The 72,089-nt window shown below is 36.1% G+C and overlaps 4 long non-coding RNA genes across 4 annotated transcripts; 2 read left to right on the forward strand and 2 right to left on the reverse strand.

The window, feature by feature from the left end:
• Window positions 1–15,311: 15,311 nt before the first annotated feature.
• On the forward strand, window positions 15,312–17,733 carry LOC136419025 (uncharacterized). The gene is made up of 6 exons (XR_010753046.1): window positions 15,312–15,832; window positions 15,886–16,343; window positions 16,431–16,590; window positions 16,646–17,263; window positions 17,323–17,481; window positions 17,535–17,733. It is a non-coding gene; the product is annotated as an uncharacterized lncRNA (long non-coding RNA).
• A 1,412-nt stretch (window positions 17,734–19,145) lies between these two features.
• On the forward strand, window positions 19,146–28,057 carry LOC136419024 (uncharacterized). Its single transcript, XR_010753045.1, has 4 exons — window positions 19,146–19,182; window positions 27,148–27,532; window positions 27,651–27,882; window positions 27,937–28,057. It is a non-coding gene; the product is annotated as an uncharacterized lncRNA (long non-coding RNA).
• Window positions 28,058–38,511: 10,454 nt separating this feature from the next.
• LOC136419032 (uncharacterized) lies at window positions 38,512–39,254 on the reverse strand. Its single transcript, XR_010753051.1, has 3 exons — window positions 39,134–39,254; window positions 38,753–39,077; window positions 38,512–38,696 (listed from the first exon to the last, which is right to left on the reverse strand). It is a non-coding gene; the product is annotated as an uncharacterized lncRNA (long non-coding RNA).
• A 745-nt stretch (window positions 39,255–39,999) lies between these two features.
• LOC136419031 (uncharacterized) lies at window positions 40,000–41,115 on the reverse strand. Its single transcript, XR_010753050.1, has 3 exons — window positions 40,841–41,115; window positions 40,433–40,748; window positions 40,000–40,363 (listed from the first exon to the last, which is right to left on the reverse strand). It is a non-coding gene; the product is annotated as an uncharacterized lncRNA (long non-coding RNA).
• Window positions 41,116–72,089: the final 30,974 nt, after the last annotated feature.

A 72,089-nucleotide genomic window follows, 5' to 3' on the forward strand; every position in this document is an offset into this window, starting at 1 on the left:
ACAAAGGCCATTTGGCCGTTAGTTCTTCCTCTAGGCGCACTTTAATCAAGTGTTCGAAGAGCTTAGCCGCCGCGTCAATCAAATAGATCGGTCTGTATGACCTTGGTTCCTCCCCGTCTTTTTTGGCTTCGCATCAACTTCGCAGTTTTCCATATTTTTGGGAATTCTTGATTTACCAGCAATTGATTGAACAGACCTAACCACATTTCCGGGTGAGACTCAATGCTGAACTTGACAGCTTCAGTGATGAGTCCATCTAGGCCGAGAGACGCGAGTTATATTGTGACTAAATGCATACCCAGAAACTTTAGTGCTGAGCCAACATTTATTCCACTTTAAATAGGGATCTTAATCTTTAGCAGTTAGTCAGTAGTTGAAGCCAGTAGCAGTTCGAAGTTATGTACCGTAAAGTTCGTGTTAAGGGTGGTTTTCTAGTAATTTTCTGTTAAATAAATTAGTGTTAGTAAAAATAGTTTTTTTTAAACGCTCACTACGAGGTCGCGAAGTTATCTGGCGCAGTTGGTAGGATTCGTTTTGGGCTCGTACCGAATTTACGGGACGAACTAACCACCATGAAGGAACTACCAAAACCAAGAAAAGAGAACCAAGAGAAGCACCACCCGTTCTAGAGTATGAATCGGAAATTCAGAATTTTATTGAGGTAAGTGCAACTGATTAATATTTTTATGAGCGAAGTTAAGGAATTATTAAATAGATTAGCTGCCCTTCAATTAAAACCTTCTACTGACTCCACTTCACAAAAATCGGGAGTGTTTAGGAATAGTAACAGTAATAAAACTAATAATAGTAATAAAAATAATAATAAAAACAAAATGGCAGAATTTAGACCGGAATATTTGAATTGCATTCCTGAGTTCGATGGCAATCCAAACGACGTGGATAGATATTTAAGCATGTGTCAATCAGTAATTGATACCTTTTATGATGTGCAACAACCTACCCATTTTAGAAACGTTTATTTATTGAACTGTATAATTGGAAAATTAAAAGGTAATGCCAAACTAATCCTAGGAATGCTAAATGTGACCACTTGGAAGGAATTGAAAGCCACCCTAAGTAGGCATTTTGCGGACCAGAGGGATGAGGTTTGTCTCAATAGAGATTTGGTTATGCTTAGACAACAGCAAAACGAAAGTCCAAGTCAATTCTATGATAATGTCTTACATATTCTAAATTTACTTTGTTCCTACATTAATATTCACGAAAACACAGAACAAGGAAGAAATTTAAAAAGGAATCTGTACAATGAATTAGCATTAAAAACGTTCTTATCGGGACTAAAGGAACCTTTAGGCACCACTATCAGATGCATGCGTCCAACGGACCTGCCCGAAGCCCTTCAGTTCGTAACTGAAGAAGATAATATTCACTATTTGAGATCGAGTACTAGACCAAAACCCCCAACTAAACCATTTTCGCCTTCACCTAGATTCCAATCACATTCACACAATAATCATAACAATCATAATACCCAATTTCAAAGACCTAATTTTAACAGACCCAATTTTGGACAAACGTATTCACCACCCCCTTTCGGTCAAAGACCCCAATTCTCAAATAATTCGAGAGAATTCGGACAAAGACCAACCACCAACGTTTTTCGACCCAACTAAAACAAACCCCTACCTAACCCTACACACATGAGCATGCCTACCAGACAAACTAATAACACATATAGACCTAATTTTCAAAACAACCCACGTCCACGAAATACATTCCAACAAAACAATAATCAACGACCCAATTTTATCGTTGAGGAACTTTACACCTCAGACACTATAGACAAAACACAAAGTAACTGCTCGGGAACCGAACACCCGACGAAACATGAGACTCACCAGACTCAACATGACACTTATTACTTCAACGAACCAACAGACGCTGACGCGGATTTTATCGTAGTCAGTCAGGTCAACGGTCGAACGTGAGACCCAAATTAATATTTTTAAACAATAATAATGGTAGTAAACTTTCACATGTAATACTTCCCGAACAGGACATGAAATGATTAATTGATAGCGGAGCTAGGAAATCATTTTTGGACCCCGACCTAGTTAAGAAACTTTATCCGGACTCTATTAAGAGAGAACCGTTCATAGTTTCTACAGTATTTCAGGAATCAACTCACCAATTCAGTGCAGAAATTCCTGTGTCAAAATTATTTAAACTTCCAAAACCTGCTCTTATGAAATTTTATCTATTCAAATTTCACAATGTGTTCGATGGTTTAATAGGGATGGATAATTTAAAATTGCTACAGGCTAAATTAGACTATAGTACAGGACATTTAATAACACCTTACGCTAAAATAAATTTACAATTTATGAAAACGAAAAGAAACTTTAACAATGTAACCATAGAACCTAGAAGCGAAAAAATAATAAAAATAAAAACGGACATTTTAAATGGACAAATAATTATACCGTACCAAACATTGAAAGAATGCGAAATACCGAATTGTATATCAGTAGCAAAAGAAGGTAGAGCTATAACGACCGCATTAAATATGACGCACGAACCGATAATCTTAGACGTTTCAAACACATTTAAAGTTGAGGATTTTGATGAAGGTGATCGAATAGACGTGAATAATATAACAATAAACTACGATCGCAATCGAAAATTTGACCCAACTCAAATAAGGACTGATCATCTTAACAGTGAAAAAAAAGAAAAAGTACTTAAGCTATGCAAAAAATTCGCAGATGTATTTTATTATGAAGGAATGCCGCTTACTTTTATGAATAGAATAAAGCACGAAATAAGAACTACGGATGAATCTCCAATCTACGCCAAAACGTACCGCTACCCTTATGTACACAAAAAGGAAGTAGAAATACAAATAAACAAAATGTTGAGCTAAAAAATAATCAGACCCAGCAACTCCCCATGGTCCGCCCCAATTTGGGTCGTGCCAAAGAAATTAGATGCATCGGGAAAACAGAAATGAAGAGTTTGCATCGATTTCAGGAAGCTAAACGAAAAAACGATTGACGACAAATATCCTCTTCCGAATATCACGGACCTACTGGACAAACTAGGGAGATGCCAATATTTTACTACTTTGGATCTCGCTAGTGGCTTCCACCAAATAGAGATGGAAGAAATGGATATTCAAAAAACGGCTTTTAGCACAGAACAGGGACATTTCGAATTTACCAAGATGCTATTCGAATTAAAAAACGCCCCAGCCACTTTCCAACGAGTAATGGACAACATTTTAAGGGGAATACAAAATGAAAAATGCCTGATGTACCTGGACGACATTATTATATTTTCCAGCTCTCTACAAGAACACGTGGAAAGATTAAGGGCTGTATTCAACCGACTACGAGAGTCGAATTTTAAAATACAATTAGACAAGAGTGAATTCCTTAGAAAAGAAGTAGCGTACTTAGGTCATATGATAACAGCAGAGAGTAAAACCCAATCCTGAGAAAATTGTTGCAATAAAAAACTATCCTCTACTGAAAACCACCAAACAAATCAAAGGATTTTTAGGACTACTCGCATATTACCGAAGATTTATAAATAATTTTGCAAAACTAATTAAATCTTTAACCAAATGCCTAAAAAAATGGGCTAAAATCATGCATAATCAAGAATTTATGGATTGCTTTGAAACTTGTAAAAACTTGTTAATTAATGAACCCATTCTGCAATACCCAGATATGACTAAGACGTTTAATCTCACGGGCGATGCAAATAACGTGGCATTGGGAGTTGTACTTTCACAAGGACCCATAGGACAAGGTCTCCCTGTAGCCTATGTGTCTCGAACGCTTAATAAAACCGAACAAAAGTGCTCTACCACGGAGAAAGAATGCTTCTGTCTAGTATGAGCCACAAAAAATTTTAGACCGTATTTATTCGGGAACAAGTTTAACATAATCACAGATCATAGACCCTTACAATGGCTATTCAATGCAAAGGACCCCTCTTCCAAATTACTGAGATGAAAAATCAAATTAGACGAATACGACTACACGGTGATTTATAAGAAAGGAAAATTGAACACGAATGCCGATGCCCTTAGCCGAATTGAATTACACACAAAAGATACGGAAGGATTCAACAGCCTCTTAGAATATATGGAAGATTTCAATAGAGAATTAGAAGATATAAAAAAGAACGAAGCAACGACTAATACGACAAATAATCAGGAACTGGATACGATATCAGTTGTGGTCAATCCGGACCTAGACCAGCAAGAATAAAAAGCAGAAAACCCTCAGGAAGAAACGGATGGGCAAACCGTACATACAAATGACGAACAGGACCCTATAGTAGGAGTACTAATAATAGATTCGGCAGTAAATTACAGGACCAATCAAGTGATAATCTCATCGGTCTTACATTCTCCGGTAAAGACAAAACTAGTGACATTATTCGGCAAAAAACGAAGATATATGTTGCAACTATCAGAGGAAAACTTTGAACGTAACGTCATGAAATTTATAAAGGAACATGTTAACTTTCAAAAGCTATACTCACTATACTTTGAAAATGCGGAATTGTATCCTAAATTCTGTGAAGTCATGAGGAAAAACTTCAAATGGCCATCGTTAAAATTTAAAAGGTACGCAACGAAACTTGTAGATGTAGTAGAAAAAGACGAAAAAAAAAAAGTAATACAGCATACCACGAAGGTAAAACCAACCACAGAGGAATAGAAGAAACGGAACAAAGAATTAAAACAAAATATTATTGGTCAAATTTAAAATTAACTATTCAAGAGTACATAAACCTATGCGAGATATGCCAGAAAAGTAAATATGCCAGGAATCCAGTGAAAATGGAATTCAACGTTACACCGACGGCAACCAAACCCTTTAAGATCGTTCACATAGATACCTTCACGATGGACAAACTAAAATTCTTAACTATAATTGATAGCTTCTCCAAATACGCACAGGCATACCCCCTAAACTCATTGGAAGCGACGGACGTGGCCGACGGGTTAATGACCTTTTTTTTCACACCACGGGATACCAAGAAAAATAATAACGGACAATGGCTGTGAATTCAAAAATACGGTTCTGACGGAGCTATTAGAATTACATAAGATAAAAATTCATTTCTGCTCCCCTGAACACCCACTGTCAAATGGCATGATAGAGAGGTTGCATTTGACATTAATCGAGCATGTACGTCTAATAAATAATCAAGGACAGGACAAGACATCGATGGCAAAGAAATTAAAACACACAATTTTAGCATACAAACACACCATTCATTCAGCGACACGTTTCAAACCTATGAAAGTTATTAATGGACATATGGAATGCGAGGACCCCTTCAACATAGAATTAAACAAAACTTTGATGACCAACTACGTGACGAACCATAAAGATAGGACAAAAATAATGTACAAATAAAAAGGGAATAATCGAGAAAAGCAACGAAACCCGAGATAAACCCCCCATCTTTCAGCCCGGCGACAAAACATATATTAGGCAACACGCTCGACAAAAATTAAAAAACCCTTTTAATGAACCCACTAAAATACTAACGGTAAACCCGGAACGAAAAACAGTAACAACTACAAACCATGGAAAAATCCATATGGACAATATTAAAAGGCCATTTAGACAACGATTTAGTTTTGATAACACACCTGGAACAAGTTAGCGTAAAAGTAGTTTAGTTAATATACATTAAAATAGATATAGATATAAGGACCCATTATTTTTCAGACTACTTATGAATATTTGGGAATGTCCAGATACAAAAACTAAATGACAGTCTCGGACTGGTACCGCTAAAACTAGGAAAAGCAAAGATGATACATCAGACTTATACAATAATACACTACCACGACTTTAACCCCATTATTGACCAGATGAACATATTACATATCAGGACCACAAACTTAACCATAGCTATAAACCAGGTAAAAGACTACAAACTATACCTAGATGAAGTAAAAAATTTCTTGGCCATATTTTATCTTATACAAAGACGAGTAGAGACTAACTTAAAACAAATCATACCCCATCCTCACAGGGCAAAACGTGGGCTAATTAATGGGATAGGCTCGATATTCAAAGGAATAACAGGGAACCTAGATGCATATGACGGTGATAGATACGACAGACTCATTAAACAGCTTCAAACTAACCAACAAAACCTACAGAAATCCACCTTAGCTCACAAAACTATAATTGTTTCAGCTATTGAAAAATTCAATAATACTATTAGGCAATTGTACGAAAACGACAAATTCATTGAGGCAAAGTTCAATCAGGTATTACCACACATTATGGTAATAGGAAACGGTAGGAGCTGCACATTCTTGAAGGAAATAATTAATGAAATAATAAACATGTATGAAATTATTAATGCCATATTATAAGACGTAGCCAACTCATTAGTGTTTGCCAGAACAGGGATAGTGCACCCTAGTGTAATTGAATTGAAAGACCTATATTCCGAATTAAAGACTCTTCAAAAAGAAATAGATATTAATCAATCGCCGATACAGGTAACAATGGAAAACATGCCTATATTTGAAAAAATCATCGAGATAGAATGCTTTATCGTTAACAATAAAATAATGTACTATCAGCCACAAAAGTGGTCGACCACGCTAAGGTTCAAAATCGCTTGACGCGTATTCCGAGCGAAGGCGCCTTATCAGTTCACAAAAAATGATCCACAATAAAAACGTTGTGTCGAGCGAATAAATTTAGAACTTTACATCTAATATCAAGTTTGCAAGGATATTTTCAGGCTGCTAATTTCAAATAAATCATTTCGGTTAGTAATTGTATGAAAACATCACTATATTGACATTGAATTTTGTAAATTGCAAAAGTTGATATGGCTATATAATTGTTTAAGATTAAAACTAAAAAAATATATGTTAAATTCAATTATAAACAAGACCAACAATTTACGAAACACTGTAGAATAACTTACTAAACTTCAAGACTTTTATTAACAATAATATTTTGCTGGGAATTAGGAATTAACTAGTCCGACTGTTTCCTACCTCTCACTTAACAATCAAGTGATTTCTATGTCGCAAAAGTTCTTTAGACCAAAGATGACATAAACGGCGTTTTTTGTACTGCGTACGTTAAAAGGAAAAATTTCAAGACACATTTTTTTCGGAAATACAATACGATCCAGAGAAAATAAACTTAAAATTTATGTAAATGAATGACAAAATAAAAAATAAACAATTTTAATAGCGGGTTACTCCCCCATTGGCGTCGATGACGTCTTGTAGCCTCCGGCCCATTGAACCCACAAGGTTTTGATACAAGGGTGAACCTCTAACCCCATTCCAGATTTGGTTGCAATGTGCCACCAAATCTTCGGTAGTACGTTCATTGTTATTGTGCCACGTTTGAACCATTATGCCCCATAAATTTTCTATGGGGTTTAGGTCTGGTGAATATGCAGGCCAGGGAAGATTATTTATGTCTGGATACTCGTGATACCAGTCCTTCACGATGTTTGCGCGATGTATCCTACAGTTGTCATCAACATAATTGATGACAGGCATTTCTGCCACAGGATACAAAGTACGAACAGAAGGAAGCATAACTTCATCGAGCATCCGAACGAACTCAATAGAATTGGCCCTTATTTCAAAACTTGCCAGTTCGTCGGGACCATCAACAGACATTCACCCATAGAAGTTAACCCGTATTCGGCCGGACCTTCTGTTCGATACAATATAGCTTTCATCGTACCGAGTATTATGAGGTCGCCATAAATGTAGCCTGCCGTTTTCGCTTGACAAAAAAGTTTTTTCGTCAGCAAAAATAGCATTTGTCCAATCGAAATTTAAGTACTCTTGGGCAAATGCTAAGCGGGCCTGTTTATGTTGCTCTGTCAGAGCAAGTTTCGTTGCTGGTCGCCGATTATGAAGACCCTCTTTATGAAGAGTCCTTCGGATGATCTCCATACTTACATCCCAACTTACAGCGTACTGGGATGTTCGTCGGAAACCACATTCCCGAAAATCGGCGACCAGTTCCTGCCGCTGGTCGTCCGATAACTTGGGGGGTCTACCAGATCTGGGTCGCTCGTTTACGTGACCCTCGACCCAATGACGGGTGATCCAGCGACGGACGGTCTCCCTCTGAAACGAGATCAAAACTGCACGGGCACAAAAATTTTAAAAACCTCTTGTTTATTCGTAAATCGTGGTACCAAGATGTTGATTAGACGTGGCCTAATTCTTGATACGTCTAGTTAGCAATGGACTGGATGCTTGCGAAGGACCACCCTGAGTTCGTGGTCTCAAAGACACCGTGTTCGTACAAATGAAGAAAACAAGAACCCTTTTTAACGGTAACTAAGGTTTATTGTTCACCAACAATTTCGAGTAATTTAACAAAGAAATAACAACTTTTCGTGACAAGTTAACTAGTGCACTAATTAACCGTGTATAGGAACCGTGAGTAAAGTAATCGCGTACGAGTAAAATGCAAAGTACGGAGTTAAGAGTCGACGGAGACGCACAAGAAGAGAGCGATTTTTCTTCTTACAAAATCTTAAATACTAAAGTTAATGGTAAGCATACATAGGCGTACCAGAAACCAAGAGGTCATCAACGACACTTCTTCTAGATTTGTCCTTGTAACTTGCCTAACTTTAACAATATAATTGGGTTTTATTGGAGGGCGGTTATGACCAGAATCGAGAACGTGCCTAAATTCTAGTACGCACAAAAGGTCGGCGAGGAGTTTTATTACATAGTTAGTCTAAGATCAAACGAAATGCGGACCAACATCTAGTCATACGGGCAAAGTGGCAAGAGAAACGAATAATGTCCATAGGCGTAGCACACGGGTTCCTTACATACTAGTCACAGATTTAATACTAGGCTTATGAAGAATACAACTTATCGAACTAATAGATTAAATGAATTATCGGATATTCTGTCCTCTACACAAGCCCTAACACCTCTCAAATTTGGGTTTCTGAACAGCAATTCTTCTTATACAGGGTGTTCCAAATTCGATATGCTATTATTGCTATCTCTTAAACGGGAAGAGTTACAGGGTCGGTTAAATTGGAAGAAATGTGCCAAATTTAATACTCTTCTAAGAACCGAAAACAACGTTGCCGAATGATTTTTAATTTCTTAGTTGTGAGTGTGAAAAAACTAAAATTAGGTCGAATTTAATTTTCTAAATAAATCGATAACTAAAGGTTTTTCATCAAAACGTTTGATACAAGAACTTCGTAGTTTTCTTATGTCTACAAACCAGTAAATTTCAAAATTTTAAATGTTCCTTAGCTTTTGAGATAATGAGACAACAACTTGAGTTTTTCAAATACGGACCTGTGCATGTTTCGGCGATTTTTAATGATTTAGATGACGTACAAAAAAGTTAGACAAAAATACCCTATGCCCCTCCCCCTAAACGCACGCTAATGACATATTTGTTAACAAATGACTATCACCATCAAATTTAGCATAAAATTTTATGTAGATTTGTTAAATTGCGTTCAATTATCTTTAACGGTTCCACAGATATTCTAAATAATCAATTTCCAAAAGAGTACCTTCGAAGGGAACTAGCTTCGTAAGTATACATTTTTGACCTATTACTATTTGGTTCAGTGGTCCTATTCTGAAAAGTTTAACACCCCTGTAAATTATTGACACCTAATTTCGGGACACCCTGTAGACAGATTTGGCCGAAATAAGCCAAATCTGTCTGTTTTGTCTTGAAACAGAACCATATTGATGAAAACGTGCCAAAATGACTAAAAAAGGCAGAAATGAGCGAAATCGGTCAGAAACGATCGTTTCATCACGGAATTTCATCACAGGAATATAGGGATATCAATTTTCAGTAAGTTATTTTTAGTCGTACAAAAAAATTTTTTTGGGGGGGTCATCCTGTATAAAAAAAAATGATGTGCTTTTGACCATACATGTTAGAGTAATTAAATATTTTACCAATAGAATTATAAGTCGATCCTATTTCTTCTTTTTCTGACTTAATACACTAGGCCGATGGCCCCGTGTAACCCGATATTAATGATGTTAACATAAACAAGGGTCTGAGCGTGGTTCAAGGAAAAAGAAGGAAGGACAGTTCAAAAGATGATTTTGTTCGGGCCTCTTGGCTCCAGACGAGTTTTTTCGGTTTTTGTTTTTTTTGTTCCATTGGAAGGTGAAAAATAAAGAGTGCTGTCTGCGGAATAGAGTCTCATTTTAATCTACCTACTAACATACATACAGGGTTATTCACGCTATACGGCGCGAAATATTATGGCTAAAATACAAGGCTTTCAAAAAGTTTTACTTTTAGGCTATATGAGGATCTATTATGGCTACTTTTTAAAATTATTTTCATATTATACAGGGTGTCCCAAAAGCCCTAAAAGTATCAAAGTTGTGTTTTTTGAAATGGAACCGTCTGTATATTATTGCATTTTTAGATTCTCCAATCAAAATATGTGTCTGTTTTAATAAGGTTTACTGTTGGATTTCTGATACAAGTGTTCACGTTCAAAATTCAATAGTCTTTATGTTCTCAATTTATTGTCTGTAAGAGTCAAGTTTGTTCAATTTATGACTCCTTTTCTTAAAACAGAAGAAAGAAGAAAGTATGGGTTTTTGGGTCTTTTGTTTCTTGAAGTTAGTATTTTTACCCATGTAAAGACCAGATGACCAGGACAATAAATCAAGAGAATGGTTGCAGTGTTTGACCCTTTTAATACTGATGGGTGGTAAAAGTGTGAGTCTTTTAGGAGTTAGTTCGTTACAGATCTTTTGACCGTTAACACGTGCCTTCTGACTGTAATAAAGAAATTAGAGTTCTAACAGAAACGATCTGTCTTAGATTCTTTTACTTCTATACCCCATAATCTCACATTTACTATACCTAAAACTTAAGGTTTTTTAAATAATTTGAATTTTATCAAAATTTGACCTAATTTTTATGTTTTAAACACTTAAGTAGTATTTAAGTTATGCAAGTGTAATTTACAGTGTAGTGTAACAATAGATCATATTTTATATCCCAATCATGATAAACTTGCCATTTTATACAGAATGTGCAAAAATTAAAACTAATCAAATAAGAACTTTTAGTGACTATAACTTTATTAATTTAAATACAACGCTATATTTTTTAACTTACCAGGATATATAATTTTTTAATTACCTATCGAATGGTATTAGGGTGTTCGTAGCTAAGTCTTCGCGTTTTTACAGAATACGCTAAATAATTGTTCTTTGCGCCATTTGGTGTATATTAACATTTTCTTCATATTTTACCGTGTACTACCACCCCTTCAAATATCTGCATGATGATCTGTTACACACTGTATAATGTATTTTCAGACAGATCTTTTAGAAAAATTTTTCCAAAATTTGGATAAGGAAGATGTATCTGCAATAAAGATGTATTATGAGTTCCAATCCCAAAAAAAAGAACAAGAAATGCAATTCAAATTAGAATTTGAAAAACAGAAACATTTCTATGAAATGTTAATTTTAAAAAAAGAACTGGTAAGTCAACGTAATTTTTATCTGAATTAATTCAATTAATAATAGATTGAAAGACAAGCTTCATAAGACAGTTCTTAACGCTGTTATATACCTTCCTATATTGATTATACTCTATGCTACTTTCTCATAGCAACCTAATAACATGCTATCAATGTTTTACCTAATTATCTATGAAGAATAATCAACTTCAACCAAAGGTCGAAGTTCTGTTTAGTTCCAACTAACCACCCCTAATGCGCTAATTTAGATAAGTTAGATGTCATAGTCTTCCCTATATATATACTATATGTATATATATCGAGTATGATTATAAAACATTAGAATTAGTATTCCGACAGAGGCCTTTTCAAAAACGAGTAGTCTAGAGTGAAGTGTTGCTGAGTCTAAATTCATACCATTTTGAAAACCATCACAAGAAATAAACAAGTTGTTAGTGAGTTACCGAATCAGTGAGCTGTCTTATTCCCGACTAAAACAACCCCGTGGTGCCCACCACGTATAAAATACCGGCTGGTGTCACAACAACGCACGAATTCAAATTTAAAAAACAAATAGCTATGAAACGAGTTTTTTATACTATCTTTTGTAATTTGCCCTTTTTATGACATTTTTGAGTAAGAAAAATGGTTTAGTTATTTTACGAATTTTTTGTAATAGTTGGTAAAACGTTAATTGAAAAATGAAACTTTATTTAGTTGTCTCTTATTTTATTCAAATTCTATCACATAAATTGTTTTACATCACCATTACCAACCAAAAAAATTCGTAAAAAAATTGTGTGCTGAAAAACCTATAAACGCACCCAAATCTATGATGTTGAATTCGTTTATACATCTATTCAGGTACCCAAACGACGTAAAATTACAAAAAATAAATTTTCATTGTTATCTTTTAGAGCATGGCAAACTGATAAATTTTTAAAAAGGAAAAATTACTAGATATTAGAAGTTTCATAGATCGTTTCGATCAAACGCATCTAGATCGGAAAATCAAAAAACGAGGAAAATGATTTGTAGTTTTTGTAAGAAGCAAATCGGATGTGTTAAAAGAATGGTGTTTAGAGATTAACAATTTTGAGGAAATGTTTACAACACTTTACAAAAAAATATCTGGAGCAGCTCATCCATTTTTTGATATTGATGAAAAATTAGTAATAGAAAAAGACCATTTGGAGCATGATAAATTCAAAATAATAGGATTTTTATGGGAAATACATCCGCTTCCTCTCGAAAAATTTCAAATTAAATATAGTGATGATTTTCAGACGGCATGTGATTTAAAAAATATGTAAATGCGTATTATACGGTATGTCGCATTTAAGGGGGTACATCAGTTTAGGCGACGGAAAAAATCATGATTTTTAACATTTTTTTTATATAAAATTTATTTCAATAAAAAAATATGGTTCGAGGTTCTGGCGGTGAGTTTTTTTATCGTGCAGGATAACTCCTTGTAACTTTTACGCAGTAACCTGAAACAATTTTTTTTCTTTATAAAACATACATACAATGGTGGTCAGAGAAATAAGACACCTTCATGAATATGATATTTTAGTTTATTTTATAACTGTTTTCTGTAACAAAAGTCGAATCATAATTTTAAATTAGATTTTAAAAAATGTACCTATTCATTTAATAGAAATATATCTTATTTTAACTATACAGGGTATTTCAAATTCGACCTTCACCATTGGGATCTCGGAAACTAGAGGAGATACAAAGAAGTTTAAATGGGGGCAAAGTTGGGTAATCTAGCGCTTGATCGAATACCATTTTCAAAATTTTAATTTTCCGAGTACTTCCGAAGATATCCGAGAAAAACTAAAAATTGGAGAATCCATTTTTAGTTTTTTTTAGTGTTATTTGACAAGGAAGGTTAAATCCGTAAGCACATTTTCATTGCCACTTTTTCTCAGCTACACGATGACATATTCAGATTTGCTATCCGACGTTTCGTCTTTCGGCTACCATTATCAACTTTATTTTTTCTTATGGACGCCATACCGAATTTTTCGACAGAAAAATAGTGCGTTTCATTCTGATTTCGTTGATATAGAACTTCTTATAATTTACTTTTTTAAAAGCCGAAATATTTAAATAAAAAGACATATTACATAGTTAGCCTTGACTCCATCGAAAGACTTTCTTTTGTTCGCGCTATATGACAGAACTCTTCCAACGAGACTAGAGCGTGTGCAGATTTCCACTTTGGTGAGTTTGGTGCTTTTGAAATGTAGTAGCCGAAAGACGAAACGTCGGATGGCAAATCTGAATATGTCATCGTGTAGCTGAGAAAAAGTGGCAATGAAAATGTGCTTACGGATTTAACCTTCCTTGTCAAATAACACTAAAAAAAACTAAAAATGGATTCTCCAATTTTTAGTTTTTCTCGGATATCTTCGGAAGTACTCGGAAAATTAAAATTTTGAAAATGGTATTCGATCAAGCGCTAGATTACGCAACTTTGCCCCCATTTAAACTTCTTCGTATCTCCTCTAGTTTCCGAGACCCCAATGGTGAAGGTTGAATTTGAAATACCCTGTAGAAACACAAGAAAAATCTGGAAAAAAATTTTTATTTATAAAATAGAATCACATTATTTTAAAAAAATTAAATTAGTTTCTTGACGAAAACCTAATATTTCGTAGAATAACCTTTATTTTTTATAACTTCTAGACATCTAGTATGCATTGTTTCTATTAGACTACGACACTTATCGACTGAATTATCTTGCCAAGCTATTGTGTTACCACCCAGAGCTCATTTAAATCGGAAGGGTTTTTATTCGCTATCGCTATTTTAACATCATTCCACAAATTTTCTATCGGATTTATGTCAGGACTCTGGGCAAACCAGTCCAAAACGTCAATGTGATGATCTTGAAGCCACTGTTTCATCAAACGAACCGAATGTTTAGGATCGTTATCATGCATGAGCTTCCATTTAAGAGGCAAATTCTCGTCTGCAAATGGTTCCATGATATTTTTCAAAATATCTTTATAATAGTATTGATCCATTTTTCCATGAATTTTAACGAGCGGACCAACTCCATGCCAAGACATGACTCCCCAAACTAAAATATTACCACCAAAATGCTTAATAGTTTTTAATGTGTAACGAAGATTTAAAGGTCGATTTTTGAGACAACGTACGTATACTTTTCCATCCGAAGAAAAAAGATTAAATTTCGATTCATCGGACCACAAGACATTTTTCCAAAATTGGAGTGGTTTATGCAAATGAAGTTGTGTAACGGGTAAACGTCTATTCCTATTTTTTAGAGAAATAAGTGGCTTCTTTACGGCAATACACCCTCAAAGATTTGAATGTTTCAAACGTCGACGTATTGTCCTGGCTGATATGTTTGTTGTAGATGGAGCTCGCTCCATGTTTGATTTCATTAGAAGTTAAAAATGGATCAGTTACAGTTACACAGTGTATAATATATTTTCAGGAAGATATTTTAGACGAAATTTTTAAAATTTTGTTTAATCTTACAATTATTCTATCTTCCTTTGCCGTTGTTTTTTTTTGGGGCTGTCGTGTTTAGTTCTTCATAGTGCTTAATCGCATTCCGCACTTTACAACGCAAACAATTTAAAGTTTTGTAGCCACTGTTGCGCTCATAGACTCATATAGTGTGTACGTTTCCCTACAAGTAAATGGAAGCTGCTACCTCTGGCCATGTTGCTGTTCATTTTTTGTGGGAAGGATGGAGACATGCTTGACAACAGTTTTTATTGATCTTAAACATAACCTCACTATTTAATTGAAAATATAACTATCACGTGTCTATTTACCTCGAAACTCAGTTAATTTCACCTCAAATTTAGCAATTTCTCCTTAAAAATGAACCCAGCAATCAACCATCAACTCGAAGAAGATCTGCTTGTCAATGCAGTGGAGGATGACATTATCAATAAGACTCTCAAATCTATGAAAATCCCACAAGAAGAAAACTATAGCTCATGTTCAAAAGATAATGATTTTTACGATTATGATAAACAAGAAGGTTTCTACACCAAAAGAGTCCCATTCAAATCAGCAACAATACTCCAATAAACTAAGCACTTTTCTTGTGTGGTGTGTAAAAATCTTTTTAGAAAGTATATTAATAAGGTAAATGTGGATAACTATGAAGTACAATCCTTGTTGGACCATGTGGATAATCAATTATAATTGATTAATAATTATTAATACTGAGTTCCAAAAGCTGTGTGATAAGCTACAAAAAACATTAAAAAGACACATGCAAGTTTCCTGCCCAAGTTACTAATGTCTCCATGTCCAAACCTGAGATGTAGCAGTTAAATCTTGAGATTAGGTAAGGCATACTTTTTTTTCTATACAATGATTTTAGAGGGTTGATTGTTTCAGACTTCATCAACTGGTTTTTTCTATTCAAATGGAATTGTGGCAGGAAACCTACAAGGCTGTTGAGGACATCAACAATTTAATGAATCTGTCCAAGAAAATGCCTGTTCCCAAAACTATGGCTAATTATTATCAAAAGCTAGCCATAATATTTTGAAAGGCAGGAAATTACTTATTCCATGTTGCTGTCCTTTTCAAACTGCTACAACTCAGCAAGGAAATGAAGAAGAATATTACTCAGGAGAAATTGCTGAAAATGGCTTGCAGATGAGAAAAATCTATGGGGGAAAACTATATCATCAAGAATGACTTTCATCTAGATATACAAAGAGTTTTTGTTAAAGAAAGGGAATAATATTATAAATGGTATTGAATCATGTAAAAATAGTCATATAGGATGGCTCATAAAAAAGTTACTTCATTAAATAACTTGAAAATTAACAACTTTACAAACAATATGAGTAAGTCTCTGAATTCTACAGGAAAAACTCTATAAGGAGCTGTTTTTCATGGTTCATTAATTTGAGCAATAATCAAAATCTTTTCAGAGTTCTGGTAGCCACCTTGGCAATTCTACTGCCCTCTGCTCACCCAGAGTTTGATAGATTCAATAAAACAGACAAGTTATCCCTGGAAAAAGCACAAAAGTTGGCCATTCTTTTAGGCCTAACTCAGCCTCCCACAAGGGCCAGTCTCTTAAAAGATTTGGTAATAACTAAAAATTCCTGTGAATTTTTTATATCTTCAAGATTCAATTTTTTAGGTTCTTGTTAATATAGTTAACCTGGCAACTCCCCAATTTCAAGAATTGTGTAATTAATTAAATAACTTTAACCCCTTGAATTTGTGTTCAAGAGTCTATAATGTGATCCAACAAATACAGACAGGTATTTATTGTATGCATTGCAATAATGTGCAATTCTGTGATATTCATAAATCTCTTTAGAAAAAAGTGGAATTACTTTTCAGCAGAATATTCTTGCTCTGCAAGATATGACTTTAGTTCGTTTGGTTTGATAAGTAGCCTACCTTCACCAAATTCTGAAATTTGCAAGATTAATTGAACTGGCAAGATTTATCATTCCATTTCACCTGGAAAGATTGCTTGTTAATTGTGTGAGACACAATGACATTCAGATATTAGCTATTTTGGGCTCCCAACCAGTAAAAACGTTTATTCATTTGAACAATTTTGTCAGATTTACATTGATCGTGGGAAACAATGTATCAAATTTGGAATCGATCTGAATGAAAGTCAAAGAGAGGATTCCCCTGAAGGACCTACTTTGCAAGTAATGCATAGCAAGCAAGTTCATAATCAGCTTGTGAACATGTCCACTGTCTTGAACAGGGCTGTTAATGTCATCAATCCCAACAAAAAGTGACTATTGTAACTCAGTGCAGTTAGCACAGATTATTTCACTTTATGTTAATGTCTAGGTGAAACGGGAAAAACTTAGGGGTATAATGGTTCAAAAATATCATGAAAACAAGGTGAAGGAACACCAAAATATTCTCCAAATGGCACAAAATTATTGAGGACAGGAAAGAGTATATTGAGTGGCTGAACACCGTGCGCGAGGAAGAGGAGCACAATCGGTATTATTTCTTATTTACAATTTAATTATCGTCTCATATTAAATTTGTCGCAGTTTGGAAGAAATATAGCGTCAGCAAATGATGGCAGAACAAAAACATTTAGAGGAGGAAAGACAGGAACGTGAACGCAGAAGACATCAGAATAAAATTGAACAGATCAAGCACAGATATTTACAAGAGAAGCTTCAACAAGTGAGTCTTGAACTTGCTCCTCATTTAAACTTAATCTACATGAAATAATTATTTAAATTTGTCTAACAAGACATGGCTAAAAAAATCTAAAGTAAAATGAATGAGGATGATATTAAAAAGCTTAATGCCGATCAAATCACTGCCAGGAAGGTCGAGGAATTGCAGAAAGAATGGCATGAGTTACAGGCTAAACTCGAATCCTAAGAAAAAAGGTAAGTGTTCATATTGAATTGTATTTTAGTGAGAGTGTCGAAGGTGTGTTTTCTTAGGTGGACTACTTTGAACATGCCAAACGCCTAGAAGAGATACCGCTATTGAAAGAGAGCCTTAAAGAAAAACAATTGCAACATCAACAATTCTGGGAATAGCAGGAAAAAGAAAGAATTGCTACTGCGATCGACGAACGAAAATTAGCAGTTGTTACTGGGGACCGATTGGCCCGAATGAAGGCAGAAAAGGTGAGCGGTTACTCGTGTCTTAATTATACGTGAATTGCTGATTGCTAGATTCAGTGTGATATCTGATCAAAGTTAACTCTTTAACGCATTATACATGAAGATTTAAAAATTCTCTCAATCTATCAATCTTTTATGATTTTTGAAAAGCTTATAGAGTGCATATTTTTGTGGGCACAGTTTATAGACCACTTTCGGGTTTGTGATATCTTCACAAACAAAATATTGGGAGCAATTCACTGTTTGTTCGTGTTCGTAACGTGTTACGTGTTGTAACATGTTTTTATTGTCTCGATGTCATTTAAAGACAAATTTTTGGCAAAACTGAAGAAGAAAAGGCAGTTACTGTACAAGAAATTACGCGATTTTGAGAAGGTTCTATCCGAAGAACAATGTAAGAAACTAGCTGAACGAAAACAAAAGCGCAAGGAAGAGAGATACGCTCAATGGCTCAAAGACAAAAAGCAAGAGAAGGAACGCAAACGAGAAGAACAAAAGAGGTATTTATTGTTATACAGGATGTCGAGACAGTGACGGAAAAGTCGTTGCCATCTACCATTTTAAGATAAGAACTTTTGAAAAAGCGACGAAGAATTGACACCTTGTACTCTAGGTTGTGTTTCAAGTACATTTATTCAACATGTTATTTAAAGGCGCGACGAAGAGAAAAAAGCACGCAAGAATAAAGAACACGAAGAACGTTTGGAGCAAGAAAGAGTTCAAAAAGAACAGAGAGAGCGCGAAGACCGAGAAAAAAGAGAAATGCTGGAACGTTCTGTCGCCAAACAGACAACAAAACAAGAAGAGATCGATGAATTTCAGTTTCGTAAAGGTGTGTACCCTTAATTATCATTGAATTTTTTTGTAGAGCGCAAGTGGCTGGAAGAAAAAGACAAGGATGATAAGTCGAGTGGTTAGAGGCAGACGAATGCAGGAAGTGCCGAAAAAGATCAGAGAAGAAGTCCAGAATCGTCATGGCGGACGGCTGACGTATCAAGAGACAAAGATCGGGAACCGCGTGAAGAACCTAAAAAAACCGAAGTTTGGACTCCTCGTATGTTTATTTTTATTGCAATGATAATATGTTTGAAAATAATATTCATGTTATGTACCCCGATGCAGGGAGATAGGTTTTGACAACAAAAACGCGTTGGTTCTACTAGTCACTACTATAATCAACTATTCTGGTCGAGAGTCTATTGGGAAGAGTCCGTGTTTTTACCCCCAAGCTGTATTTATGTATATATCTAATCAAATAGAGGGGTGATTACAAAACTAATTACTATGCAATGTCTATTGGAAAAACTCCGGACCTTGGCTTAATTACTTTATCTGTGGGGCCAAGGTTAAGTTAGTATTATTGGTTGGGCCAAAGGCCGAGTTAGTACAGAACAAATACAATTCTTCATGAGAAATACAAATAAGCTCGAATATCAGTTAATTTATCCTAATTCATAAGATAGGTACATTACACTTCCTCCCTTAGAATAAATTTTATAATTTAATATGTATAAAATTTAGTAATCGTTCTATGATAGCAGATTAGTTAAATATAATAGGCATATTAGCTACAGGTCATCCTTAATTTTACTTAATCTAAGACTTCTTCGCAGGGTAGAAGTTTCATTAGACCTACTTTCAATCTCTGAATTTGCAGGTTGCATATTACTTAGGTTTGATAAGTCTAGTGACACATCTTCTACCTTGTTTGATCGTTTACAAATGTTGAGAGTTAAACAATTACTGATAGTACTACAACATGTATTTGGATCCTTAAAACAATTAGTGTTATTATTTTGACGGAATTTCTTAAAACATCTCCTAACTATCTTATAACATATATAGATTAATACAGCGTGTAGTAAACTGAGAGATAGGTAGGAAGAATTTGAAATGACTTTAGAAAATATGTTTTCCTTTGAAATTTTATCAATGACTTCATTAATGTGATTTAGCTTTTGGCTTGCAACATTCAGTGAATCTTTATCTAAAGATATTGGTGGAATTGGTATAAAATCGATTTGCGTTTTGTTCAATTCCTTTTGATGCTGCTCGCAACAGTTGGCAATTTTAATATCCAAATCAGGCATGATAGCTTTATAAGGACTTCCGTATTGCGTCCTTTCAGAGGTTAGAGTAGTAGAGCTGGTAAATAATTTACAATTTTCTTTGATTGAAATCAATCCGGTATTGTTGAGCAAGAAATGTAAAGGAGGTGAATGGATGCATGTTAGAGTGATATCCGTTGGTACTGGTAATACAAAAATCCAACTATTAGAAGATTCTAATTTTTGCCAAATTTCGGTTGATGTTGATGTCATGCGCGTATCACATTCCTTTGGAATAGTGGTTGAATGAAACAAAATTTTGGTTTCGCAAATGGGTTTTGTATGAGTGTCGAATATTGGTTCTGAGTTTGGGCAAATGAGGAATTTCTCTGCAGTTTTACAATTTTTTGTAGACTTGAAAATGGAATAGGAATTTTTGTTTTCAGAGAATGCTAAGTAATTAATTGTTGGAAGGATGAAGATCGTAATTCCATGCGGTTTTAAAATGGGTAGAGGGATTACGTGAAAGAGTCGATAAATATTTGGGTTAACTAAAGGGTTAAATATTATGAATATAACACGATTTGATTTATAAAACACTTTGATTGAGGCATGATCTAGTATATGATATGCATTTCCATTCTCGAGAGGAAGTACAAAAGTATTTCCTTGGAGATGTGGAATGGTGCTTTTTAATTCTTTAATTAGTTGTACAGGTGTCATGACAAAAGGATGTAGCACATTAGACTTTGCAAAAAGAATGGAGTTAATGATGGCAGCATACTCTGCTTCGAGTTCATTTAGCATCATGTTAAGCAACGAAAGTTGTTCTTCCAAATTCTGTTTTAATTCCAATTTAAACCCTTGGCTACCGGATTTATCCAGTGCTGTTTTTATTCTTTTTAAATTTTGGTTAAGAATGTCCTTGTCGCGATTTAGGCTCGATACTGTAGTGTTGAAATTTGTTATTGTTGTCTGGACCACGTGAGATTGCTGTTTTAGTAAATTTAGTAATTCCTTTTCGTTAGTGGTTACTTTATTGATGGCTTCATTATAGTATTCTCCATCTTTGGAATCTAATGTTCCAAAGAGACTCTTAAAAGCTGCTCCTACTACATCTATTAATGCTCTCCTCTGTCTTCCGGGTGCCGTTAAGGTTTTTAAAATTTGTTCTTGGTTGTACAGAGAGGGCATTAGTTTTTCAAGAATCTTTAAGCTTGTGGTGCAAATTGATAAGGCGCTAATTAGTTCATGTTGGCATAACAGTTTGGTTTTACCATACATGGTTTCTAAAAATTCTAATTTATAATCGAATATTCCTAGATCTAGATAAGATATTATTTTCCATGATGTTTCAATAAATTTAATTTCTCCTAATTGTTCATAGTAAATTCCAGAGGGTAATAATTCAGTGGTTTCATATGGAGTTCCATTACTAGGCAGGATGGACTCCCATACTACTATTCTGAAACAAAAGCAGATTTTAGTCTATTCGCGTGAACCTTTTGTTTCTTTTTGTTTATTAAAATTGTAAAATTTACATTTCCAGATTTTTCCAAAATTTTGTATGGTCCTTTATAATTAGGGGTTAGTTTTTTCGATCGGTTTAATTTTGTTTGTTCGTTTGTTATATATACTTGGTCTCCGACTTGAAATTCTTGATTGTTAATGGTTTTATCGTAAGACCTTTTGTTCGCTTCTTTTGACCTTATGAGGTTGTCTTTTGCTAATTCATGGGATTTTTGTAATTTTAAAGTGATTTCAGATAAGTAGTCATCGTATGTATATTTGAATTCCGGCGACTTAGTGATGGAAGATGGTAGTGTAGCCTGATAACCGAACAATAACTCGTGGGGTGAGAATTTGGTGGATGAATGAACACTAGTATTATAACTGAACATGCTAAATTCGATCCAATCGTCCCAGTCGGTTTGGTTATCATTTATGAAATGTTTCAGATAGTCAGCCAGGGTCGCATGGCTTCTTTCTAAGGCTCCATTGGATTGTGGGTGATATGCTGTACAGTTGATTTGCTTAATTTTCAGTAGTTTCGAGACATTTTTTAATAAGGTTGATGTAAAATCTCTGCCTTGGTCTGATACAATTATTGTCGGAATCCCGAATGTGCATATGAAGTTTTCTACTAGTTTCCTTGCCACGCTTTCGGCTTCATGATTGGGGAGAGCGTAAGCTCTAGAGAATTTTGTTAGATCGTCCTGTAATGTCAGTATGTACTTATTACCCTTTTCCGTTAGTGGCAAAGGTCCAACTATATCAATAAAAATTTTTTCAAAAGGGTTAGAACTTGTCGAGGTGATTTCCATGGGTTTCCTTGTTTTCTTCCTGACCAGTTTATTTACTTGGCAAGATTTGCAATTTTTTATAAATTGTGTAATGTCGGTCTTCATTTTGGGCCATTTGTAATTTTGACGAATTTTACTGTATGTTTTGTGAAATCCGTAGTGACCGGATGTCGGAGTCGAATGATTTTCGGTTAAGATGGTTTCGATTTGATCGGTCTCAGGTGTTAAAATCATTTTATTATGGAGGTCGATTTTAATACTAGAATTTTGAAACACGAATCTTAGCATAGTCCTCAATTTATGTGATTTGAATTTGTCGAAATTGTTTCCTATTTCAGGAAGACTTACATTGTTAATACCTTCCTTTGTCAAATAATTGAGTAATTTGACTAACAGGTAGAATGTCGATTCATAGGAGTAATTATCCCAATAGTTTGCCTTGTAAAATACGCATATAATTCGTTTGGTATTTAATGTAAGAGTCCTTATTTCGTTTATTGTCGGCTGTTGGGGACTTAGTAATTTACGGATGTCATACTTCCTTTCAATGGCTTGTAAAAATGGGTTTTCATTAAATTATAAATCTGTCGATAAAAATATAATTATGTCATTGGAAGTGACGAGAATGTCCTTTTCTGTTTCATTTAAATTTCTGCATATTATTATGGACGATCTGAGTTTGTTCAGAAATTCTTGGTAAGTTATCTCGTGGTGGGTAGAATCATTGGTTACATGGTGAATGTTAGACGGTGTGTGTTCGACCACCGTTCCTACTGGATTTCGACTTAATGCATCTGCTACGTGATTTGACTTCCCGGGTTTGTATCGAATTTCATACTCATATTCTTCTAAGAGTAATCTCCAACGTACTAGTCTTGAGCTAGGATCCGTTACGTTAAATAGCCAAGTGAGTGGTTTATTGTCGGTTAAAATAATGAACTTACGACCATACAAATATGGACGGAAGTGTTTAACGCTCCATACTATGGCTAGGAGTTCTCTCTCAGTAGTGGAGTAGTTGGATTCTGCGCGATTAAGTGTACGACTTGCATATGAAATCGGGAGATCATTCGGCGGGTTACCTTGTGATAACACTGATCCTATAGCGTATTGACTTGCATCTGTTGTCAAGTAGAACGTGTTACTGAAGTCCGGGTATTGCAATATGGGTTTGGAACACAGGGCGTTTTTTAATTTCTCGAAAGCATACTGTTGAAGGCTAGTCCATTCAAACCTCGCGTCCTTTTTGAGTAATTTGGTCAGCAGCTTTGTGATATTGCTAAAACCTTCGATGAACCTTCGATAATATCCTGCTAATCCTAGGAGTGATTTGATTTCTTTCGGATTCCTGGGGACAGGAAATTCTTGTATTGCTTTTACCTTATTCTCGTCGGGTCGAACGCCTTGATCAGTGATTAAGTGTCCTAAATACATCACTTCCTTTCTTAGGAACTCACATTTGTCAGGTTGAATCTTAAGGTTATATTCCGAAAGTTTTTGGAATACCTCAATCAACCTTTGGTTATGAGATTCAAGGGTGTCTGCAAAGACTACGATATCGTCGAGATATACAAAACATTTTATATTCTGGATACCTGCTAGAACAGTATTCATTAGGCGTTGAAACGTGGCGGGAGCATTACGTAACCCGAATGGCATTCTGTTGAATTGATAATGTCCAGTTGGGGTAGAGAAAGCCGTTTTTCCTGCATCCTGTGGAGCCATCTTTATCTGATGGAATCCAGAAGTAAGATCGATTATAGAAAAGTATTTGGAATGTCCTAATTGATCTAGTATTTCTGTTATATTGGGGAGAGGAAATGAATCGCCGATACTGAGTTCATTAATCTTTCGGTAGTCGACTACTATTCTCCATTTTTTATTCCCTGAGGCATCCGATTTCTTAGGCACAACCCATACAGGAGAATTCCATGGCGAAGTGGATGGTTGGATTATCTTTTCTTCTAACATTCTTGTTATTTGTTTATTAACTTCTTCCTTGTGCACTTCAGGATAACGATACGTCTTTGTATTTATTGGAGAGCAAGTTGTCATGGGAATTTCGTGCATTACTGCATCGGTGTAGGTTAGTTTGTCACCATCTAGGTAGAATATATTATTATACTCATGGCAAATTTGTATTAGTGAATTCCTCTCTTCTTCATTTAGGTGTTCCATTCTTAATAATTCGGAGATTTTGTGTAGCCTATCTGAGGAATGGTCATTGGAGATGCGTTTAATGGCTGCTTCACTGAGATTTTTATCACATTGTGATTGGGGTAAGGGTTCCAACAAAATTTCCATTTCTGAAATTACTATGGGTTTTTCAGAACAATTCAGAATTGAAGTGATAATTTGGTCATTATTGACCTTGACTAGGCTGGGGCAAACGAAAACATCGTCTAGTAGTTGAATCCTTTCGCAAATGCCTTCTTTTAGACTTGGATTTATTACCTTTAGTTGAACAACGGTTTCAGATCGAGGATTCAATATTAATTCTGTCTTAGATTTTGGGACGCTTGTTCCATCTTTAAGGTCTTGAATGCTTGGTTTCGTGTGCCATAATTGAATTGTTTTTGATTTGACAATGAGTTTGTTGGAATTATAATTAATCTCACAAAGGTTTGCCTTAATAAAGTCGTTACCTAACAGACCATCAAAAGGTATGGGAAAATCGTCTGGTACTACGTGAAAACGGTGTGCGATAGTCATGTCTTCGATATTGATAAGTAGATTGCAGTAACATAAGGTTTTTTGAAATTGGGTAGTTTTGTCTATTCCTTTTAGGGTGACGAGGTTATCTTCGTAACAAAGAGTGTCATCACATAGTTTACTTAGTTTAACTAGAGATATGTCAGCACCAGTATCTAGTAAAAATGAATTAGGATTTTGAAGTAAGTTAGGTAGATGGAGAGACACAAAGGTAGTGACGGCATTATTTATGATTGATACGCGACCTTGATAAGGTGGGCATTTCTCGGTAGGGTCGTCGACTGCTGAGAGCCCTGGTCGTTTAAATTCTGGTTAGATTCATTTCGGTTATTACGAGAATCCTGGCTTTGGTTAGTATTTTGATTAGGGTATGTGTGATTTTGGTTTCTTGGGTTTCTGTTATTATTATATTGCCTTTTGCGACATTCGTTGATCAGATGTCCTGGTTTTTTACAATAATTACAGAATTTGGAATTCGGAGGTCTATGATTTGGACTGATGAAATGACGGACATTTTGCGTGTTTGGTTGAGGATTGTTTCTCTTCCTACAATTGTTGATAGTGTGACCTGGTTTATTACAATGGGTGCAAAATCTAGGAACGAAACTTAAATTTTGTAACCTATTCATTTCGTTTTTTGATTTTATCTCTTGTTCTTCGTTTTGTGCGATGGCTATAGCTTCTTATAAAGAGTTAGGTTTTTGACTTTTTACTAAGATACAGAGATCTTTTTGAAGACCAGATATAAAGACATTTAATGCTTGTTCTTTAAGTAAATCTACGCAAGCTTGACGTCCTTCTCTACTTAAGGTCGGATTAAGGGTATTGATTAATTTTAAGTAACAATTTTCAATTCTGTTAGCATACGTTAGGACAGATTCTGATATATTTTGCCTACAGGAATTTAATTCGAGTTGCCATTGACTACTTGTTCTTCTGTCTGAGTAAGCATCCAAAAGGAATTGTTTTAATTCTGACCATTCATCAAAATGTCTGTTTCGAACTATGGCTCTAGCATTATCCGTAAGTTTAGTTTCGATTAAGGTGAAAAGTAAGGGTTTTTGTTCATGCTTAATTATCGAGTGTGCTTTATCACAATTGTCGATAAATTCGAACAGTTTCGATTTGGTACCGTCAAACTTAATAAGTATATCCTTAACAAATTCGATTGGTGGGTTAGACATTTTTCTTATGGATGTTTCTTTAAGATGACTTCAAGAATTTCGCAGGTTAATGGTATTGAGTTTATAAGACTTACAGTATTGTAAGTAATAGATCAAGACGCATTTCTAGGAGAAGGTGCTACTTCCTCGAAGGAGTATACCAGATGTTCTCCGGTTGTCTGCTGCAACGTGATATTGTACAAGTTGAGATCTGTCTTGCTGGTCCCAGTTGTTCTGCTGCAATCCCTTGGCGAGAAGAGTAGGCTGCTTGGTGAACGGGAACAAGAAGGTCTCTAAATGGATTCTGGACGTACGAGACTTGGAAATTCGTGGATACCGTGATACGGGCACGCACACGACGAATATTGTTTCGTTATTACGTCAACTATATCTCACTTCTGACATCAATTTTGTTATGTACCCCGATGCAGGGAGATAGGTTTTGACAACAAAAACGCGTTGGTTCTACTAGTCACTACTATAATCAACTATTCTGGTCGAGAGTCTACTGGGAAGAGTCCGTGTTTTTACCCCCAAGCTGTATTTATGTATATATCTAATCAAATAGAGGGGTGATTACAAAACTAATTACTATGCAATGTCTATTGGAAAAACTCCGGACCTTGGCTTAATTACTTTATCTGTGGGGCCAAGGTTAAGTTAGTATTATTGGTTGGGCCAAAGGCCGAGTTAGTACAGAACAAATACAATTCTTCATGAGAAATACAAATAAACTCGAATATCAGTTAATTTATCCTAATTCATAAGATAGGTACATTACATTCAATTTCAGGTCGTCGCACTAATCCGAAATCGTAGTCGAGTTGGAGACAGGACGGTGAAAAGGAACGTGATTCGTCTCGGGATAAAGAGAGGGATCGTCATGATGACAAAGATTGGCGTAAAATTTCCCGTGGTATAAGTGGCTTTGATAGAAACAAGAAGGATGTCAGAGATAGAAGGGAAGATAGATGTAAATGCAGTCGAATATATGGCCAATACCGTGTATAGAAATAAAATTGGTTTGTTCTTTTCATTTCAGGTTTAGACCGGAGAGAAAATAGAGATGGACGAAGGGGGGATTATCGTAATGGTGGTAGGCTATACGACCGCGATCGTGATAGCGACAAACCTCGTGGCTACGATCCTGAACGTTGTTTTGAACGTCGAGATGGGAGGTATATTCGTATTATACAGTGTTACTCACATAGCCTGTTCTCTGGATTTTCCGAAATTGTATTTTGACGGTGACTAGCGACTATACATTTTATGTGCTTCAAAACCTAAACGTTATAGGTATGATCGTAGAGGCGATGACCGCAATCGTCAACCCACTGATGGTGGAAGTTCCTGGCGTCCAGGTCGTGCAAACGAAGATACATATCATAGAGGTCCTCCGTCTTCCAGAAGCGGAACTCCACGTAAGGATGGGTCAGAGTGGCGTAAAGACAGCACATCTTCACGGCGTGGCGAGGCAATGAAAAGAGAGGCCTTGCTGAGGAAAAACGTCCTGCTTCTAAGGAGAAACGTAAGCTTTTCAATGAATCATATTTTCTCATATTAAGACTTGAGTTTCCAACAGCCCAAAAGTCTCAACCTACGGCCGAGAGCGAAGATGGATGGACCACGAAAGTCCGACGTCGTTAGAATACGAGTTAGAACTTTTATTTTTAAGTCAATTGAAATTAAAGACAAATTATCAAGGTACTGTTGTTATGCAATTGTAGTCTTTGATCAGATTGGCTAATAAAACGCATAGTTAACGAAACGACTATTGAAAAAAATTAGTTATGAATAAAATATATTTTTGAGTCAGATAAAAGTTCAAAAACTTTTATTTACAAAGAATTAATATTACAAGAAAAAGAAACTTAATATTTGGTACCATATCCTTTCGAGTTAAACACTGCCTGACATTTTCTAGGCATTGAAATCAACAAAGTACTGTTCCGGGCCAAAAGAACACGAGAAAAATCAGTCGAATTGACTACTACCCAAATCATGTCCATATCTGTTCCCTCCTCACATCCGTGCAAGGACAAGTGCCCAGTTAGTATCGTAAATAAATCAGTACGTGTTAAGAGGGTAGGTTTTATTTTAATAAAATGCACGCACATGTTCTCAAACAACTTTATTCTATTCTTTTCGGGAATCGAATGCCCCACCATACCAAAGATGCATCAGGGTCACCCCCGAATGCACCTGTTTATCTTTAAAAGAATTAACACATACCATTCTATCTTCTTCCCACGCTCACAATCCTCAATCCTTCTCTTCACACTTATGTTAGAACAGACTGATAGGTGAATCGTTTTCTGCATTTTATGTTCCAGCCAAGATGATAAACAGACTCTATCTTTTACGACAAATGATTTACTCTAATTTAATACAAGGCTAAACAATAAAGGGTATATGTATATGTATGTAAGAAAAATATTTCCTTCTTAAGAAAATAAAAAAAACACAAATTTACGCAAGACTTCTTTATTCGACAAAGATTGAGAATAGAATACCCCCCCATACAAGATGTCGGAGTCATCCCCGTGTATCTGTTTATCTTCAAAAAAATAACCGCTAAACCTTTCACATTCTTCCCACGCTTACATCCCTTAGTCATTCTCTTCTAACCCCCATATGATAAACAGACCCTCTTTATCCTTTAAGGCAACGATCTACTTTAACTGGTACAAGTTTAGTCAATCTCTAATGGGCACTCATAGGTGTCTGTGACATACCACATATGCCCAAGGATAAGACATAACACCATCCTTGTAAGATAACAGGTTTATTGCTCTTGCCTTAAACGAATTAATAACCAACCCCGTATCACTTTCTTCATGAAAGCTCACATACCTATATGACCAAATTCATTGTATTTTTAATAATTAATACGTTTTACTTTTGTATAATAATGATAACTAAATAAGTTTGATACATATATAGTATATTGTTTCCGAGATAAATATAACCAATGTGGCCATGTTATTTCGTCATAGATGACGTGTGAAGAACCCCGAGCAGGAAAACGGCTTTTTAAAAAGCTAAACTAAAAATGTTTATTAATTACTACTATTTCTTACAATGCTTGTGATATATTCAAGTATCAAACTCTGACTGACTGAGTACAATTTTAAGGAAAGGAGGAAATCTGGGAAACCAGCAGATTTTATTAATTCTCAGGCAGCGTCAACGAAATAATTATAAGTTGGCGAATTCCTCAAACAGGTGGTTTCATAACTCGTGTAAGAGTTTTTGTTTAGTGTTTACTATATGTGAGCTTTTATAAATAAAGTAATATGGGGTTGCTTATCAACCCATTTAATATAAATGCAAAAAATATGTTGTCTCATAATATTGTAACATCCTTGGGCATATGCGGAATGTCACAGGCACCTGCTGGTGGTCCATTGTAAATTAGAAATGGACTAAACTTGTATTAGTCAAAATAGATCATTTGTGGTAAAAGATAAAGGTCTGTTTATCATCTCGCCTAAAAACATATGGAGGTGCGAAAAAGATGATTAAGGGATGTAAGCGTGGGAAGAATGTGGAAGGTATGGTGGCAGGCTTTTTGGGAAGAAAAGCAGATGCACCCGGGGTGACTCTCATGCATCAAAAAGGGATTCATTCGATTCTTGATTCTGGAGAAATAAAGAAGTATTGCCTAAACTTGGGTTTTTGTTTCTCTATGAGTTAGGAACCTATCTGACATATATTATAACTAGCTCCCATAATCAAGTACATGTGAGCTTTCATAAAGAAAGTGATACGGGGTTGGTTATTAATTCATTTAAGGCAAGAGCAATAAACCTGTTATCTTACAAGGATGGTGATATGTCTTATCCTTGGGCATGTGTGGTATGTCACAGACACCTATGAGTGTCCCATTGGAGATTGATTAAACTTGTACTAGTGTTATGTACCCCGATGCAGGGATGATAGGTTTGGACAACAAAACGCGTTGATTCTACTAGTCACTACTATAATCAACTGTTCTGGTCGAGATTCTGTTAGGAAGAGAGTGCCCTGTTTTTACCCTAAAGCTGTATTTATGTATATATCTAATCAAATAGAGGGGTGATTACAAAACTAATTACTATGCAATGTCTATTGGAAAAACTCCGGACCTTGGCTTAATTACTTTATCTGTGGGTCCAAGGTTAAGTTAGTATTATTGGTTGGGCCAAAGGCCGAGTTAGTACCGAACAAATATAATTCTTCATGAGAAATATAATAATATATAAGCTCGAATATCAGTTAATTTATCCTAATTCATAAGATAGGTACATTACAATATTTTTACCTGAAAAACGAGAAACACGAGGTGGTGCTTTAGGCAATGAGCACAAAATGGAAATCTTTTTAAGATATATGGGAGATCCGGGGTTTCAGATAAGTGTTGCTGATAGCGCAGAAGTTCATCAGTTGACAGTGTCAAGAACAATTGACTACGTGTCTAAAATAATTTTCGAAAAGGCATCTGATTGGATAAAGTATTCTAATTCACCTGAAGAAATTATGAAAGCTAAAAGTCTGTGGCAGAAATCGTTTACATTTCCAGCTGTTATAGGAGCAATTGACTGCAGTCACATTACGATTGAAAAACCAAAAATTCATGGTGATGAATACGTCAATAGAAAGGGTTTTGCAAGCATAAACGTCAAGCAACTTGTAACGCCAAAGAAATATTTACAAGCGTAGATGCTAGTTGGCCTCGATCAATACATGACAGTCGAATATTGAAAAATAGTAATATTTACCATACATTAGTACAAAATAATGGGCAAATGACATTATTAGGAGATTCTGGGTACGCCTTAGCCCCATAGTTGCTGACACCATATCGAAATCCACAAAATGACGAAGAAAATTAGTATAATCTTCAACATTCAAAAAATCGATAATAGAGATAATGATATGATGATCGATAATGATAATAGAGAGGTGTTTTGGTCAATTGAAAAGAAGATTTCCAATTTTAGGAAATAAAATAAGGCTGCAGTTAAATAAGATTAGTCGCATCATAAAGTTACGTTAGGTCCTTTTGGAATTTACTTTTTTAAAAGTAAATTAAATACAGGTTGAGAGTATAATTTATTAATTGATACACGTTTAAACTATCTTACAGAGGACCACTAAAATATGACTAACTGCTACTAATTGTCCTGAGCTTTTATAATAAAAAGGTGCTGAGTTTGAAGAATCTGGAGCATGTTATTGTTTTTGTTGACAACACGTGGGACATGTGTTATTACCTTTGCATTGGAAATGATCATATAACTATATCTTGGTACCTTATTATAGATTCAAAACCGGGTGTGTCAACAAATTTTACTTCTTTCATCTTTTTCTTTTATTGTAAACAGTTTAATTTTAAAGTAAATACTTATAGGCAGAAGTAAAATGTTATGCATACGGTTTGTAGTAAATACTTACAACAGTAGACTTTACTACTTAGTAAATGCTTTTATTACTAGTGTATACTTGAGAATATATACTTATTTTTATGCATACTGCCCATTGAGTTGCTCATGACAAGATGAAAATGTAAAAAGTGTTAAAACCATTAAAGTAGATGGGAAAAGGTTACTGCACATAACTGAAAAATATAGTTTAATTAATGTACCTAAGTTACTTTTAGATTCATTATATTGTATACTGGAAATGAGCATGGTTTTATTAATGGTACTGAGACAATATATTGCTCAAGAACAAAACTATGGAGAAATGAACCATGACAATTTTTTAAAATGGTTTGAATACCAATTATTATACAACTTGGAACAACCATATATCATTGTTATGGATAATGTTCCATATCACAGTACGTTATTGGATAAAGTTCCCAATAACTCATGGAAGAAGGATGTAATTCAAAATTTGTTAACAAATAATGAAATTCCATTTACTCAAGAAATGATTAAAACCGAATATCTACATATTGTTAGTAAGTAAACTGTTTCGTTATATTTTCTTTTTTTTTAAATTAATATAGTATATAAATTTTGTTTAGAAATAAGTCACCAACAAAGTATGTAGTAAATGACCTTACAGAGCGATATGGTCGCAAAATTTTACATTTACCTCTCTATCACTGCATATTCAACCCTATTAAATTAGTTTGGGGAATTGCAAAGAATTATTACAATAGGCATATTGGTATGGATGGTAAAACTGTAAAAGACTGTTTGAATATGTGACATGAAGCTTTGGATATGATAACTCCAAATATGTGAAAAAATTCAATACACCATACCGAGGAAGAAACCATTAGATGATATGATAAGGAACGAATATTTCATAGAGACGAAATTCACCCAATAATTATTGACTTTAGTGATGACGAAATAATGTTTGATTCGAACTAACTAGACAATATGTGGGCTACTATATGTACTATGTATGTATAATATGTAAGGATCGTAATGAATCATCACTGATGATGGACTTTATTAGCCACAGTTTCTCATCAATGGACATGTGGCTTCTTCTATTGAGCAAGGACTATAGAAAGGCTATTGCTCCCTTGGCCTTTGCAACGACTGCCCTTATATGGGCGCCATAAAACGAGTTTTAACCCTCCGTTAGGCGCGTCAGCTGATGAGACGTCCTTAGTCGCTATGGGTCTGAGAGACCCGTGTTAATAAATATCTTATTTTTTGTAATTGTAATGCGTTTAAAATACAATCAAATGATCAACGATAACTTCCGTGTTTGTGATATACACAGTGCTTTAAAAAGTATAATTTACAACTATATTTAAACAAATTAAGAAAAATAAAAAACAGTTTTAACTAGTTAAAATTTATTTAGGTACTTTTTTTAAAATGATATTGCTTAAAAAAAACGAAAATTACTCACTATCTTCTGTTTGTATTATGATTTCTTCTTCTAAACAATTTTGACAAATTGTTCTTACGTGTCGACTCAAACACAAATAGACATTACATTTTTCGCACACATACTTTGTCTTTGCATCTTTTTGTGTTTCTTTATAGCACGGTTCACATCGCTTTCTTTTTCTTGTTAGTGTGGCAGCTTGAGGTTGTTCCTCTCTAGCTGACGTTTCGGGCCTATATTTTGCTAATGACATTTTTAATTCGGGTGGCAAATTTGGAATTTGTGACCTTCTTTCTAGTTGTTCTTTCAACAAACTAAAAACTAATTTTTTTATATATTCCCGCCGAAAAATATACTCATTTCCATTCCCCAAAAAAATTAGTCGTGAGTTAATCGCTGCCACATTCAACATGTGATAGAAAATTACCATTGGCCACCTTTTGGTAGATCTGGCCACATTATATGTGGCGCAGAGTTTATCTGCAATATCCACACCCGATTTAGTACTATTGTAAAAATCTATTATTTCGGGTTTTTTCGTAGTATCATCGGCCACTTCTTCACAGGAAACATGTAGACTTGATAGCAACACAACTATTCTGCCTCTCTTTGGACAATAAGAAACAAGAGTTTCGTTTTTGGAAAAACCAAACACACTGCTACATTGTAGGCGACTTTTTGGTGTAATAAAATTCGGCGGTAATTCTTTTTGTTTTTTCGTACAGTTCCCACGTACGATAGCTTTTTTTCTTCAAGTGCTTTCACTAGCTTCAGACTCGTGAACCAATTGTCTGCCGTAATGTTTCTTCCACTACCATAAATTGATTCAGCAAGTCTTAAGACAACTTTTTCGGAAGAATTATCTGTTCTGAACGGTCCTTCTGATTGTAGACCGCAATATATCTCCATAAATGTGATATAAAATAGTTTTGCATCGCATAAACTAAAAATTTTTATACCATATTTTGAAGGTTTTGACGATATATACTGTCGAAAACCGCAACGTCCACGAAAAACAGGAAGCATTTCATCTACAGTTACATTTTGACCGAGAACATAATGCGATTTGCAATTTTCGTTGAATAGGGTGAATATTTGTCGTATGGCTGCCAGTTTGTCAGTTTCTTTCCTTTGTCTTCGTGTAGATCTATCATCGAATCGAATGCTCCTTATAAGAAAACGAAATCGTCTTTCTGACATAGTCATTCTAAAAAGGTCAATTCCTAGCCCATCACTTGCCCAAAAATCCAAAATGTTTTGATGATTTCCACGGAATACTCCTGCTAGATATAATAGTGCAAAAAAAGTTTGCATTTCTATTACATCGGTTGGTTTACAATTTCGTTCCCTTACAAATTTTTTCCGTATATTGTCGATATATATATTGGTGTTTTCAACAATAATAACAAGTATGTTATTGTCAAAAAATAGCTTCCAACAATCCAGTTCAGTGTTGGCACATTTTGCTGGTGTTCCGACGACGCCAGGCAATTTTACCAAAACGTTATGGAGTCGTGTTTGAGTCTGTTTCCAAGCTCTTTGTCTCCACTTTGTACCGTCTCTAGCTAAATGTCTTTTGATGAGTTACCGAACTTGTTACAATAAAATATTGACTTACCAGAATAATAATCAGCGTCGCAGTCAGAATCCTCTTCATCACCTTCTTCTTGACTGTCAATTTCGTGATCAGTATCAGAATCTACAAGCCTCTCTTCAACATAATCTTCCATTTCTGAATCATCTGATTCGTCAAAATTTTCGTCGGCAATGGTTACGCTTTTCTCCATTTCTTCAAACACCAGACGATTTAGTTCTTCAATATCATCAGTGCTATTCAAATTGAAACGTTTTTTGTCAATCTTTGTAAACACTAACACAAATTTAACTAAAATAAGCGAACAAAACAAAGAACTCTCGACCAAAGGACTTCGTACAACTGTAACGCGGCTAGTAGAAATGGGTATGGCACCCCCAAGACGGCACCGATCAACACATCTCAAGAATTTATAGCGCAATAAAACACTTACCAGGGTATAAAACTAATGTAAACTATTCTTAAAATATCCCTTTTAGATGTCACGAAGCGACAATAATGTGGCTCCAATAGTTTTCCAACAATTAGCAAATAAAAACACTATGGGTCTGTCAGACCCATAGCGACTAATGGAGGGTTAAAAGATTTGTGGCGGAACCAGCAGCGCGGTGCAGTGTCACGCAGTGATAATGCACTGCGAACCAGAGCAACATCTCGGTTCTGTAGAGAATTTAAACAACGGCGGGAAATCATTTTCCGTAACGATTTTCGGGAATACATTCCGGAATGTTCGACTAAAAGCTCTATAAAACCGTTGATCACACCACCAACAATCTCTTTCTCTTTTGGGCCTCGTCTCCTCCACATGTACTCCAACTGGTAACAATCATACTCTGTACACAGTAGATATAAGTTTATTCTAAGTTTAGTAATAAAACATTTAAAGTTCCTGTTTTACGAATTCTGTGTGGAAATCCCATTTCTGACACCCAACGGAAAACGCCTCTCCAACGGGACAAGGGAAACAATCTGTCCTGTCGTCAATGTATGGAATCATTAGGTGTTTTCCGTTGGGTGTCAGAAGTGGGATTTCCACACAGAAATCGTAAAACAGGAACGTTGAATATTTTATTAATAAACTTTGAATAAACTATATCTACTGTGTACAGAGTATGATTGTTACCAGTCGGAGTACATGTGGAGGAGTCGAGGCCCAAAAGAGAAAAGAGGCCGTTGGTATGATCAACGGTTTTATATCCTTTGATGATGATGATGAGTCGAGGTTTAAAACCTCGACTCATCTGTCTAAAGTATTTTTGAAAGAAATTGAGGGTTTTCCTGAATTTTTAGCAGCATAAATTCGCAAAATTCTATTCGCCGAAGATCATCGCCTGGTCTAAAAGCCTGCACGTGTTGGAAAGAGTAAAGGTGCATACGATGTTCTTTCAGAATTCTTTGAATAGATGAAGCTGAAACTCCCAAATCCTTTTCTGCAGATGTTGTTGAACTTTACGGAAATGCGTTAAAATATGTCAGTGTACTTATTACATTACCCTCGTCATTAGTCGCTCGTTTAGGAACATTTTTTGTAGCGCTAACTTTCCCGAATTGTAAAAAGGTAGTTTCAATTCTCCTGAATTTTGTCTTGTTCGTTGGCGGCAAATGGGGATGTCGTTCATTAAATACACGGCAAGTTCTCTCCAATATTTTGCAATATTCTCCGTGAATATAAAACAAATTGAGAATATCAGCGTTTGTGTATTCTTCCATTTTGATTGAAAGTTTCACTTTAATTTTGTTACTAATAGCCACCGAAAAACAAAAACGTACAATGCAAGTAATAACTGTCATTATTTCTTTTCCACGGCCAACTACGCGAAGAATAAAAATTTACCAGAATGAATATGTACTACTAGTTTCACATAAACTTAATTATTTCGAAAATGGTTTGGAATAGGTATAGGTAACCCTAATACAGTTCGATAGAGAATTACATTTTCTACTTGAAACTGCTTAAAGTTATAGGGTGTCCCATTTAAAAAAACCGACTTTTGCAACTTCAAAAATGTAAATGTTAGGAGCTGAATTTTGGACACCCTGTATAATGCTAAGCCATAAAACTAGTGAAGGTGTGAACCTAAGACTATGTATTGACATTCTGCAAAATATGGTGATTATGTCTTTAATAACTGCGGAGATATGCAATTTTAAAATTGGTCATTACAGAGGCACGTTTTTAATTCAAGGTCAAATATCTCAAAAACAGTAAGAACTAAGTATAAAACATTATACAGAAAATGTACCTAAAATATTACGTAGAATCTAAAAATAAAATAATATACTGGGGGTTCCATTTGAAATAAGTAAGTTACAGCTATTTTCGGTTAAACCGGAAGTGACAGCAAGTTGAAAATATTTTGAAAAAATAGTATATGTCGAACTTAACTCCAAATTTTCAAATTCGTATCACTTATAGATTCTAGTAAACTTCTAATGAACGGTTTGTGTGAATAACCCTGTATAACTCGTCATCCTGGTTCATAGATGACGTCGCAAGCAGAAAATCAATAAATCTTTAGACACTCAAAGGAAATCTGCATGTTTGCAACTTTGATCCACAGATGACACCACAAGAAAAAAATCAATAAAATTTTAAGCACTCACAATCCGACTTCACAGATGGCGCCACAAGTAGAGAAACCTTACATAAACTGACCCTAAAATTTAACGAGAAATTCTAAAATTATAAAAAATTAAGGGGATTTAATTTAAAAAAATCTAATTTATTATTTCCACCCTTTTATGCTGGACCTTGTAAGTTTGAAAATAATTTTAAAATACAGACCTTTTACATGTTAAAAACTTTTTTTTCTATATCGTATATTGTCTGAGATATTGGACTTCCTCAGACTAAGTAACCACCCTGTACACAGTGTAACCCAATTAAGATTGAAGAAGGAAACACCCTTGTAATTTCTCCATTTATAACTCGATTTTAAAGAACAAAGGCTCAAAAAATAGAGAATAAAAAGATTTATTTATGCTGTAAAAATTGTTTTCTAATTCACCGGACCAAGGCCTACTATAACTTTTTTTCTATATCAAAAATCAGAAAAAAGGGTTAGCATGTTTTTTTGGAAAAAATAAGCACGCCACTGAATTTGACGTCTAACAACAACACAACATACTGGATGTGATGTTCCAATTAAATTAAGGAAGTTATTCATTTACTATTAGTTATTATCTAAGTTAAAAGTTGTACAAATTTGGCGCTACTTTTAGAACATTCTGCAATTATGTAGCTTTTTGAAACAACAAATGGTACAATTTGGTACAACATTTGTTCTATTGTTGGCTTCTTATTAAAATTTTGTTTTAAAAACTTAAATATGGAACGAGGGATTGGGTATTGAAAATTATCTTGCACTTTGACAAAAACTGAATTATTACACAAACCGCTAGAGTTAGATACCAAAACCTTAATCAAACTTAATTTTATTTTAATGGTTGAATTAAAAAATGATATAATATACAGGGGGTCCTATTTTAAAAAATGCAACTTTGATTAATCACATGTTTGAGACACTGTATACTTTGAAAATAAGTTTAAAATGTAGTCTTAGTTCGACTGTATACATCCCGAAAAAGAAACAGCTAAAAAGCCTCTAGGATTTGTCATGAAATTCCGAGGCATTACTTGTGGCCCACCCTGTATCATATGGCAAAATAACACTACTCACATGTATATGAAAATATATTTTATCGTATATACATACTATGAAGATTGAGAAAACTGAAATAAGACAAACCAAAAATATAAATAAAAAAATATTCAATGTAAAAAATATAATAAAAAAAAGGGTTACTCTCTAAGATCTGTACAAAGTGAAAGTGAATAGTAATAACTAGTGAATAGTTATTACTATTCACTTTCACTACTACTTGGTGGTGTTACACCAAATTCTTCTCTGAAACAAACATAAATAATTAGTACACAATAAACTGCAAACCTCTCGCTGATCACCTTTCAAAAATTTCAAAAGCTTCCCTTACAGCATTTGTGGTGGCTTCGTTGGGGAAATTTATTGTAACAACTCTCTCTTCGGATAAGGTGAACCTAATTAATAGGCCTTCAGGGGTTGTACCTCTTATTTGACTCAATAAAATAGTATAGCTTACGGAATTAGGAGAACGAATTTCCAGTCTCCGTTCCCCTAACGTTCCACAAAACGATAAATTTCCATGTACTGCAGTGTTTTCGTTTGAGAAAGTTACAGTACACGGAAAGGAGTTAGCCATTTTCAATTTATGCCTTTGAAATGACTTCCACATATACAATATGTTTTTGACTGAAAATAAAAAAATTGACTTTAATAGTATAAAAACAGGGTAAACGTATACGTACAATCCATTGTAACTTTTTTTCCTTTACCCGTTTTATGCGAAATAAACATTCTTATTAGGTTAGGAGCACAATGTGAAATTTGGTATTCGTAGGGCACGTGGTCAAAAATTCCATTATTGATTTCGGAAGGAAACTGTAATGCCGGTAAGTTATTGTTATGTAGTAAATGTGTGGTGCATTACTCACTCTAGAGCTGTTCTCTCCGAGAACTTGCACCAACAAGTAACACTCACACATAACGGGTGACAGAAGCGGAAGTACAGAAAGGATTCTGTCCCGTCGCCGAAGTATGGAATCACTAGGCGGTTTTCCATTGAGTGTCAGAAATGGGATTTCCACACAGAATTCGTAAACAGGAACGTTAAATGTTTTATTGCTACTAAACTTAGAATAAACTTATATCTACTGTGTACAGAGTATGATTGTTACCAGTTGGAGTACATGTGGAGGAGACGAGGCCCAAAAGAGAAAGAGATTGTTGGTGGTGTGATCAACGATTTTATATGGTTTTCGATCGAACTATCCAGAATGTATTCCCTGAAACCGTTACGAAAAATGTTTTCCCGCTGTTATTTAAATTCTCTACAAAACCAAGATGTTGCTCTGGTTCGCAGTGCACTGTCACTGCGTGACACTGCACTGCGCTGCTGGCTCCGCCACAAATCTCTTAAAACTTGTTTTATGGCGCCCACATAAAGGCAGCCATTGCAAAAGCTAAGGGAGCAATGGCGTTTCTATAGCCCCTGTTCAATAGAAGAAGCCACATGTCCATCGATGAGAAACTATGGCTAATAAAGTCCATCATCTGTGATGATTCATTACGATCCTTACATATTATACATACATAGTACATATAGTAGCCCACATATTGTCTAGTTAGTTCGAATCAAACATTATTTCGTCATCACTAAAGTCAATAATTATAGGGTGAATTTTGTCTCCATTAAATATTCGTTCCTTATCATACCATCTAATGGTTTCTTCCTTGGTATGGTGTATTGAATTTTTTCACATATTTGGAGTTATCATATCCAAAGCTTCATGTCACATATTCAAACAGTCTTTTACAGTTTTACCATCCATACCAATATGCCTATTGTAATAATTCTTTGCAATTCCCCAAACTAATTTAATAGGGTTGAATATGCAGTGATAGGGAGGTAAACGTAAAATTTTGCGATCATACCGCTCTGCAAGGTCATCTATTACATACTTATTGGTGGCTTATTTCTAAAAAAAAAATTATATACCATATTAATTTAAAAAAAATATATATATATAACGAAAAAGTTTACTTACTAACAATATGTAGATGTTCAGTTTTAAACATTTCTTGAGTAAATAGAATTTCATTATTTGTTAACAAATTTTGAATTTCATCCTTCTTCCATAAGTTATTGGGACTTTATCCAATAACATACTGTGATGTGGAACATTATCCATAACAATGATAGATGGTTGTTCCAAGTTGTATAATAATTGGTATTCAAACTATTTAAAAAAATTGTCATGGTTCATTTCTCCATGGTAATCGATTAGTTTTGTTCTTGAGCAATATATTGTCTCAGTACCATTAATAAAACCATGCTCATTTCCAGTATACAATATAATGAATCTAAAAGTAACTTAGGTACATTAATTAAACTATATTTTTCAGTTGTGTACAGTAACCTTTTTCCATCTACTTTAATGGTTTTAACGCTTTACCTTTTCATCTTGCCATGAGCAACTCAATGTTTTATTCTCCAATATCCAAATCTCACTGAGAAACACAAACTGATAGAGAGTTTCATCTTTTATGTGCTTATACTGCCTCAAAAACTGCACTCTTTTTAGAGCAATGTTTGGTAATTCTATAAGTCCACGTCGTGGATTATCCTTGAATCATTTAAAGCCAAGTACTCCAAGCAGTTTTCTTAAAGATGTGACACTTCCATAGAACAATTCTTTCTTTTTCAGTTGACACCACAAAATATACACAGTTATTTGTTCTAAAATCTCTCAAATAATTTTTTGTTTAGATTACATTATAAATGAAAAGACATTTATTATTTACTTTTTTCATACATTAAGTAAATAACTTAATGAACAACACTTGTGTCCAATGTTTTTGTATTATTCACACATTTTGAATAGCAGCGGCTTTTCTTTGATGATTCCTAGATACCATTCCCCTTTTCTATTTGGGAGATTCAGCTAATAGTCTTTAAGCTTATTCCTAAGGTACTTGCCACACGCTACAAAAGTGACAAAAAGGTGATATATACTCCTGTATTAATTATATTATAATTATTACATTCTATCTATAATTACCTCTCGCAAGCATTTAACGGTAACAAAGGTCCATTATTTTCTCGTTCCTGTACGAAATAGAGGATTAAAAAAACCACCATTTCCTTGCACCTAAAGTCTACTGAATCATATTCTGTACAGGTTTTTATTTTCACAAAGGTTTTAAAATCTATTTCAGTTGTTTTAGCAAGTGTTCGTCACATGGACCTCCCTAAAACTCCCCAAAAATCGTCCCGTTATCAGGGATCACCTTCGACCATCCATTGTTGTGGACGGGAGTATTCCCTTTTCTTCTTGACACCTCTCCTCGCCACATGTGCTTTAGGGTTCCACGATTAACTTTCCCATTTATGTATACATTATTCCCTGTGACCCTTCATAGTCGGGAACACCCACATGTTGCACTTTGGCCATGGGGCGGCTCCGCTACACACCAACTGTTCAATTGCTTTGGCATTTTTAAAATAATTAAAAAACCTCTACTTAAAAGCTATGTGACGTATTTGTTTTGAAAAAACAATTTTTAAATACAATTTACACGAAAGCTTCTAAAGAAAGGAAAATTTAAGAGCAAAAATCGACAAATCGCCGGTATTATAAGATAACCTCACAAATAATCACAACATAAACAAACATGGATTTGCGATTAGCGGTAACCCTATCGGTTTAAAATTTTTCCAGTGATTATGTTTACCTCATTGGAATTAACGAATTTTTACTGAATGACGTCACACCAAAATTTCTGAACATATTTTATTATAATTATGTAATGTGCCGGGTTGGAATAACTATACGCGAGTCAAAAATATAACACTTTATTAACTTCTCGATAATACAAGAGCGGGAGCGAGGCGTAAAGACCCTTTTATGTAAGTGTTTTGTGAAGATCAGTCTGAAGGTTTCTGCTGGATTATGTCTTAACTGCTTGACTGCCTTATTTATATAAATGATATCTACGTGGACTTTGCTAAAGTACATTAATAAGGGTAGTTTGAACCTTAAACAGTACTGAGACTTTTAGTCTCAGCTAATTACAATTTGATGAGTTGCTTATATCAGACAAAAGAATTGTGTTTCTACGTAAATATACATTCTAATTAAGTTCTAATATTGTCCTTAGGTTTCCATGAGAAAATAGTACAAGAAATAATGTAAGAGGTTAATACATATATGATATTATTACGTATGCGTAACCCGGGGTGCTTTACACATACTTAATAACCGGAAGTACGTTATATCCCATGTACGTTATAGACGGAATCTACTGTAGTTATATAGTTGATACTGGCTATTTAAAGTCAATTAAATGATCTGATTAGGTTTTTCTGGGTTTCCCTAATCCTTAGCAACAAATGTTGGATCATTTTTGTATTCTTCCCAGGTTTATGCGAGTCCGTAAGTTAGTGTGTCTTAAGTTTATCGAGTATTATAACTAGTTTCCATAATCAAATATATATGTCGGAGATTTATTAGTCCTTAAGTTAGAATTGTACCATTAGAACCGATAATAGATGAGGGGCAGACTGACAAAGCCATCTTGAAGATAAAGCATTGTCAAACGAGGTCACTACTACCGACATAATTAAGTGCCCACATGTGGGATTTGTCCACGCGAAACAGGGACTAGCAGGTACTCCCTTTTGGGTCTGAAGGACCACCCGATCGGGGAAAGTTAAGAAGAAGAAAGGAACAAGCAGTTAAGAGATAGAAGGGCAGAAGGGCGGTCGAGTAGTAGTGAATTCGTTAGTTTGCCTTTCTACTTTTATTTTCTAAAATATTATAACGTTAAACATGGAAAACGTTCCTAATGTTACCCCGACATATATGTATCTCTCTCTATTGTTTAGCCCTATATTAAATTAGAATAAACCATTAGTCGTAAAGATGGAGAGTCTGTTTATCATCTTGGCTGAAACATAAAATGCAGAAAACGACTCACCTATCAGTTTTGTCCTAACATAAGTGTGAATAGAATGATTGAGGGTTGCGAGCGTGGGAAGAAGGTGGAATGGTATGTGTTAATTCTTTTGAAGATAAACAGATGCACTCGGGGGTGACCCTGGTGCATCTTTGGGTATGTTGGGCATTCGATTCCCAAAAAGGCGAGAATAAAGTTGTTTGAGGACACGTGCGTGTATTTCATTAGAAATAAAACCTACCCGCTCTTTAACACGAGACATAAATTTTGAGGGGGAGTGTTGGATAATGCTTTCTTTCATAAGACAAAATTTATGAAAGTATCATTTCCATCAGACACATAAATTATTTTTCGATAGATATGTTTGGTCTAGTCCCTCCAAGTGTCTGGAGCGATGCTTGAAAAATTGACTCTTAATCTACATCTTGATACAACAAGACACTCTTTTAAAATCTATCGGACCGCGCATATCAGAAAATAGAAAATCATTAGTAATTAGTGTGTTTTCTTTAATACTCATAACCCAATACAAACAAAGTGAAAGAGAAATATCATTTTTGCATAAGTCTATCCTGCACTTCGGCTTATCAAATCTGCGCCGGCGCGAAAATGCGCTTTGTTTATTGGTTGCAAGCCATCGTGCTTCCAAAATGAAAATGAGATGCGAGTTGTTTGTTCTTTGTTCTTGTGGCCATATTTGTGACCGCATTGGTAACGTTTTCACTTCGTTATTTTTTGTGTTTGTTAACTATTTGTGAGTGCAGAAAGTGTATTTGAATTTCTATTGAGACCCAAGCAAATATCGAATTTTATTTAGTGATAGTTGCCCAGTTCTTTCACCGAAGTTTTCAATTCGAAAATTTTAAATTTTAAATTTCATAGAAGCCGCGAAAAGCAGATAGATCTTATTAGATCAACTGTTCTGAAATCCTCTAATAACATTACGCTTGTAACGCCTGCGCGTTCGACAAAATCAGTCTGTGCGATAGACTTATGTGATATTTGCGTATATTTGTATATGTCGGAATAGCGTTTGATGCGTTTTCCATTTTATAGGAAAGGTATCTCTTTTAAAAGTCAAAGAATGAAAAGACAGACTAGCGAATTCACTACCCCACGACCGCTCTTCTGCTCGTCAATCTATTAACTGCCTGTTCTTTGTCCCTGTTGTCTTAACTTTCCCAGTTCTGGTGAGTCCTTCAGAACCGTGGGAAAAGTACCTGCTAGTCCCTATTACAAAGGAACCAATAGTTTAGTGTCACCCAAATAATTAGCACACATGGCCACTTAAGAGCGTCGTGGTATTAGTGACCTCGCTCGACAATGCTTCTTCTTAAGAAGGCTATCAGCCTGCCCTACATCTCATTGTCTCTTCTAATATTACACTTACAGAACTTAAAAACTAATAAATCTCCGACATATACATGTGTAAAGCACCCCGGGTTACGCATACGTATTATTATATCATATATGTATTAACCTCTTACATTATTACTTATATTATTTTCTCATGGAAACCTAAGGACAATATTAGAACTTAATTAGAATGTATGTCTACGTAGAAACACAATTCTTTTGTCTGATATAAGCAACCCATCAAATTGTAATTAGCTGAGACTCAAAGTCTCAGTACTGTTTAAGGTTCAAACTACCCTTATTAATGTACTTTAGCAAAGTCCACGTAGATATCATTTATATAAATAAGGCAGTCAAGCAGTTAAGACATAATCCAGCAGAAACCTTCAGACTGATCTTCACAAAACACTTACATAAAAGGGTCTTTACGCCTCGCTCCCGCTCTTGTATTATCGAGAAGTTAATAAAGTGTTATATTTTTGACTCGCGTATAGTTATTCCAACCCGGCACATTACAAAAGTGGTGTCAGAAGTGGGATACGTTCGATTACATTACCGTAAAAGTTCCAAAAGAAGTACGGTGCGTACGTAACCATACAAAAGCGTGTCAGTTGGTACGCGAGTATAGCACTCAGACAACGTTCTCTACAAGACTCCAAAATCAAAGCCAGGCAGATTTCTGACGAAGACTATCAAATCTCCGTTCCTGTTATTGTAAGAAATCCAGGGTGGACCCAGGAACCTACCACAAATCCAAATCAACTTCTAAACTCCAGCTTCGCAAGAATCTACGATCCTATGCAGCGACCAATTCTTATCTAAGTGTATCTTAAGAAAATCCTGTTTTAATTTTATATACCTTATTTATCCCATATTGCCAACTCTCTCTTTACCAAATCATGACGCTTGATCCAAGTTCTTCTAACAATTCTGCTTCTCAATCCATTTCGTTAGAAATGGCAGAGCGAATGCTCATTAAATTCGATGGCGATAGAAGTAAACTCCACGAATTCACGGATAATTGTTCTCTAGCTATGTCACTGGTCAGACCAGCCCAAAAACCCATCCTTTTCACAATCATAAAATCGAAAATAACTGATAAAGCCAGAATTCTTATAAAAAATCGCATATTCAAAGATTGGCCCACATTAAAACAATATTTATTCGATGCATACTCTGACAAGAGAACTCAAGGCCAATGGCAACTTGAGTTACATTCGTGTAGACAAAATATTAACGAGGACGTAATTTCCTTTGCAAATAAAATTGAGAATTGCTATATAAAATTATTGGGTACCTTAGACGATACTACAAGTGAAGAACATCGTCAAGGGTGCACTGAACTTTTACAGAAACAAACTCTTAGTGTATTTTTGGTAGGGTTAAACCGCGAAATTGCACTAATAGTTAAGGATAGAAACCCCACGTCGTTAGAAGACGCTGTCCAGATAGCCCTAAATGAGGAAAAGGAAATTAAGTCGCTCAAAGAAATATCTAAGTATCAGAATATCAACAATTCAAATACCCGTCATTGTTTTAATTGTAATCGAAGTGGCCATACTACTCAGAACTGTCGATTAAAATATTCAAATCAAAATTATCCAGGTACATCTAGAAACCCAATCGCTCAACCACTACATCAAACTTTCCACCAAAATTCTAGATCTCAAAACTCTCAATTTTCACAATTTTCACGACCGCAACACTACTCCAGGCAAAATCAGAACCTTAGCCAAAACATTTGTCAAGTTCAAACCTCTAAAATCTGTAACTATTGCAAAAAACCGGGTCATCTTATACAGGAATGTCGAAAAAGACAATATAATAATTCTAAACGAGACACCTCCAATAACCCACAGTCAAATCCTTTTTTAGCCGAACGCGGCAACAACAATCCAACAAACTCCCGAGTTTCCCGCCCGAGTCCGGCCGCGACGGGAAACATGAACCTCATCCAGGCCGAATCTCAGTCGTAAATATTCAAGACCTTACCTCTTACGTATACCTAGACATTCCCGAGTTGCAAAAACGGTGTAGGTTTCTAATCGACACCGGTGCAACCATTTGTCTATATAAAATCGGAAATTTAGTCAATGGAACTGCACATTACGACGATATGCCTATTTCCCTTAAAGGAATCGATTCAAATCCCGACAAATTATCAAAAACTTTATCTTATTCATACTTCTCAGCAGATATCTTTAATGGCAAACCTCATGTCTTCCACGCCGTCTCCGACGACTTCCCTATCGAATTCGAAGGCATTCTAGGTAACGATTTCTTAAAAAGACATTCTGTTACTATTGACTACAAACATGATCTCATGCTGATAAATGGACACCAGATTCCAATTTCTCATATTTCTCGCCCATCAGATGCACCGACATCTAAAAGTAATACATCTCCAATCACTATTCCCCCAAGATGCGAACATATAGTCAAAATAGACGTCCTGAACACTCCTCTAAATCGCGAAGGTATTCTTCCAAAATCCGAAATCGCCAATGGCGTGTTTCTATGCGAGAGTCTAGTCTCAATTGACAACAATAATCAAGCCCTTACCTCAATAATGAATACCACTGAAAACCCTATAGAAATCACGCAACTCAAATTTGAAATCGAAGAAATAGAAACAGAAAGAAACCCCCAAACTAACTCAAAAATTCTCAATATCGAACCAATATATAAAAATTTTAACCCCAGCCGTCTTAACGAAATCTCGACGCGCTTACGCACTGATCATTTGAACTAGGAAGAAAAGACATCCCTCATTAAACTATGTCACGAATATAATCACATATTTCATCTAGAGGGAGATTTATTGTCTCACACTGACTTAATAATGCATAAAATACCTACTAAATCCGATACTCCAGTAAATGTCAAAACTTACCGCTACCCCGAAGTTCATAAAGCCGAAGTCAACAGACAAATTCAACAGATGCTAGAACAAGACGTGATCGAACCATCAAACTCTCCTTGGAATTCCCCCGTCTGGGTAGTCCCAAAAAAATCTTTGGAACCCGAAAAAAGGAAGTGGCGTTTAGTAATCGATTACCGGAAACTAAACGACATCAGCATTGGTGATTCTTATCCGCTTCCAAACATTACTGAAATTCTCGACCAATTGGGTCACTCTAAATATTTTACAACTCTTGACTTAGCATCGGGATTCCATCAGCTTAAAATGCATCCGGATGACGCGCCTAAAACCGGATTTTCTGTCTCTTCCGGACACTACCAGTTCAAACGCATGCCATTTGGTCTGCGAAATGCTCCTTCTACCTTTCAAAGGCTTATGAATTCCGTCCTTGCCGGTATCCAAAATTATCGCTGTTTCGTCTACCTTGATGATATCGTTATCCACGCTGGAGATCTCACCACTCATAATGCTCGTCTAAAGGAAATCTTTGAACGCTTGTCCCGTTACAACCTCAAATTACAACCCGAAAAATGTGAGTTCCTTCGTAAGGAAGTCATGTATTTGGGACACCTAATAACTGAAACTGGTGTAAAACCTGACCCTAACAAAATTCAAGCCATCAAAAATTACCCCATTCTAAAAAACGTAAAGGACATCCGAGCTTTTCTAGGCCTAGCAGGCTACTATCGCAGATTCATCCCCAATTTCAGTGAATTAACTCAACCCCTCACAAAACTCCTAAAAAAGGACACAGACTTCATCTGGACTAGCTTACAACAATAAACATTCGATCAGCTAAAACTAGCTCTAACTCACGAGCCCGTTCTTCAGTTCCCCGATTTCTCTACCTCTTTTAACCTTTCAACCGACGCCAGTGATCTAGCCATTGGTGCTGTTCTATCCCAGGGTAAAATCAACCATGATCTCCCAATAGCATATGCTAGTCGCAGCTTAAACAAAAGTGAATCCAACTATAGCATGATAGAAAAGGAACTCCTCGCCATAATATGGGCTGTAAAATATTTCCGCCCCTATTTATACGGCAGGAAATTCAACATATATACAGACCATAAACCCCTAACTTGGTTATTCAATGTCAAAGACCCTAGTTCTCGATTAATCAGATGGCGTTTACTCCTGGAAGAATACGACTATCATATCGAATATCGACCAGGAAAAACCAATCAAGTCGCCGACGCGTTAAGTCGTATTACCCTGAACCAAGATATCACGAGTCCTATCAATCTAGTGACCACAAATATCTCATACGACAGCTTCCTAAAGGCATATAATACAACCTTGATAAGTTATGACAAAATCACCGAGTCTAACGGCACTCTTCTGTCAAAACCCGGTAACTACGTTATTTGCATCCCAGAAGACCTGTCCTCTGACGAGAAATCATTCAACCAATTGACTAGCAAATTCAACCACAAACCCAAATTACAAGCACTCAATCTCAAAATCGGTAATATCGAACACTTTCTCGAAACCAACACACATATTTTTTACCTTATTCACAAACAAAAATTTCGAGACAAGAGTTCTTACAAAATCCTATTCGAACTTCTATCCAAATTAAAGGAAACCCTGTTATCACTGAACATAAGGTCAATAAACCTTCCCAGATTAGGTATCTGTTTTGACAAACTCGATTTCAGACAAATACGAGCAATGCTTAGATATATCTTTAAGAATACTGCAATAGAAATAAATATTTTTCATGACGTCCTTGTTTCACCTTCGACCGATTTAATTCCGATCATACTTAAAGAAAATCATTCAAACCCTTCATCAGGCCATTTAGGTTATCATAAGACTTACAACCGAGTCAAACAATGTTACAACTGGAAAAATATGAAGAATGATATCAAAAAATTTGTGAAAGAATGCGATTCCTGTCAGAAAAATAAACTTGTTAGAAAGAAAACCAAACAAGCAATGCAAATTACTACTACTGCTGAAAAACCTTTCGAACGAATAGACTTGACATAGTAGGACCTCTTCCTTTAACAATATCCGGTAACAGATTCATCCTAACCCTGCAAAACGACCTCACTAAATTTACTCAAGCTTACGCAATCCCAAATCACGAAACCCTAACCATCGCTCAGTCACTTGTTCGTAATTTCATTTGTAAATTTGGCATCCCCCAATCGATCCTCACAGATCAAGGTCGTGACTTTACATCCCAACTTCTTAAAGACGTCTCAAAACTCTTCAAGATCAAAAACATCACGACTACCGCATATCATCCACAAACTAACGGAGCCCTAGAAAGAACTCATCTCACCATTGCGGATTACTTAAAGCACTACGTCAAACTGGATCAAACGGACTGGGACTCCTGGTTAGACTTTGCAACTTTTTCTTTTAATAATTCTGTCCATAGCTCCACTAAATTTTCACCCTTCGAACTAATCTTCGGATTCCAACCCACCTTACCATCACAAATAACTAAAGAACCGGAATTCAAATATACATACGAAAATTATATTGATGACTTAACTCTGAAACTCCGACAAAGTCATCAGATAGCCCGTGAAAACTTAATTAAATCAAAAGAAATAAATAAAATCCGATACGATAGAAATTCCCGGCCAGCAGTCTTCAAAACAGGTGATAGTGTTTACCTCGAAAATAATGTCACGCGTCCAGGTAAATCCAAGAAGCTAACACGAAATTATGACGGTCCTTATAGAGTCACAAAAATTAATTCTCCTGTCAACTCAACAATCCTAGTAGACAATAAACAAGTAACGGTACACAACGACAGGTTAAAATTAGCCTTTGTTGCAGGTTAATCATTCTACTCCTGGATGGGATCAACCCCACTCGCCAGGATGTTTCCAAATTGCAAATTCGCCCGATAATAACATCACCTGGAATTTATTACGACCATATGGGCATCTCCCAGTTTCTTGATTCCTCATGGAAGTTACTTTCGTACCTAAACCTCAATACCCTCCTTGATAAAGTGCACCTCGTCGAGCTAAATATTAAGGATACATCCGAACTATGTTCACCCGCTCATATTACCAAGCATTACCTATGTGATACCTCGCTCAATATAGCAAAACAATTATTACCATCATTAAAAGCTCGCTATGATAGTCTCATAGACTTGTCAAACGGACCCCGAACTAGACGAGGATTATTCAACGGATTCGGAACTGTATTTAAAACCCTTTTCGGTACATTAGACCAAAACGACGCCGACTACTATTCTAGTGTAATCAACAAGGTTAACGCTGACGATAAACATTTTGTAGAGCTTCTAAAATCTCAAGTCCAAGTAGTCAGGAGCACATTAGAGAACTTCAACTCTTCAATTACCAATATCGACAAAAATAGTCAATCATTTGAATCTAATCTAAAAATAATTTACAGTCTAGTTAAAGATAACTCTGATTTGAAATTAAAACAACGAATCGATGAACACATTTCTCTCCTAACATTGGTTATAAGCGAACTTAATAACGAACTTACTTCAATTCTTGATGCCCTCCTTTTAGTTAAAACAAATCAAGTACATCCCATGATCATAAGCCCAAAACAATTCCTCGCCGAACTATCTAAAACGCTTCCGCATTTACCTTCTTCCTGTTCTTACGCGTTACCTCTAGAAGGCCAACATATCCAGGAACTCCTATCATTAACCCATATAAATTATCATTTTTCAGAAAACAACATAATTTTTGTCCTAGAGATTCCCCTTGTAAACGATCAAAAATTCAATCTGTTCAAACTTATTTCCCTACCAACGCTAACCGACAATAATCAATACCTCTTTATTCTACCCTCAGTTAACTATTTAGCACTATCCGAACAAAGAAATGCATATTGTACTCTAAACGATCTCACGGATTGCACACTCTTGTCAACAAAAGTTTATCTTTGTATTAACAAGTTACCCATATACTCAACCTACTCAAAACCTATCTGCGAATCAGAAATCATTTTAAAACCTGGATCAGTATCCAATACTTGCGATGTTCGAATTATGCAATCTCTATCAGAAATGTGGCAACCTCTTCAAAAAATCAACTCCTGGTTGTATATCCTACCCAAGGACACAACTGTAACTCTAAATTGCAAAAATTCACAACCTCATGATCAGGTACTGACAAAAATGGGAACTCTTACTTTAGAAAAGGACTGCAAACTTTTTAGCACCACCACAGTTTTAAAAGCCAGAAACCCAAGTTTATTCGAACAAGAATTTTATTCAATTATTCCTGCATTTAATTTGACTGATGACCAGTGTTGCAAAAGAGGAAAAATATCTGAATACAAGATAAATGAAACTCTTTTACCCTATCACTCTTTTTCATTGGACCGCGAAAGTTTAAATATTGCAAGCCATAAATTAAGTAAACTAGATGATGAACTTAACAAACTTGATCAATCAACACCTCTATCAAAAATTTTCCAAAGTTCTTATTTTACGTACGTATTTTTGACCTTTTTAAAACTTTTCATCCTTTATCTGGCATACAAAATCTATAAATACCTTAGACAATATTGCAAAAATCATAACCATGAAAAAGTTTAATAACAAATTGCATTACCTTTAATTATTGCAAAAAAAACTAATGAAGTTCAACCTTCTATTCCTATCACTGAGATCAGAACAGCTGAACTTGGTAGTGAAGAGAGATTACCTAGAAGAAGTTCTAGATTGGCAAATTTAAAAACTAATTCAGATTGATAATGTATCTTTCCTCCTTGTTCTAGTTAGGATATTGTATAAGTATGTATGTTTTTATTATTATATAAATCTTCTATATTTGTTAAGCGCAGAAATCTATAACCAGTTTATAGTTTTACATGAATTCTGTTAGAATTCATCTTTTAAGGGGGGAGGTGTAAAGCACCCCGGGTTACGCATACGTATTATTATATCATATATGTATTAACCTCTTACATTATTACTTATATTATTTTCTCATGGAAACCTAAGGACAATATTAGAACTTAATTAGAATGTATGTCTACGTAGAAACACAATTCTTTTGTCTGATATAAGCAACTCATCAAATTGTAATTAGCTGAGACTCAAAGTCTCAGTACTGTTTAAGGTTCAAACTACCCTTATTAATGTACTTTAGCAAAGTCCACGTAGATATCATTTATATAAATAGGGCAGTCAAGCAGTTAAGAAATAGTCCAGCAGAAACCTTCAGACTCATCTTCACAAAACACTTACATAAAAGGGTCTTTACGCCTCGCTCCCGCTCTTGTATTATCGAGAAGTTAATAAAGTGTTATATTTTTGACTCGCGTATAGTTATTCCAACCCGGCACATTACACATGTTATGCCAACGTTCGCATCTTGCTAGACGCTAAATAAGATATTCGGCGTATCAATTGTATAGTTTATATTATTTTTCCGATTACAAATCGGGTCTCTAAAAGGGCCAGAACTGATTCGGTATTCTTTGCGACCAGACACCTTGTATTATTTTTTTTTTCATTAAAATCTCGTTACCGAACCGTTAGTTTCAATTTTTAAAAACTACCGAAAATTAAACCTACACTCAACATAACTTACATCTGTCTCATAATATTTGCATCAAGGTTTGGCAAGAATATGCGTTATAGTAGTTTATAGTTATATGCGCCAAATCATCGGATTGGGGAGCGATGGCGGAAGATGCTAGGGGCGGGGCGTTGTCGCAGCTGGTGGAGGCGCTCAAAATGGTGGCCCTCCACACGGGAGAACCCACATTCGTTAGAAGAGAACAGCAAACGTGTATCGATGTTACGCAGAGTTGGGCAATTGTCAATCGAGTAGATGAGTGATGGTTGACGATTGAATTACTCAAAATATTTGCGAGTGACGAGTGATGAGTGATCACTCGTCACTTGTAGCCATGATTACTGAGTGATCACCCTTACTTTTACTCACGAGTGAAACACTCATCACATTTTACTCAATTTAGAATATTTATATAAATGATTATGAAAGACTTATTGACGGAGATATTCTGATAGGTAAATTCTGGTCAAAAAATAGAATTTTATGAACTTTTTTTTTCATTTTATTAAATCAAAACAAAATTAAATTAAAAAAAAACAAGCAAAATTCTAAATTAATCTAAGAGGTGCATATTTGATTTTAAAAGAACTCTTTTTTCAAATACGCGATCTGATATTTTATTTGACTTAGGCAAGTTTGTCATTGTAGCATAAGAAAGTAAGCATTCTACAGGAGCTGACGAAGGAAGAGGAGTGTTATACTTCACAAAAACATTTTTAATGGCAGAATATCTGTCAAGACTATTTAGATCTCTAGAACTGTCATTGAAGTATTGTTGTACATATTTCCAATTCAATAATGTTTTTATAAAGAACAGTTTCATTACTACGAATTTCTTCAAATACAGAAAAAACTATCTTCCTCTTTCTCGGTCCCACTAGCTACAGCTAATTCAAAAGAACCAGGATTTTCTAAATAAACTGTTTCTTTAAAAAAAATAAAAAATTGTTCATGATATAACGCGTTTATGTTCATAAGTGTTAAGGACTTTCGGTTATTGCTTCTTGTTGTAGTTAGCTTAGTTAATTTATTTGTACTTTCACCCCTTAAGTTACGCCCATTTGTATCGATACTTATTTGGAGGATTCCATCTGGTCGCCAGACCATCGTACCCATCAGGCCATATCGAAGGGCTCCTTATGGCTGGGAAATACGCTACTCGTCAAAGGAAGCTTTCTAAATTGGACCTTTGCCGCGATCCGCAGTTCGGCGGATCGCAATACTTCAATGAAAGTGGCTTGTATAGGTATTTGCCAGATGGCGGCGATTTTTATGACCTTAGGCGCGACCATTGCCCGTAAGAGCTTCTGGTATTGGTGCGACCCTGGTTGGAGTTCCTCGGGTTTAGTACTTAAGGGATGATCGCAGTACTTTTGCTCTCTTTGACCAGTGCTCGCTCTAGACATGTGATCGTAAACGTAGTTCGTAATCTTCCCAACTAAGCAAACTCCCACTTCATACTTAGACCAATACATTACCATTATGTATATAAGTGAAATTTAATACAGTCCACTTTCGTAAACCAAATTGTTGTTTTCGTGGTTTTCGTTTATCGAAGGAACCTCAACAATAAAGCCATCTTCTTTTAAGACGAGGATACAAGAAAGCAGCAACAGCTGCATTTTCACTTCATAACCAGAAAACGATAATACGTTATAGAAACGTTCCGAAATACTTTTTTGAAATGAAGTTACTAAATCAGAAAAGCCAAGTGCGCATAGAAAGAGCTTGCGATTTCCTTTGTAAGGCAATTAAAAAAGGTAAGGTGGAGTGGGGTAAGTGCACCCCAGTTTTTAGTAAGTTTGACTTTCAACCCATATATCTTTAATTTATTTTATAATACTTTAACATTTATTGAAATTAACAAATACTTGATTTAATACGCTTTAATTACTATTGACAAAAATGCCAATTTCACTTGTATATTTAATTTTTTTAAGAAAACTGTAAAAAATCCAAGAACTGTTCACTTGTCCCGAAAATGGGGCAAGTGCATTACCGGGGGTCGTACAAGCCGATCTGTCTCACGGATGCGGCGGCCAAACTGTACGAACACATGATCAAGGCCCGACTGAAGAAAGAACTCGAGGCAAGACGGCCGCTGTCGGACAAACAATACGGATTCAGAAAGGGCAGATCCACAGGACACGCGATGGATCGAGTCCTGAGAATAGCCAAGGCAATCGAAGAGAACAACGCGGGCCGGAGGAGCAAAAGTTGGTGTGCGCTCATCACTCTCGATGTTCGTAACGCCTTCAACAGCGCCTCCTGATCCGGACTGATAAGAGAACTCGACTCCAGAGGAATCTCGAGGTACCTAAGGAATATAATTGCCGACTACTTCACCTACAGAACGGTGATAGTAGACAAGGATGCGGACTTCCAAATGGCGAGGGGAATACCACAAGGCTCGGTCCTAGGACCCCTGCTCTGGAACGTCCTGTATGACCCCATCCTCGAGGTGGCAGGGTCGAAGAACCACAAGGTGATCCCCATAGGATACGCAGACGACATCGCACTCGTGGTCTGCGGCGACGACGTTGAAGACATGAGGTCAGAAGCGAACGTCGCTATAGCAAGATGCGAGAGGTGGCTCCGAGAAAACTCTCTACAGCTAGCTCCAGAAAAAACGGAAGCCGTGATCCTGTGCGGAAGGGGAGACAAGAGAGGAATATCTTTCCGCGCCGGAGATTGCAAGATAGAAACTCAAAAATCACTGAGATACCTCGGAGTTCATTTCGGAGAGAACTTGTCCTTCTCGAACCACGTCACCGAGATATGCAGAAAGAGCCTCAACAAGCTGAACCACCTACAGCGCTTGATGCCATCGATCGAAGGTCCTACGACACAAAAGAGACGCCTCCTATACGGAGTGATACAGTCGACGCTTCTGTACGCAGCCCCTGCTTGGGGTCAAGTTAGGAGCGTCAAAAAGTACAGAAACATGATGCTGAGCGTCCAACGCAAAGCACTGTTGAGAGTCGTGTGCGCGTACCGCACGGTATCACTGGACGCAGTCCTGGTACTGGCCGGCATACCCCCCATCGATCTATTAATAGAAGAGAGAATCGAGCTGCACGGCAGACCACGAGTGACCGAAGCGGACAAGAAGGAAGCGCGTAAAACCACCATCGACAAGTGGCAGGCCCGATGGACGCACCTCCAGGACAAAGCACAATGGACGAAACGCCTAATCCCGGACCTACAAGCGTGGATCAACTGTAAACATCGACGGCTGAACCACCACCTGACCCAAGCATTCAGCGGACACGGATGCTTCCGACACTTCACGCACCGCCTGGGCAAGACGGAGCTGAACTGTGATATCTGCGGTGTCGACGACACAGCAGAGCACGTCATCTTCTCTTGTCCCAAGTACGACGATCTCAGACAGAATCTGTCCGAGTGCGTGAACGACGGTCGACAAAATCCGCAGAAGGAATTAACACCAAAAACGCTTATCGACAGGATGCTCCAAAGTGCCGATAAGTGGGACAAAGCCACCGATACGATCACGAGCATGATCAAACGGAAGGAAATCGAAGAACGGACAAAGGCCCAAACAGATCCGAAGGCCTACACGGACAGCGAGGACGACTCTCCATCAAGCGGAGAGGACTCCCCATAGAAGACAGCGCGACAAAGCGCAAAACACTGTCTAGACACTGACGAGATGTCCCTCGGGACGGTACCGGGTCTTGACAGTTTAACTATAGAGAACGGGGTTTTTAGTGGGTAGGCGCTCGGAGACCGTCGGTTAACGCCGAAGAGTGTTCCCCGAGTGAATCCCACACTACCCGGCCGCCAGAACAACAGGTCGGGTGTCTTTTGAAGATTTTTCCTCGACAAAAAAAAAAAAAGACTGGATCAATTAGAGTGAACTTATACTCTCAGGCTGTTCTTCAACAAGTCGTTCAGTGCAGAACGAAAAAAAAACATCGACGCAGATCGTCAGAGTGTTGCTGAGACTTCAGGAACTTCATTTCGACACCGTTGTTACGAATTGAACATTTCGAGAAGCTCTCTACAGTGTGTATTCACGAAAGATTTGCATCTTTATGCATTCAAAGTTTAATTGACTTAAGAACTGGAGCCTACTGACCATGCAGCGCGAAGAGAGTTCGTTGAATGGATTATGGAACATCAACAAGTGGATGCTGATTTTTCGAACAAAATTATTTTTAACGATGAAGCGAATTTTCATGCTGATGGCTTCGTTAGTCGCCAAAATTGTCGAATTTAAAGTTCAGAGAATCCGCACGTAATTGTTGAAAGAAAAATGCATCCATAACGCATTACTGTTTGGTGCGGTTTTTGGGCTGGAGGCATCATTGAACCATTCTTTTTCAAAAACGCGGCTAGGTAGGCAATAGCAGTTAATAGTGCTTGCTGTCGCGACATGATATTAGGTTAGTACAAAAGAAACGCAGGATTTTAACCTATGTCTTTAAAATATAATAACTTTACTTACTAATAACTTAGCTAATCGAAATAAGAACCTTTAGAATCTATATACTTTTGCCGTCTAGAAACAAAGTTATTTATGCCGGTGGCATAGAAATTCAAATTTCTAGAAATAATAAAGTCCGAAAGGCGTTTTTGGCATCGTCATGGTTTCTGAAGCATTTCCCCTGGAGAAAATGGTCCAGATGTTTAAAAAGGTGAAAATCTGTAGGCGAAAGATCCGGCGAGTATGGCGGGTGACGCAGAGTCTCGTAGTCTAATTCATTTAGCTTCTGCAGGGTTGGTTGTGCGACGTGCACCGAGCGTTGTCGTGGAGGTGAATTGGCCCTTTCCTATTGACCAATGTCGGCTATCGTAGTCGAAGTTTTTGGTGCATTTCTTCAATTTGCACACAGTACTTCTTCGCCGTAATCGTTTCGCCCGGATTCAAAAAGCTATAATGGACGAGGCCAGCTGTAGACCATCAAATAGTCATTATAATCTTCTTTTGGTGCAGTTTTGGCTTCGGGAAGTCTTGTGGAGCCTCGTTGCGGTCCAACCATTGGGCCGAACGTCATTAATTATCATACAAGATCCACTTTTCAACGCATGGGATAATTTGATCGAGAAAGGGGTCGTTATTGTTCCTCAAAATGAGTGAAGATGCCACTTTTTTGGTCTTCGCTCAATTCGTGCGACACCCATTTGTCGAGCTTCTTTGACTTTTCAATTTGCCTCAGATGACGAACAACAGTTGAATGATCAACATTGAGCTCTTCGGCAACTTCTCGAGTCGTTATGCGGGGATCGGCTTCGATTACCACCTTTAATTTGGCATTGTCAATCGCTGGTGGGCAGCTACCATGAGGCTCATTTTCAAAGCTGGTATTGCCGGAAGGAAACTTTTGATACCAACGTTGCACCATACACTCGTTAACATTCCCCTTGCCCCATACTTCGTTGATGTTTCAAGCAGTTTGTGCGGCATTACGGCCTAATTTGTATTCGTAAAAGAAAATACTGCGAAAATCACGTTTGGACATCTTCAAATAAAACTCGAATTTTTGACAACTAAAGTGAAGTTCTAATAAATAATAAACAGTTAGTCGGAAAGAGAATAAAATTAGCTTTCCAATGACATATGACACATTAAATTACAACGATGATTTACGGCTATACATAAGCCTGCGTTAAAAAAAAGTAACAATCCTGCATTTCTTTTGCACCAGCCTAATACTTCATCGACCAATTTTATTTCATATCTGAGGAAAATGCACGGTGAAGAAACTGTAAAAAAATATAAGGGCTACGCAAAGGAAAAAAAGAGTTCGGGTGTAACAGGTACAAAGTCACGGAAAAAGCGCAATTCGCCTAAAATAATTACTTGCCAAAATTCAGATCTTCTAGTTAAATTTGTTATCGACAGTATGGTGTCTTTACGAGTTATGGAAAATGTATATTTTAAGTAAGTTTTCAGGCAATTAAATGGATGGAGTTAGTGGAGGCACTAGTAGTAGAATTTTAGTTCGAAGAATTGACATTTTGTGTGACAGACGCAAACAACTTTTGAGGAAAAGTTGTCAAAAAACCTTGTATGTATGTAGGATTCTTAGGTCGAATAGATCTAACCCTTGTGTACAGATGTAAAGACTTTTCCATTTTCACGATAAAGTCGAGGCACAATCGGAGGTCGTTGAGTTGTAAATAGTCATAGTGCTCTAATACTGTTAATTAGATTAGGTCTGTTAATTTAAGATGAAAATGTTGTGAGGGGGCTGATGTTGCCCCTATAGAACGCCTATGTATGTTGCAACCTGGTTAGAAGTATTTTCGTCAATTAAGAGGGTTTCGCAATCATTATCTTCATGCAATTCTGCTATTTTATGATTAACGTCTAACCACCCTTTGTCGGTACTTGTGGGAAAGGATAGCCGCTCTTTGTCGGCGTGGATGAGAAGCGCGGCCGCTCTTTGTCGGCACCTATGGAAATGTACCGACAAAGTGTTATCAGTACCATGGTAACGACTCAGGTGGTGTCATAAGTCGGTAATTGCTTTCTAGCCAGGGTACGACACTGTTTTAATTACCCTTAGTTTAGTATTTAAGAGCGCCCCGAATCTAGAGGGTCCTCTTTCTTTTCGAATGGCTCACCAAAACTGTTATCCGCAAGCAGAATCCAAAGTGTATTCAAAAACTCTAGACAACTATAGAAAAACCTACATGTATGTACGACTGTAGACATATGGTCAGCTAAAGGTCGAAGGTTTTTGGGCGCTAAAATTCATTATACAGGGTGCCCGGATAGCCCGTGTACAACGCTCTACCAGATATAGTGCAACTCATAATAAGTCGATTTAACTAAACTTGCCTTAGTATAAATAATCATAATAACGGAGCTATAGGGTGTCAAAGTTGAAAAAAGAAGTCAGATTTTCTTTAATAACTTTCGACTTCTTCGAGCTAATGTCATGAAATTTTGTATCCGGAAGTTTTTTGGGACGAGAAATTCAAATTTGTAAACGAATTTGTTGCATCGTCTAGAGGGTGCCACAAGCGACCATTAGGACACTTTTAAACCGTCAAAACTTTTTTCTGCCACGGTGTATGTCAATTTTGAGTACAAAATCTTTTGCCCTATCTTTTCTACTTAAAAAAGGTATACTTGTTAAATGTCGCTGAAGTCAACTGTTTAAAAAATATTTGCAATTTTATTAATAGTTACAATTTTTAATTTCAAGCATCTTATTACAAAAATTTCATAGCAAATGCTCAAAATGCGCACCATTTTCTTGCATACACAAATTGATTCTTTTCAAGAAATTAAAGTGAATAACTTGTGGCCTATTTCCCACATCGTCAACTGCATTGAAAACTCGATTATGTAATTCTTCAATATGATCAATTGGTGTCGAATAAACTTTTGATTTCAAAAAACCCACAAAAAAGTCACACGATGCCAAATCTGGGGATCGTGGGAGCCATTGTACTGGAGCATCATTTCTCCTTCCGATCCATCACCCAGGAAATGCATTATTTAAATATTATTAAAATATTATTATATTATTAAAATATAAACATTGAGGATATAATGTGGAGGCGCCTCATCTTGCATGGACCACATGCCGTGACGAATTAATAATGGTATGTCTTCCAACAAGTCCGGTAAAGTTTCTTGAAGAAAGTGCAAATAACTTTGTCCATTTAATCGATTTGGCATCACAACAAGCTCGAGAATAATAGTGCCAATCATTCCGGTCCATACATTAGCTTTGAATGTATGTTGATGAAGAACTATTATACTTTGAGGGCGTGCGGATTTTCATCACTAAAAACATGTTCATTGTGAACGTTAGTTATGCTGGATCTACTAAAGCAAGCTTCGTCGGTGAAGAGAATTTTTTTACTGAAGTTCGGATTATGGACCTGCTGATTTTGAATAAAATGACAAAAAACTAAACGACTTCTAAGATCGATTGGTAAAAGAGCTTGTACTTTTTGAATACGGAAAGGGTATAATAATTGTTGTTTCAAAACTTCGTGAATTGTACTTTTGGGAACTGCTAAGTTGTCTTTTAAACGTCTGGTACTAATTCTCGGGTTTTCTTTGACTCTATTTAAAATAGCTTCTTTATTACCTACTGTTCTAGTTGTCCGGATTCGACCCCCGTCAATTCTTCTCGGTTGAAAATTTCCATTTTCACGAAGTCGTCTTTCAATATTTGCAAACATTTGATGATTGGGTGTGCGACGATTTTGAAATCTATCATTGTAAACTCGAACACTTTCCCGGCCGTTTTTATTGCAAAATCCATAAACCAATATTATGTTAACTTGCTCACTATAGGTGTAAGTATTCATTGTGAAAAAACAATAGTTATGGACGTAATACAACTTCAGCATTCTAATAACGTTAAAGAAGAACTAAGACGTGCAGTGTTATTTTCATTTATTTACTTAAAGGTCTTCATAGAAACAATCAAAAACCTAAGTTACAATACAAATAAAGTAGTGCGCATTTTGAGCATTTGTTATGAAATTTTTGTAATAAAATACTTTGAATTAAAAATTGCATCTATTAATAAAATAGCAAATATTTTTTAAACAGTTGACTTTGGCGACATTTAACAAATATACCTTTTTTAAGCAGAAAGATAGGGCAAACTCTATCTACTCGAGATTGACATACACCGTGGCAGAAAAAAGTTTTAACGGTTTAAAAGCATCCTAATGGTGACTTGTGGCGCCCTCTAGAAGATACAACAAAATCGTTTACAAATTTGAATTGCTTATCCCAAAAAACCTCCGAATACAAAATTTCGTGACATTAGCTTGAAGAAGTCGAAAGTTATTAAAGAAAATCTGATTTCTTTTTTCAACTTTGACACACTGTAGCTCCGTTATTATCAACTTTTGTACTAAGGCAAGTTTAGTTAAACCAACTTATTATGAGTTGTACTAGATCTGGAGATAGATAGAGATAGAGCGTTGTACACGGGGTATCCGGACACCCGTATATTTCGGAGAATCTGGAAAGAAAATCTGCGTCGTTAACGTGTCAAAGGTTCAAAAAGTGTCATATTGCCGAACGGATTACTTTACTTTTGACCCATATTTATTCAAAATATGGTTTGGCTATTAATAAAATTGCAGCTATTGCCACTGATAACGGCAATAGTTTTGTAAAATCTTTTCGTGAATATGACGTTAAATCGCAACTTATTGGCAAAGATAAAGAATTCGATATCGAAGATTTCACTCAGTCTATTTCTTCCGAAAGTGCAAATGATGATCAAAATGAAGGCAATGCAGTGGTAAATTTACCTATAGTATATGTCGGAGATTTATTAGTCCTTAAGTTAGAATTGTACCATTAGAACCGATAATAGATGAGGGGCAGACTGACAAAGCCATCTTGAAGATAAAGCATTGTCAAACGAGGTCACTACTACCGACATAATTAAGTGCCCACATGTGGGATTTGTCCACGCGAAACAGGGACTAGCAGGTACTCCCTTTTGGGTCTAAAGGACCACCCGATCGGGGAAAGTTAAGAAGAAGAAAGGAACAAGCAGTGAAGAGATAGAAGGGCAGAAGGGCGGTCGAGTAGTAGTGAATTCGTTAGTTTGCCTTTCTACTTTTATTTTCTAAAATATTATAACGTTAAACATGGAAAACGTTCCTAATGCTACCCCGACATCAGAAGTGGGATCGGATGCGCAATTAGTGATTTCACAAGAACAGTGGCGTAGCTTATTGGACATACAAAGAGAAAATACGTTGCAGTTAATTAACGCGATGAAAGCCGCGCAACCCGCGAAAAATATGAATGTGGCTCTACCCAAGTTTAACCCGGAAAAATCTGAAGCCGAACCATTATCCTGGTGTGCAGCAGCGGATATGTGTATGGGAGAAAATCCATTGGAAGGAAGCGAACTAATTATCGCACTTAGTAAGGCCTTGGAAGGAAGTGCGTCGCAATGGCTCCCTGAAATATGTTTTTCGGGTATCACTTGGTCACAATTCAAGGACCTATTCATCGAACGTTTTGAAGGCGTTGAAACACCGGCTGCAACGTTAACGGCTATCCTGAACAGTAAACCGAAAGAAGGAGAATGTTTATCGATATACGGTACACGTTTGATGAATTCGCTAATGGCTAAATGGAAATCCATGAAGGCCGAAGAAATTGCAATAGCCACAGTTTTGGCTCATATTGCAAAGTTCGATGGTCGATTGCAACGTACGTTATTTACCACAAAAATTACGACAAGAACGCAGTTGCAACAAGAATTGAAAGCCTTTTCGTATGGAAAGAGGAAGATACCAGAACTTACGGCAGAATTGGATTAAAAAAAAGCAAGATTATGGAACGTCAAGTGCCATCGCTGTGGAAAACTTGGCCATAAAATTGCCGATTGTCGTTTTAAAAGACAAGAAAGGAGTGGCTCAGCTACGCGAACATCGACAGACTTCAGACATAAAGATTCAGTAACCTGCTTCAAATGTGGCGAGGTTGGACACATTTCAACGAGATGTGCTAACCGTGAAGTGACTGCATCAACGTCTTCTGGAAAGAAGGAGGCCAATGTGAAGCGGATCAATATTTGCCATGTCTCCGGACCAACTGGAATTTTGACTCATTCGGGTGAGAAGTACCATTTCTATTTTGATTCTGGGGCAGATTGTTCATTGATTGTAGAAAAAGTAGCTGGTAAATTCGCTGGTAAAAGATTCGAGAAAATAGTAACATTGAAAGGCATAGGTAATGCTACTGTGTTTAGTACCATTCAAATCCTATCCGAAGTTACTATAAACGGAACCTTAATTGAGATTTTGTTCTATGTAATACCAGACGCTTATTTAAACTACAATATAATGATTGGTCGTGAAATTCTTAGCCAAGGTTTTAACGTTAATATAACAAAAGATAAAGTCGATATTTTTAAATCTTTAACTGTTAATGCATGTAGAGCGGAAGAAAATGATGACAAATTCGATTTGAACATGATAGAAACCGATGTGGTTGGCGAAGAAAGATCTCTTTTAACGAGCGTATTATCTGAATTTTCTGATTATTTTATTAGGCAAATTCCACGTACGCGAGTTTCGACTGGTGAGTTGAAAATTCGGCTTATTGATGAGAACAAAACGGTTCAAAGAAGGGCGTATCGCCTTAGTCCAGATGAGAAACAAATGGTTAGGGATAAAATTAAGGAACTGTTAGGTGCAGGTGTGATTCGGTCTAGCTGTTCCCCATTCTCAAGTCCAATGTTGCTCGTCAAAAAGAAAGATGGCTCACATCGTTTATGTGTAGATTATCGCGAATTAAATGCAAATACGGTTTCTGATAAATTCCCCTTGCCGCTTATTTCTGATCAAATCGCTAGGTTATCTGGTTCAAAATACTTTACATGTCTGGACATGGCAAGTGGATTTCATCAAATTCCTGTGCATGAAGATTCAATTGAGCGAACAGCTTTTGTCACTCCAGAGGGCCAGTATGAGTGGTTAGCTATGCCTTTTGGCTTAAAAAATGCACCGGCTGTTTTTCAACGAGCAGTGATAAACGCCTTGGGAGAGCTCGCATATTCATACGTCGTAGTGTACATGGACGATATCATGATTTTAGGAACGACTGTGAATGAATCAATTGAGCGAATGAAAACGGTATTAGAACGATTCACAAAAGCCGGGTTTTCTTTCAATATAAAGAAATGTTCCTTCCTCAAAAGTACCGTCCAATATCTTGGTTATGAAGTCAGCAACGGCGAAGTCCGACCAAATGCGAGAAAAATTGAAGCATTAATCTCCTTACCACCTCCACAAACCGTTACCCAGTTAAGACAATTCATCGGATTATCTTCATATTTTAGAAAATTTATTCCTAGATTCTCACATATAATGAAATCTCTTTATCCGATGACTTCGTGTAAAAAGGTCTTTCAGTGGAAGCCTGAACACGAGTCTGTTCGCAAACAAGTGATTTCATTATTGACTAATGAGCCCGTTTTGATGATATTTGATCCACAATTTCCTATTGAATTGTATACGGATGCTAGTGCAGAGGGTTATGGAGCAATACTTATACAAAGAGTAGATAGTTTACCGCGAGTTGTAGAGTATTTTAGTAAAAGAACCTCAGCCACGGAATCCAAATACCATTCCTATGAATTGGAGACTCTAGCTGTGGTGAATGCTATTAAATACTTCAGGCATTATTTGCAAGGTCGAAGATTTACAGTATTTACTGATTGTAACTCACTAAAATCTTCGCGAAATAAGCTTGATTTAACACCTAGAGTACATAGGTGGTGGGCATTTTTGCAAGCCTATGATTTTGATATTGAATATAGGGAGGGAAAACGAATGGCTCATGCCGATTTCTTTTCGCGAAACCAAATTCCGATAAGTCAGAACCACCCGGAGAGATCTTATAGTAGAGTAGTAGAAAAACGGGTAAACCTTGCCGAAATCTCAAGTAATTGGTTGTTAGCGGAACAGCGCAAAGATGAAGAACTAGTCTCGTTGGTGGCTAAGATTCAAAATAATGAATTACCTGAAAATGTTGCGAAAACATATGAGGTGAGGGCTGGAATATTACATAGGAAAATTCAACGAAACGGAAGGACTAAGTGTCTGCTTATTGTTCCTCGCGCTTTTAGATGGTCTGTAATTAACCAGGTACACGAATCAATTATGCATTTGGGTTGGGACAAAACTTTAGACAAAATCTATGAACATTACTGGTTTGAACATATGGCGAAGTATGTTCGTAAATTCGTCGATAACTGTGTCACGTGTAAATTGTCAAAGTCAAGTTCAGGTAAAATTCAGTCAGAACTTCACCCTATCCCAAAGGTAGCAATTCCCTGGCATACTATTCACGTAGATATAACGGGAAAATTAAGCGGGAAGAGTGATTTGAAAGAATATGTGATAGTTTTAGTAGATGCTTTTACCAAATACACCCTTTTGTATCACACCCTAAATATTGATTCTAGCAATTCTATCAAAGCCATAAAATTCGCTATTTCTTTGTTTGGTGTACCTGCGCGAATAATTGCTGACCAAGGAAGGTGTTTTGCGAGCAAGGAGTTTCGTGAATTTTGTTCTCTACAAAATATAAAATTACATTTGATAGCAACTGGTACTAGTAGGGCTAATGGACAAGTGGAAAGGGTTATGAGTACGCTTAAAAATATGATGACAGCTGTTGAAACTAGTGATAGATCTTGGCAAGATGCACTGAAGGATATCCAGTTGGCTTTGAATTGCACGGTCAATCGTTCTGTAAAGGCTACTCCCTTAGAATTATTAGTTGGAAGGGTTGCTCGACCGTTGGGGTTAGTAGTATATAGTGTAGACGACGATAATTTAACTTGTAACATTGAGGAACTTAGGAATAGGGCAATAGGAGCTATGCAGGAAGTGGCCGATTATGATAAGTTAAGATTTGACCGAACAAGGGCTAAAGTAATTAAGTACAAGGTTGGGGATTACGTGTTACTCAAGAACGAGGAAAGACATCAGACAAAACTCGATCCAAAATTCAAAGGACCCTTCCTTATAGTTGAAGTATTGGAGGGCGATCGGTATATTTTGAAGTCGCTAAATAATAATCGAACATACAAATACGCACATGAAAGTTTGAGAAGGATGCCTGAAAGCAATGTTCATATGGACCTCGAAAACGTTGAAAGAGACGTTAGTGAGTAAAACGTTGAAAGAGACGTTAATGAGTAAAACGTTGAAAGAGACGTTAGCGAATAAAACGTTGAAAGAGACGTTAATGAGTAAAACGTTGAAAGAGACGTTAGCGAATAAAACGTTGCAAGAGACGTTGTGGTTGGAAGACACTAAAGTGAACTTACATATGTCTAATTATAGCTGCAAGTAACAACAATTGAGTGTTGTTTACGGCGTAGTGTGTAGAAGGCAATGTGAAGGAGTTATGTGTCAGAATGAGTAGTCAAGTGGACATTACCAAAGGATCTGCTCTCTCTTTTATGTTAATGTAAAAAAAAAAAAAAAAAAAAAAAAAAAAAAGGGGTGTGTTTTGGAAAGGGGTTTGTCTGACAAAAAAAATCATAGTTCGAATTAAACTGATTTTTCGTTATTCGAATTTTTAGAATCACCCGAGGACGAGTGAAATGTCAGGAAGGCCGTGTCGGAGATTTATTAGTCCTTAAGTTAGAATTGTACCATTAGAACCGATAATAGATGAGGGGCAGACTGACAAAGCCATCTTGAAGATAAAGCATTGTCAAACGAGGTCACTACTACCGACATAATTAAGTGCCCACATGTGGGATTTGTCCACGCGAAACAGGGACTAGCAGGTACTCCCTTTTGGGTCTAAAGGACCACCCGATCGGGGAAAGTTAAGAAGAAGAAAGGAACAAGCAGTGAAGAGATAGAAGGGCAGAAGGGCGGTCGAGTAGTAGTGAATTCGTTAGTTTGCCTTTCTACTTTTATTTTCTAAAATATTATAACGTTAAACATGGAAAACGTTCCTAATGCTACCCCGACATATACTTATCGCGACATACTTATACGATGTGCTTCATATACTCTAAACCTATGCGTGACTACAGATTTTGCCAATCTTTTAAAAACTTCACCTAAATTACCAAAAATGCATAAGAGTGTAATGAATAAATGCAATAATCTATGGAATATGGCCAGCAGGCCAAAATCAGCTGAAATCATACAAAGAGTTTTGGGTCGAACTTTATCGCGTCCCGAAGAAACAAGATGGAACTGATTGTATGATAGCTTGCGTGCATTGCATAACATCAAGGATAAAAATATTGAATTATCTGCTGCTTTGAATTTAAAATATTCTTTAAATAATGACGATTTTGCATATATTGCTGAACATTTGGAGTGTACTAAACCAATTGTGATGATTGATAAAGATTCTACAAAATGAAAAAAATATTTATTATGGTATTCTGTTAAGGTGGAGTGGGGTAAGTGCATAAACGGGCTCTTATTAACATAATATGAGAGAAATGTCGATATCTAATATAGTATAATCATCTACTCAAAGTTAATGTCATCCTATACACGTAGATGTCGCCAAATTAATAAGGGAAATCCTCGATTTATGCCAATTAGTTCGAAAGCACCGCGTGCAAAGAGCACGTCTAGTTTGAGTGTATCAAAAATCAGCTGTAGTTTTTAAAGAAATTGTTTGTTCTGTGGTATTATTTTTGGTAAGTATTAAAAAATAATGTTTATATTTTACTTTAAATAAATAATTTCCGTTGAATTATTAAAATTTATTGAGAAAAACAGTAGTGTGCTCTTGCCTCGTAAATATTGAGAGCAAGGGGCAAGTGCATAGCGTGTGGTGGGGTAAGAGCATATATGCTGTGCACATGCCCCAGAAAATGTCCTGCCTGATTATTTCTTGTTTCACATCTCTGAATAATATACTTATAGTAATTTGTTACGTTTATTATTTAATAAACTTTCCTTTTAAGGAAGAAACCATGGTTCGTACTTATGTTAGAGAAACGAACAGAGGAGATTATTCAAAAGAAACGTTTGAAGAAGCTCTTGAAGAAATAAAAGTAAACCGCATAAATGCGTACCAAGCCAGCAAAAAATACAGCATACCTTATCCCACAATAAAATGTCACTTAAAAGGAAGACGTGGGACAAAATCAAAATCATTTGGCAGAAGCACTGCTATACCAATCGAATATGAAAAACGGCTAGTCGAAGGACCGTTAAAAATGGAGAAGTATGGGTTTGGATTATCCAGAAAAGAGGTGCAAGAATTGATTGGGCAATTCGTAAATGAGAATAAAATTAAAACTCCATTTAAAAACGGCGTCCCTGGAGAGGACTGGTTTTTGAGATTCACAAAGAGGCATAACTTGTCAATAAAAAAACCTCAAAGCGTAGAAATCGCTGGAAAAAATAGTTGTAATCCTTTTACAATGAACGAATACTTTACATTGTTAGAAAATACAATAAAAGAGCTAAGCATAGAAGACAAATCAATGAGAATTTGGAATTTGAATGAAACTAGTTTTTGTACCGATCCTGCAAAAACAAAGGTAGTTGGGGGTAAAAATGTTCCTTGCATTCGCACTGTCAGTGCTCCTGGAAGGGAAAATATTACAGTTTTGATGGCTGCTTCAGCTTTTGGAGATAAAGTTCCACTATTAATAATTTTTAAAGGTAAAAATATCTGGGATCAATGACAGGCATCAGAAAATAGTGGATATCCTAGAACCACTTATGCTGCAACTAATAATGGTTGGATGGAGGCAGAGGTATTTCAAAATTTATGTATTCCTCAGAGTGCTGTTGTTTTGACCAATAGGAAAAAAATAAAGTTGACATTTTTCCTGATTGGGTGATTACAATTTTTTTATTTTGTAAATTTCACGACAAAGTTGGCATTTGAAATTTAATTTCTCCCTCTACGAAGTCAGGTGTATATATACAGGGTGTCCCAAATAAAGTGAGTTCCATGGGGATTATGGAAGCGGTAAAAGATACAAGGTGACTCAAATTAGAAAAAAGAAGCGCATTTTTGTGCCCATTCAGAAAATGTTCTAAATTTAAAAATATGCACAGGGGTTGTCAAAATATGAGTAAAAAACTGAAAACTGCGATTTTCGAAAATCATAAATTATAAGCACACTGTTTGAGTAAATTGTACCAAATTTGACAGCTTTATTATTGACAACTGCCAATTGAATGACGTTTTCAGAATTTTTCCAGACCTTCTAGATTTCGAGAAATTATATCCAACTTTGTTATTTCTTATGGCCGCCATATTGGATTTTGGTGCCATCGAATAGACAATAAAAAAAAGTTTCTTAACCATGTATCACAAAGGTGCCTTTGGACCTACCAAAGTAAGAAAAATAAATAAAAACATTTTTCACCTTAGTAGGCTTAGAAACAAGTACTTTAGTGTTGCTAATCAAAGAGCAGTAATGTACGACGTATTCTGTTTAATGGGACAATAAAAACTTAATACGTTTCTTTTTAGATTAACGCAATTACAATTCCATAGGTTTTATCAAAAATAACAAAGAAACACAATGAAAGAATTGGTACCTTTACTCACTATGAGTAGAAATTACTAATCCTAATAAAAAAATCCTAATCCGTATAAAAACTGTTCAAATATTTCTCCATTATGATTAACACAAACTCTACAGCGCTTAACAACGGACATACAAGCACTTTTTACCATATCTGGAGGTATTTCTTGAATAGTTCGCACAACTGTAGCCTCCAACTTTGCTACTGTATCATAGGATCTGTAGTAAACCTTATTTTTTACATATTCCCAAACAAAAAAATCGAGAGGTGTTAAGTCTGGGGAGCGTGCTGGCCAACTGACAGGGCCTCGATTATTTACTCAATTATTTCCATACGTATCATTTAGATATTGCCTAACAACTAATGAGTTATGTGATGGTGCCCCACCCTGCTGAACCCACGTGTTAGTTACAGTAGCCAGTGGTAAATCTTCAATCATTTGTGCGATATTCTGCTGTAGAAACTCTAAATATCTTTCCCCAGTAAGTGTTCCTCAAAAGTTACAAATATCATATATCCATTAAGAATTCCAAGCCATACATTAAAGCCCCATTTGACTTGATGTCTCAATTCCCGGTTCATTCGTGGATTTTCGTCAGTCCAGTATACGTTGTTTTTCCTGTTAAATATTCCACAATTTATGAAATGTGTTTTGTCAGACAATAAAACTAAGAGGAAATTCAGGATCTGCTCCTAAATTTTCTCAAAAACCAATTGCAAAAGTGAAGTCTCCTCTCAGTGTCACCATCTCTAAGACCTTGGTTAATATGTTCTCGGAACGGTTTAAATTTATTTTTCTTTGGGACCCGATAAGCAGTTGATCTAGGTATACCAATATTATATTGTATTTGACGCATTTAGATACGAGGGTTTTCAACAACACTTTCAACAACATAATTTTCAACATCTTCATTAATCCTGCGTGTTCTGATTTTCTTTTCAAATGATCCATACTTAAGTAGATTCACTCTAAGCCTATTAAATATTGCGTGCCCAGATTGGCGCCTCTCTGGATATCTCTGGAGACACATATTTTGAGTTCTACCTGCATTTCTTCCACTTAAAATGCAGCAGTCATTAATCTCCAGCTTTTCTTGATTTGAAAACCGTTCCATAATTTTATTACTTGAAAATTTCTGCCGAATGAAAGCGTAAAACTGATAAAAATGAAATAGAAAAAATAAAAATTGACCTCAAATACAGCAATAGTGAAGACTTTTTGTTAACATTCGTTGCATGTAATGAAAGTATCCATAGCAACACTAAAGCAATTGTTTCTAAGCCTACTAAGGTGAAAAATGTTTTTATTTATTTTTCTTACTTTGGTAGGTCCAAGGGCACCTTTGTGATACATGGTTAAAAAACTTTTTTTTATTGTCTATTCGATGGCACCAAAATCCAATATGACGGCCATAAGAAATAACAAAGTTGGATATAATTTCTCGAAATCTAGAAGGTCTAGAAAAATTCTGAAAACGCCATTGAATTGGCAGTTGTCGATAATAAAGAACTGCCAAATTTGGTACAATTTACTCAAACAGTGTGCTCATAATTTATGATTTTCGAAAATCGCAGTTTTCAGTTTTTTGCTCATATATTGACAACCCCTGTGCATATTTTTAAATTTAGAACATTTTCTGAATGGGCACAAAAATGCGCTTCTTTTTTCTAATTTGAATCACCTTGTATCTCTTACCGCTTCCATAATCCCCATGGAACTCACATTATTTGGGACACCCTGTATTTATTGCTCTATGGGCTGACTTGGTTTCTTTCATATTTATAACATTTACTCTTTTGCTTTGTTACAGAAGTTATGGCCAATTCACCAACAAAAGCGGAGCTACGAGCTGCTTTTGTAGTAGCATTAGCACAAGTTAAACAGGAGCAAAACACATTGAATCAGCA

This window comes from Euwallacea similis, unplaced genomic scaffold (genome assembly GCF_039881205.1).
Source record: "Euwallacea similis isolate ESF13 unplaced genomic scaffold, ESF131.1 scaffold_58, whole genome shotgun sequence".
Classification (NCBI taxonomy): Eukaryota; Metazoa; Arthropoda; class Insecta; order Coleoptera; family Curculionidae; genus Euwallacea; species Euwallacea similis.